Here is a 72,089-nt window from a genome sequence, read left to right on the forward strand (position 1 = left end):
CTATACCCACATCAACTTCAACACAACCCATGTTCCAATTAAGTGCAGAACACATTCAACAAATCATTAGTGCTATGCCCAACACAACTACACATGTTAGTATTCTGCAATCAACCTTGATAGGTCCATCTATAGGATTCTTGAACATTGGGCAAGTACCTATACAACAAATGGCAATCCTGACACAATTGATATATTCCTCCTGCTTACAAATGCCAACAAATACGATGAAAACATATGTGCCAATACCAACAACTGTGTATCAACACATTGGCGAAAGTGGCGCACCGCCACCTCCACCACCTCATAATCCTCCACCACCCTATACTCTATTTGGGAATTCATGCAACTTTGGAGGTGGATTCATCGATTCCCAACCATCACAGATGCAACCAAACCAAGATCTATCCCAACAATTACATGAACTTTGAAGTTTTGTCCACAGCATGAACAATAAAGGGGTGAAAGATTTCTCTTTTGATGAAATTTGCCCTTTTCCATTTGACAAATTTATTAACACGATAACATTTCCACCAAACTATGAGATTCCAAAATTTGACAAATACACAAGAGAAACATGCCCCGTCACACATCTCAAAGAGTTTTTCATCTTATGTCAAGAAGTTGCCTATAGTGAGGATTAGCTTAAGAGGCTCTTCACAAGAATCCTTGGTGGCCCTGTACTTGAATGGCTAATGAACTTGCCTAGAGGTCCCATCACCTCTTTCAATGACTTGACAGGGAAATTCGTAGTACAATATTCATACAACATTGAACATCATGCCTCATTGAGTGATGGAGGCACCTTGCTAATCTCATGCCCTAAAAAATTGAAGATTCCCACCTTGTAGACATATTTATTAAGAATTTGATCTCAGAGATGTCTTTCCAAATGAAGATGGCTAGCCTTATGTACTTTGCCACATTAGTCAAGAAAGGCAAGAACATTGAGAATTGACTCTTAGACAAGGGTTCCATTAAACATTATAACTTGTCATCCTCAAATAATGGAACAAACAATAATAGCAAACTGAAATTTTGGTCCAAAAAAAAAGGTGTTACCCACGATGGTGTCACTGATGTCAAAAGTGTACAAAACCTTCAAGGTGGAAACAACAACAATTATCGCAACCGAAACAATAGCAATTCAAACTGTGACAATCAAAATCAGAATCAAAACAACAATCAGAACAACCAGCAATCTTGCAATCAAACAAAATTCTTTCCTCATAATAACAACAATAATTGCAATCATGATTATGACTGAAATAGAAAGTTCAGTAGCTTTAGTGAACCCTTGGATGCCATATTCCAAAAACTAGTAGATCACCATTTGATGGTTTTTCCCAACACATGAACTTTTGATGAAAATCAACCCAAATCCAAGTTGTATAGGGAAAATGAATATTGCAAGTACCACCACACCAAAGGACATGACACTAATAAGTGTATCAAACTCAAAATCTTCATCAAAAATCTTGTCGATTATGGGTAAATTAAGGTTGAAGGAGGACCACCCTCTAAAATTGCTAAACTAAAGATCTTTCAAAAGTCATTCCTTGATCACAACAATGATAATAACAACAATGGAAACAACAATACAAACAATATCAACCAAGCTTCCACATCTAATGCACTCCAATATGACTATTCTACTAACCACATATCAAGATTTAACTCCTTGTGTGGTAAAATAGAAACAAATGATATATGTGATTTTGACTCCATGTGTGGTCGCATTGAAGAAGTAGACACTCATGTAAATACCCTTGTCCTACAAGCAGTCGATTGTGGTGCAACCACTCAATGGGGAAGAATTACTTTGCAAGCTACTACTCCCAATTCCACTAATCCATAGTTCCACATGTTTCTGCTACACCATCCACTTCACAAGGATCTGCTTCTCGCTATGATGTTGTATCTCAGTCAAGGAAGACTCCTACACAAATATCCATTCTCAAGCTTCTCACTACCTCACCTATCCACAAAGAAATTCTTGAGACTATTCTTTTAGAGTTTCATGTTCCTGAAAACATTAATGCATCCCAATTCACTGCCATGATTGGAAATCTTGCTGCCCAACAACACCTTGTCTTCGCAGACAAATATTTTCAAGGTCCTAATCACCACCACAATTTGTCACTCCACATTGAAGTCCTTATACAGCAACACAAAATAAAACAAGTCCTTATAGATAATGGACGTGGTTTAAACCTCTGTACATTGAAGATGATCCACTTTTTGGGGCTCCTAGAAGATCTCCTCATCAATAAAAGGATAACCATTAAAGCATATGATGAACGAGAAAGAGAATCAAAAGGGGTTATCATGCTACTACTAAAGGCTGAGTTGATTGTAATCAATACTAAATACTATGTCCTAGATTTGGACTTACCATATAACATCTTGCTCGATCGACCTTGGATACATACATTGAAAGTGGTCCCATCTACATATTAGTGCTTGAAATTTCCCCACCAGGGAAGAGAGGTCACAATTCTAGGCGATCCTTTGCCTTTTGCTTTTTGTAAGAGATTGGAAGGTGTCCCAATAAATTTTTGTCCAATTAGTGATTTTACTAAGGTTATACCTAGATCTCTCACCATAATGAAAACACCTTCCATAACAAACCTAGAGTCATCCAATCTTTATTCTAGTTCCCGTAAAGGAAAAGAGAACGTTGAAGTTGTCAAGGTCAATATTGCAATGAATAAGGTTACCTTTGCTGATCAAGGAATGGGAGAGTATAAATTTTAAAATGCCTTGTGTGTTGGACAACTACCACTCCCCCGCAATCCTTTCGTAAACCCTCCCAAATATCGCCATCTACAAATAAATATACTATGCATGTTAATAAAACAACCTTTGAACATTGGGGTTTGCTTAGTGATGAACACATGGAGTATAATATTTTAGATTGGCTATATTTTGATGGAAAAGATGATCTTGTGGAATTCCCTAAGGATAAGTATGTCAAGGCTCCTCCCATCATTGAAAACATGGGATATCACAGTACCGGCCTTGGACCTAAAGAAGATGGAATCAAACAACCCCTTGAGGCTTCTAGCTATCCTAAAGGACAAGGTTTGGGCTCCATTAAACCCAAGGTGTCCTTTGCTGACAACTATTGTATGGTTGAACCTGATTCTGAGACTAAGGAGGAGAAATTTTTTGAAATCCCCTTCCAATACATTGAAGATGACCTAGATAACTGCGCTCGTACCATCACCATATCCGACCTTTCATCCACCTACCTACTCCTCACTAACCATGACATGATAGACTAGGACCTTCAAGACACATTGCCAGCTCTTGATATCTGTAACTCTGATGAAGCAATGATGGCTCTTTTAGGCCTCAAGAATCTCCAAGATTACGAGCATGAGATCCAATACAATGAGGAAGCCTACTCTAGTAGCCAAGTCAACTCTCTTAGTCGCAAAAGTAAAAAAGAAAACAAAAATAAGACAATAGAAGAAACATCCTCTAGTGAAACTCTTCTAGAGCACTTTGGGATGAAGATAAAGATAAAATAAAGGATGCACCTTCTGGTGAAAACCTCCTCGAGGCACCAAAAGAGGGAGAGATTAACTTGCCATTCAAATCTCTACCACTAGAAAAGTCATCTATATTGAATGAAGATTCAATTCCAGTTAACTTGGGCATGGTAGATAATCCACAAATCACCTACATTACTACTACCCTAAGTATAGAAGAACAAGACGTAATGACTGAGTTACTACATAAAGGTAAATTCAATTTTGCGTAGACATACAAGACATGCCTGATTTAGACATAGATTTAGTTGTGCATCACGATCCAAAGATTAAACATGTTAAGCAAAAGTTACACAAGATGCATCCTAAGGTAGCATTTTTGGTCAAAGCAGAATTGCAAAAAATGTTAGAGGCAAAATTCATCAAACCTATTGATTATCCTGAGTAGGTTTCCAACATTGTTCCTATAGGTAAAGCCTCTAGGGGCATCCGTGTCTGTATAGATTTTTGAGATTTAAATCTCGCATATCCTAAGGATGATTTTCCACTTCCTAACATAGACATTATAGTGGATTTGATTGTTGGACATGAAATGTTATCTTTAATGGATGGTTTCTCTAGTTACAATCAAATCAAAATTGTTGAAGAAGATCAACACAAAACAATATTTACTACCCCATGGGGAATATTTTGTTACCAAGTCATGCCTTTTGGCTTGAAGAATTTTGGCACCACCTATCAATGCACAATGACCACCATCTTCCATGATCTTCTCCATGGAATAATGGAGGACTATGTTGATGACATTTTAGGAAAATCTAGGACATGTAATTCCCACATTGTTGTTCTTACCACCATATTTGAAAGGTTGGAGATATACAAAGTGCACCTTAATCCCAAGAAGTGTGTTTTTGGGGTCCAATCAGGAAAGTTGTTAGGTTACATAGTGTCAAGAAGAGGCATTGAGGTACACCTGCCAAAGTGAAAGCCATCACAGATTAAATGTGTTAAATATCTAATCTCATTTGGAATCTTTCAATGAACATTCAAAAGACATACAATAGGGGTTAACACGACGTTCGCTCATAGATTCCAAATGACATTCAACATTTAACACGTTAGTGCGGATGCTCCTACATCATCTTGTGTTATCTCTGATGTGGACAAAGGCATTTCCACTTCTCTATCAATGACGAAGAAGGGACAATAATCATTTAGGGGCTCATAATCATTAACATGGGGAGGTGTCCAAAGTGTACATTGAGGATCTGGGTAGCTTGAAATGGAAATATAAGGAGAACTGCTCTATTTGAAGCTAACAAAATTTTGCCTTAGAGGCTCTTGTGCTTTAGTTGCTTGCATTTGAGCAAGCCAGAGCCTTGTCTCCTCCTCATATTGCCTTTGTCTTATTTCTTCCTCTTATTACACCTTCATTAAAAATATTTAATGTCTTAGATACCATGCTACAAACATATGGGTCATGTTACCACATCTCCTTGTCATCATGCAATTCCTTAAGACAAAAATTCATAAGGATAATAGTAAAATAAAATTTCCCACAATTTGTATCCTCGTAAGGATTATGGATATACTCAAAAAACTTTTCTATGTTGTAAAATCCAAGGCCCAAATTGTCTGTACGGTTAGAGAGATCTCCTAGCTTTGACATGGGATCACTGTAGGTATCTATAGGAGATTGAGAAGGAAAACATGTGACAGTACAAAGTTATAGCCTTAATTAAGATGGAGAAGATGACGGGGAAGGTGGAGGAATCTCACAATATGGGGAAAATGAGAGGCATCTCTATAAAGGGGTCCATGTTAAAACATTTAAGCAAACAACTTCATAGAATTCCTAAAGAAACTAAAAAAAACAAATATCATCATATTCATACCAGCACTTGGCCAGTTTGAAACTAGTAGATGCATAGAGTTGTCATGGTGTCAGATGGAATGCCTCCAAAGGCTGATGACACTAAGAAAAAAATACCCAATTTCTTAATGAATATATCTCAATCTAGCTAACTAGTGGACTTAAGAAGCTAAAATCTTGTCCCACTAGACATGCCAAAAATAGTTGACACAAAAGTTTCTATCCATGCCCAATATGTTATCCTTGGGCTACCTTGTGTGACATGGAAACAACCTCCAAGTGTGGGACTTGCACTTTGAGGTTGAATATCTAAAGAAGGCCTCCTTCCTTACAATGATGATGCACCTAAACTATTGCTTTGAGGGAAATGAGAAAATGATTGTGTAAAAAGTAAATGTTGAAATGAAAGGGGGCGATGCACCAAAGTGAAACTTGGTTACCACATCTTCCTGTAGCTACACTAAACATCAATGAAACACCCAAAATACACTATGGATAACTCCAATCTTCCTTCCAAGAACTTGTATGAAGGTTAGAACCAATTAGATGTTGAAAGGAAATGGGTTTTCTCTATGCAACAACTACTAACAACTTCAACACAAGACACAAACTTAAAAGATAGAAAAGAAACATTCAAGGTAATGTAATAAATATGCACATACTAATGAGTGGAAAGAAGAGGTAAGAACAAAGAGATTTCATTAATGAAAGGCAAAGGAATACATTTGTAGTGCATAAGACTATTGCTAGATGCAAACAAAGAAGAACCCATAAAAGTATTTACAAAATTGCCTTTATAGATCAAACATAACTCAAATGTAACTTTGAAGTTCAAACTCCAACCACGATAAAGTTAGATTGTAGAGGATCAATACATAAACAATCAAAGAGAAATTTGATCTTGTAATGGAACTTGTCTATTTGAAGTGACATGAAAAGTCAAAAAAAAATGATCGAACTCATAGAAAGATAAATCTGATAGATTTGATCCTTACAAGCAATAAACATGTATGGAGCTAAATTGGCATTGTGGAACAAAGCCTCAAAATTTTCCCATCGTAAAAGAACTAGCCTTGGAAGTGTATTGAAGAAGCAAACAATTTGATTGTGACACTGTCAAAAAAGTTAGAAGGGATAACACAAAGTGCTAACCCACCTATGTACACCCATAGAGTTGACATGTGTAGAAAATATCTGATTTGCCCAAAAAGATGAATCGTTAATGAAGATCTTTCATTTTGAAATAAATAGCCTAGATGGTGAAAAAATCTCCCAATGAATGATTAAAACACAACCATTAATGAAGAAACTTTAAAATCTTACAGTTGGCACATTTCCTGATGAATAGTGGAAGAAACAACAGAATGTTTTGCTATTTCGTAGGTTGCCAAAAATAACTCCTGTGAAATAATGAAATGGGTTAATACAAAGGTTAACCTTTTGCCACTACTGAGCCCACTTGATAAACCATAACAAGGACACTTCACCAAGAACCCCCAAAGCAGAAAATCGAGCCACTTGGTGAAAGAACGCTAAGACAAAAAATCGTGCCACTTGGTAAACTACGGGGCGAAGAGGGTCTCAGACAACACAAAATGTTAATTACAAAAATTGACGTATTAACCCACTATAAAAAATCTAACCCATTAAATATTTCTCATATCGGTTATATATGATGGGCTAAATGGGGACATAAATAGCCAACACTTACCCATCAAACATTCCTTACACATATCATTACCATGGTTCAACAATTTAGGTAGATCTTTAACTGCGTTAGCGACACTTAAGTTAACAATATTATTAGAGTTCACATTACACAACCTCTTATTCCATAGCCAACTATCATCAATTTGAGAAATTAAGCATCGTCTTTCAACACTATTCAAATGACAAACATTAAATTTGGTCTTTGTACCTAATGCCATCTCATTTCCTAAGCTCTCCATGATTTTGTAATTGTCATCCTTGAATTGTAGTTCATATCCTTTATGAACTAGTTGTCCAACACTGAAAATATTTTGCATCAATCCTTCAACATAGAAAACATCATTAGTATTGTTTTTGCCATCAAGGGTAATTGATAATCTACCATGAATTAGAAAAATGAGTGTCATCTCCAAATTTGATTACACCACCAGGATACCTTTGTAAGCACATAAAAGGTTTTTTTGTCTCTATTCATATGATGTGAACAACTACTAACAATAATGCATTAATCTTTTTCTTCCACACGTGCAACCAAAGCTCTTTCCACATTCACACTAGGAAGTGGATCTTCTTCTTTGATATAAATGAATCTAAATTCATCATCACTCTTACCATTTTGCTCAAATTCTTCATTGGTAACATACTAACATTCCTTTTTTCACATATTTTGGGCTTATCTCTAAAAACTAGTCCAAGACATCTTAATGCAAAACGATCAATCTTGTTAGAAGAGAAATATTTCAAAGGTATTTTTCCTTGATACTTACCAAGACATTAAGGTATTCCTCCAAAAATTAAGGCTTCTAGTTCTGAAATCTTCCTCTCTTTTTGGACTCCATCTCTTTTATCTCCTTGGCGTAGTGTGAAACATACTTTGATAAGCTTTCTCAATCATTTATGTGTGTTCATAGAAACAATATATTTGAATGTGATCTCAACTTTAGGAAGGTAATCACCAAATTCATTCATCTCAAAGGCCGATAACTTACCAAACAATGAGTCTCTTGTTACAATAGTCACAATCTTGGTCTCCTCAATAATATCAGCCTTAATTTTGAGTAGTAGGCAAGTATCTAAGCACTTTGGAAATAATCTATTTTATTTCAATGTTCCACCAATACATTTGATTTAATAAACAACCTCATTCACCTCGTACTATAAGAAGCAACATTTTCATCTTCACTCATCTTTGATGCCTTATAAATTACTTTCATACTCTACAACTTGGCTTGCTTCACACAAGAGTATCCTTCATGCAAGGTATTTAATTTTGTCCATGTCTTATGTGTAGATTCTAATCCATGACATTTGTGTACATTCTATATCAGATAGGGCACTCAATAGAGATTCCTTAGCTTAGATGTTGTATTCAGATTTCTTCTCTTCATCAAAAGTAACAATAGTAAGATCTACAAGAGGATTGTATTACTTCCTAGTAATTTTCCAATCAATCTTTTCTAATGCATCTCAAATGAGTTTTCATCCATCCTTTCTATATTGAATAGTTGATACCTTCAAATCTCATACTTCCCTCCTTAAAAGCTATCGTCCTGGATTACCTCAAGTTGTTAGGCTTCTCAAATAGGAACTATAACTAGCACCAATTATTTCAATAGCAACATTTCAAAACTAAAAAATGTGTACCTTAATCACATAAAATCAAACAAATTTCTCAACTAGACCACATATTTGAATGCTAAACATGTAGGCATAGAACCACTATATCACATGAACACAATAATACCAAGATTTTTGATGTAAAAACTTTGTTAGGGAAAAAACCGCTGTGAGGATGATAGCTACAAGATGTACTCTATTAGAAGCAATACCCTATTAGGAGCATTACAATGGGAATGCACATGCATTCAAGTGTAATGGCCAATGATGTAGAGCACGATAGAGAAAGGTAGATATTAGGCCAACTCTACAATCCCATAGAGGTAACAAAGAGGAAGGGTGTGCAACTCCCCAAGAGTCCCTTGACCAATGTCTTAATCCCTTCTTTTAGTTAAAAATGCAATGAGCATTTTGTGTGACAAGATCCATCAAATTCCCTCTTGTACCAAACATATCCTTATTCCTCTACTAAATAAAAGAAGGTGTCAAATGGCTTTTTCAACGATGGAAGTAGACCAAAATATCTTAAAAAATGTTAAATTACTCAAATCCAACTATCAATACAATCCCCAAGGGTCGATTGCTTGATTTTCATAATTCTTCATAGTTAGTAGACATAACTGAATTAGGTTGACCTAATAGGTAATTAGGGCTTAACTTTTAGTACTTAAGAACAACCCTCCAAACATATAGTATATTCACACACCCATTATAGAGTTCTATAAAACTATTGTTAGGATTAGCGAGACATAAATAATAATTACATTCAAATATAACCAATAAAAAAAAGCACACAAAAGAGAACACAAGACACAAAGATTTAACGCGGTTCACCCAATTCCTGGGCTATGTCTAACAAACAACAAGTCCAATATTATTATCTAGTGATTTCAACCTTATTACAATATGCATTCCCTTGTGACTCAATATTGTCAAGAAAATACTATCTCATTATACCTCATAAAATCCCTAACCCTAAGCCATTTTATACAAGTTTTTTTCCCGCTTACAAAATTAGAACTAGAATATGTCATCCAATATAAAAATAGCTCATGGTGCCTTTTACAATAGTAAAGTCATTTGAGCTTTGTTGCCCCCAAAAAACCCCATGGGGGCATTAGCCCTCGACCCTGCCTTGTATCACAACAAGGAGAATGCCTATGGCTCTGCCCCAAAACCCCTCAAGGGGCACTGCCACTTGTCTCCATCTTGGAGGCAGTGCCCTTAAACACTTGTAGAAAAAATGGGGGGAGACTGCACCAAATGAAGTAGGGGAAAATTAACCTCTGAGTCTAATTAGGCTCCATGTAACAACAACTATGAGGTTTCAACTCCCAACTTGACAATTTGGTAATGGAAACCCCAAATTGGTCCTAATATGGCAATTAGGCCTATTTAAGAGGTTTTATACTGCAGCTATCCTTCAATGAATTGATAATAACTTTTTTCAATTGTATTAGTGTCTTTACATCCCAATGAATCCAAAACAATAAATCAAAGGGTTTGATCCACTCCTAAATATGGATTCAAGGCAATCTCCCAATCATTTGCAAGCAATCCCCATAAAGATGCATGTCTAGGGCTTGACATGAAAAATAACAAAACAAATTTTCCCACTCCAAGCTTTTGGAATCTTAAAATATATCATCCTAAATTGAATTCCACCAAGGTTTGTTGAAATCCTACTATAAGAATTCAAATTAGATACATTTTGTAACAAAACCTTGATAAGATAAGGGTTCTAGACATGTCAACATAAAAACACCAATAACGCACATAAAACCCAACAAAATTGAACTTGATCAACTCCAAAGTATTCCTAATCAACAACTCCTTTAAATCCAATGGATTATTAGTGCATATCAATCTTTGAATACAAATGGTAGGGTCTCAAAATCAATTTAGTAGGAAAATTTGATTGATTTTGAATGCCTAAAAGTACATACGCCAACCAATATGAGTTACTCTCCATTGGAAATTATATTTATAAGCAAGAAAAAACTTCCCCAATAGCGATTGTTAGGAGCAAGTTGTTGTCAAATTTTCACTTTTGACAATAAATGTTAAAGTGCAGTCTTAAAATGGATGCACTCATTATTTTAGACCTTTTAGCTCCTTCCCCTTAGTGACCTTCTGGACCATTGGTGAATTTGTGTTCAATCATCTCTTTCTCATATTTAACCCCTTATTTTCTATATTTTCCAATTTCTCATTGATAGATTTGTGTTCTTCCACCTCTTTCTCATATTCAACTCCTTATTTTCTATATTCTCCAATTTCACCCATGCAACCTTTGAGACCTCTGGGTTGGCCCCTTATGGGCCAACCCTAGAATAACGATAAATCAACCTCTTCTAGAATAGGTTGATCAATTCTATCTGTTTCCTAAAGATCTTGGATCCCAGGCCCAGTCCTATCTTGACATTTTATATTTAATTATCAAATGATCTTGTTGGCTTGCTTTGCTTTCACACCCAAAAATAGGTATGAAACAAGGCCTAGATACCTCATTCTCACAATTCACATCCACAAGACATCCACTCTCGAGAAATTTCAAGCATTCAAGAAGGGAGATTTTCATCAAGCATTCGAGGTGTTAAAAAATTCAAGGATCTTTTGTGAGAAGTTCCTCTTCAAGTTCTAACATTTTGTTGGCCATTAAGGGAGGAAATCTACATTAAGGCATTCATCATATTCTTCCTTGATGTACATTTACATCCATGGCTCCATGATGAGGGTTTAATAGATCCATTGCATTTGTGGAGATTTCCTATATCCTAGATCCATTTACATTTCAATTTCAAGTTTGTTTCCTCAATTTAGGGCTAGACCAGGGCAAGCCCTCATCCACCCAAAATAAAAAACGAGATTTTATGTATGCAGGAGTAGGTTAACAGAATTGCGGTTACATATATGAAAAACATTCACCGAGCCATTTTCAAATAATTTGGGTCAAAGTTTCTAAAGTACCCCAGGAACCCAATGACGTTTTCACAATCTTTTCAGAGCACAATGATATTTTTGATGTCTTCCTAAAACCCTAAAAAAATTAACATTTTTTTGGGTTTTTGACTATGATGGCGAATTTACAAATGAAAGTTCCCTCATAGTTTCAGATCCACGATTTTTAGAGCGAAAAAGCACATTCCTCCATATTTTAGGGTGAGTACTTGTAGTGCCTCTCTCATTTGACTTTTGTAAGTCGTCCTGATGGATGCACCCTTGATGATCTTTTGTTGTGATGGGATCATGATTGTGACCCTGAGTGGTCTACACCGTGGAGGTGTTTGGATTTATGTTTATGTATCAGTTGCTTTGATTATGCTTTTGACTGATCTTTGAGATTATGATGTGATTTTTTGGTTCACTGAGGTTTGTGCCAGTGGTTACCAGGATCGATGTGGTATCATGAGGTTGTTCCATGATTACCCTGAGATGTGTGCAGAGATTGCACTATGTTCTTTTACCATGCTACACTGGACTAGGTTCTTGTAGTAGTGCTTAGTCATGTTTATGACTATGTTTGCTTATGTGTTTTAAATGCCTTTTTAATGTAGAGTAATCAACAATTATTAAATGCATTAATGATTAGAAATGGATTATTCTTGTTGGATTCTTTGGTTATGTGCTGCGGACATTTACTTGTTATATTTCTGATTAGAGAGATATTTGTTACTCATGTTATGCTTACATTTGAGATGACCTGAGGGTCAAATGTTACTCTTTGATTCCAGTATCATAGATATTAGACTACTATGTTGTTCAGTTAATCATATTGCATGATGATGCCATTTTGAGATGATAGTGTGTTTTATGTTGATATATGGTTATCTGGTATTTGGACATACCTCTGATTTTGTTATGTGATGGATTTAATGCTATGGTTATTTACTTCATTCCTACTTTGTTATGCTTTATGCGAACATGAGTGATGTAAATAGATTATTTTAATATAATTAAATAAATGGTTAAATTAGGTGATTTAATGCATTTACTGCTTCGGCTATGTTATTATATGCAATTGCACTTGATCGTGTTGTTTAGTGTGCAGGATTATATCCCTAGCAGTGGCACATGGAGTTAGTGATTCAGTCATTCATATTATACCAATGTCGTCCTTATATGGTCGACGTATCTTTTATTAAAATATTTAATTTAAACCTTTCGATGATTATTAAATCCGAACTCATTTGCATTATGTGATTAGACCAGTAAGCGTGTCTGTGCATTTAGAGTTTCGCTTTGTTGTGAAAGTTGTTTAGGAGATTTATGTGTTTTTGGGTTTTCGGGCTTTTTAATTGATTTATTTTAATTTCTGGCAGCTTTGCCATAGATGAATTCCTATTTATAGGATTAGCCTGTTTTTGTATTGGTCGATTCGGGATTTAACTAGGTTGGCTGGTTATTTGCCCTAATCGATTATTCACCCGAAAAGTGAATAAGTATCCAAAGAGGAATTTAATTCCTCACTTCTCACTTTTGAATTGGAAAGTTGGAGAGTAAAACCCAAAATCCTCTTCATGAGGATTTATTGTTTTGTTCGTTGTGGGAGCTATGGGCGTGGGATTGTCCCGAGGTTGGGCTCGTTGGATCCAGCTCGGGGAAACCTTGGATTGCCACGATTTTCAGCTACTTCTGCGAGATATTTATTTTATGGTTCAGATTCCCATTTTGCCCTTTTGGCTGTGAGGTAGGGCTTTCTTGTTTTGTTGTTTATGCTCCGTTTCTGCTTCTATTTTTGGTAGCCATTTGTTTGGAGGCTGAGAACTAGTGTTCCCCTCCGTTTCTGTATGCTAATTCTACCCGATTGGGCGGGTATGAACATTTTCCTATTTTTTGGGGTGAGGGTTTGGAATTTTACGCTGTTATGCTAGCCGTTTTTGCATACGGTGTCCAATTTCATTTATTTTTGGATTTTTGGGCTTTTTGAACCCAAAGGCCAAATGGGTTTTAATTTTGAAGTTTTTCAAATTTTTGGGAGTTTTTACCTTGTTTTGCGTGCCACCCTGTTTTCTCAGGTTTTCTTGGTACAATGCGGGTCGTGGACCTTGATGATTAGTTTGGATATCAGTTAGACCACTTTTGCACTTTTATGTTGCATTGGGATGCGTGTTGCATTTGTACTCCCGACGTTGTGTTCGGTTGAGTGATTTTACACTTGTTATGGTTTTTGTTGGACCTTTGCTTTTGTTTTGTGAACGCTTGGATTCGTGTAGAATCCATACTCTCGGATTGAGGCCAGTTGAGTGAGTTCATGATGTTTGGTCTTGTTACATCATTGGGGATTCGTGTAGAATCCATACTCTCGGATTGAGGCCGGTTGAGTTATTTCATGATGTATGATTTTATTGGCTTTGGGATTCGTGTAGAATCTATCCTTCCCGTGTTGCTTTCAATTGGGTGTTTTCTTTGCATTGTGTTCTCATTCCTGTCCTTGTGTTATGATCTTCATGATGGTGGTGCACCACACACGAGTACGTCCGCGTACATTTGTTGGGTGACTTGTGAGGCCCGATCTTCCATGGATTTGCCGGAAGTTATGATCATTGGGGTTGGGATGGGAGTATGCATGCCCACGGGCACTTGTCATAGGATGAGCATGGGTAGGGTAGGGTAGCATATGGAGGGGGCTTCTATCCTGTAACCTGGTGACTACTTCCCGGTTGGCAGAGGAAGTTTTATATAAGTGATAATTAAATTAAAACTTTGGGTGGTAATAAATACAAGATAATTAAAATGTGTGGGTTGTGCGCCTTCCGTCGTGAAGAGTTGCTGCCCTAGGTTGTGCGCCTTCTGTTGAGAAGAGTAGCTGCCTATACTAGCTTGGGCTTGTTGATGCCAAGCGACTCTCCATGATGTTAGTCCCTACATAGTAGCCTATTGAGTGTCTGACCAGGACCTATACTCTTTGCATTGTCTTAGGTTCTTGGTTCAGCCATCATACTGTTTGGCGTGAGTGTTAGCCTTGGATGTTGTGTTTTTTGTGTGTTTGTGGTTGGATCATTATCTCCATCAGCACGGCGGGTGTGGACCTATGGGTGCCACGTGGTTGGGAGGCGTAGCTACCTTCACCACTGCTAGGGATTGGTGTACAAAGACGATCTTTTGTCCTAGTGCAACCGTTGTTGGATGTTTTCACTTGGTACTTCGGGTTCTGGAGTACGCTTTCTTGTGATTTATGCTTTCATTAGGATGCTTGTATATCATGTTTAGATGATGTTATTTTATTTGACGCATTCCCTTATTATGATGTTTAGCATATGATTAGATGATGTTATTTGATTTAGTAGTATATCTGTTGCTTACTATTGTTTAGCATGTGATAGGTGATGTTATCTACTATAGGATTATCTTATGCGTTATCACTAGCATGTTAGATTTTCTTATGCTGTTATTGTGCATGTTTTAGCAGTGACGTCCCTATTACGACAGTACTGATGATTTGGTCGGTGGCTTGGAATGTTACGCGTGGGGGATGGCTAGGACCCACGATGGTCTTATGATGCTATTGACGGTTGGGAGGAACCGCGTACTTAGTTTGGTTGTTTTGTTCCTGAGATGTATTTCTATACATTGCGATGTTGCTTTTGTTCTCTACAATGCTTATTTTCAGTGTGTTCTTTGCTACTGTAGTTTAGATGGTTTGGTGTTCTTCATTCTGTGTTGTTCTTGCACTTGAGTGTTCATTCCTCGAGCCTTTGTGGATCTGGTACTCCCCGGTGTGGAGGTTCTTTTGTTGGTTTTTCCCCATTTTTGAGTTCTGGAAGTGTTTTTACTTTCTATGTGTGACATTTGTTCAGCATTGTGCGACACTGATAAAGTATCGCACGCCCATAGAGAGAATGTTGTACGATACTATAAAGTGTCGCACGCATTACTGGAGAAGTGTCGTACGACACTGGAAGAGTGTCGCACGGCTTTATGAGAAATGTCACGCGATACTTTTCCAGTATCGCACGCCTTCTTAGGAAGTGTCGCTCGCAGTAAGGGAGAAGTGTCGCCCTCCCTTAGTGAAAAGTGTCGCCCTCCCTTAGTGAAAAGTGTCGCACGCCCTTTGGTTAAAACCTGCGCGTGCCATAAGCAGGCACTTTTCTTCGTGATCCAATCTTTTTGAGAGTGGTTTTGGATACCCTTTTGGGCGTTCTTCGAGCGTATGTTGTTGCATTTTGAATTCAGGAGGTTTCTTTTGAAATGCAGCTTTTGGGTTTCTGTTGTAGTCCTTCGGGGTTTAAAATATATTGTTTAATTCCTTATACTTAAGATATATTTTCAGGGCTTTAGGATTTCAGGCTTAGCCAAATTTTGGGATTCTACATTTTACCCCAGCTTGGTGTTTTGTTGAGGAGTGGTCATTTCTTGTGCCCTCATCTTGTTGTGGTGGTTGTTGGCTTTTGTTTGGGTGTGTCAGTTGGGTAGTAGTGTTCGGAGATTCGTTGGTTGCCGGGATTGTGTTGAAGTCTTTCGTTGTGATCTTTGTGATCCATGTATGATGTTGTCATGTGCATTCATACTTGTAAAAAAAAAATATTATGGCTTGTATTTCATCCTTGTTTCCAAGGATCTCCAGGCGGGGCGTTACAGTACTTTATGATTTTTTCTTTCTTTTGGACTAGACCTATTTTCCTATCTTAGTTGGGTTGATTGCTCACATTTAGCACTAGACCTATCTCAGAGTTCTCATTTAGTCATTTAAATTAATTGCACTTTTACATCTACAGATCTTTAATCAACTTTTCATTGCATGAAAGAGGACTTTCTTACGTACTTCTTTAATGTGATTTGAGTTTAGCCGTAGCACCCCTTTATCTCCTTGGATTTTACTAATCTAACTTGGATTATAGTGAGAGTTATGTTTGGAAGCCCCTTTTTTCTCTTGTATTGAATGGATTAATGTGAACGTGAATAGTTAATGAATTCACCTCATCCAATTAACATTCTTAAATTCATTGATTCCATTTCCCCCCTAAACAAGTAGTAGAAGTCAAAGATGTATGTGTGGGTAGCTATATACCATTTTTGTGCTCACTCTCTTGGATAGGTTTATATGAATTCTTAATATGTTAAGATTTGAAACTAAGCTCATGATATTCACCTCCTTAATTCTATAGAATGAAGTCTTAGGATGGGGCACTATGCATTATTTTTTGCATAGTCCCCCAATAAATTTTCCCCCAAGATTAAAGAGCGTTGATCTACCATATCTATTGGCAAGGCATTAAACTTTGTGTTATATACATTAATTGTGTTTTGCAGGTTAGGTTTCTTTTAAAGTATTTTTGTCAAGGTATATGTATGCTACTCTTATTATGGGATTGTCTTATTCTTCTCCCTTTGTTTATTTTCTAAGCACTTTTTTATATGTTGGAATATACTATTAGTAGTAGTTGTGCATTTATGTACACTCAACGATTAGTTGATAGGAGTCATTTTTTCATATGAATGTGAAAGAAGAAGATTTCTACTAAGACCTTTTAGATTTTATACATAAATAATTAATATTTTTAAATATTTTAAATTATTTTTTATAAGAAAAATAGGTTTTATAGGGACCCTAAAACCCAAAAGTAGCTACATAAACATGGTTGAAAATAAGCAATAGAAGCCCAACCGGAATAAAACAAGTCTAACGACTGATAATAAGCACAAGGCCCAGCCAACAACAGAGGCCAACGAAAAGGCCAAAAAATAAAATTGTCTTTAACAGAACTTAGCAAAAGCCAGAACCAAAAGCCAAAAAAGATACAACAAAAAACAAAAAGATAAAACAAGAGGGCTACTCTTCATTCTTCCTCTCAAGATCCTGCATGGCCTAGGCTACCTCATAAATCTTCTGGTTCTCTTCAACCATTTGCTCTTAGGCTTTCTGCGTATCCTGGTCCAAACTAGTAAAGGTGATATCAATGGCCATATCTTCATCAGGCCTAGCTCTACCTCTATCCTTTCTGTCCTCACGTGCTAGTAGGCCTCTGTCTTTAAGAACACTGGTTAAGGAGAGAATGTTGTCATTGATCGAATTGAGGAGAGAAATCATCTGATTAGCCAAGTTATGATTGTAGTTTTCTAGATTCTTAATTCTCCTCTTAGTCAGACTGACTCTTTCCTCCTGTTCCTCCTGGTTCTCATTATCTATATTCTTCGTGTTGCCCTCCAACTGACCAACCTTCTCTCTGACCTCTTCCAGCTCATGGTATAACCACTTGATTGATCTAAAATTATCAATCATGCTGTTACGAGCATTATTCAAAAGATTCATTCTCATCTCCCTAGCATTATCAGTGATAGCCAAAATAACTGGGTCAATGAGCTCTTCAAGCCGGGGTTGTTCCTGGTTATCCACCAGAATCTAAGGATTCATAGCTTCTCTAAAAATTCCCATCTTCATTGTCCTAATATTGAAATTCCTCCAAGCTTTTATCATATTTTTGACAAGTACTTCCCCCTCTTTACCACCAATATCATTCTTTTCCTTCTCCTTGGGATGGGATTAAGGATGTACAGGGGAGAGAAGGAGAATCATAACATTCGGCCCCTGATTCGAAACCCTCTCATCATCTGTACCATCCCTCTTCCATTTCTTCCCTGCATGTTCTTCCATATTCTCCTCTTCCTTCTCCTTGCCCTCATCATTAGAAGCCATGTCCTCCTCTTCCTCATTATCCATTTCATCTTTATTAGAGATTTGGCCATGGTCTGTTGGACTCTTTCTTCTTGGGGTTATAACAGAGGGTGACTTCTTAACTTGACCCTTAATTTTCTTACCATAAGAAATATTCCCCTCCCCCTCTGAGCTTATGCTCTGAATGTCATCAGAATCAGAAGAGTAGTTGGAGCTGCCATTGTCAGCTTCCGCATCTAGCAAGGGATTGTTACTAACCATTTGAGTTTTGAAGTGCTCATGGATTGGTAGCAACAATCCCTCATGTAGAGCAGGGTTGACAGTAGGTTTCTTCTTAAAACTAGAAATTGCCTTACTCGTGGAGCTAAATGAATAGTAAGGGAAAGAAATTTTACTATCACGGTGAAAATGATTTAGAAGAACAAAATGATGGGTTCTTACTCGATCAAACCTAGGATCTAGAGTAATATATTCAATGATAGCACGTAAAACATACCTCCAGAGCTTCTTGATGGATTTTGTAACATAAAATGTCTCGCTTTTAACCAGTTCATTCATTTCTTCAATGCTCTTAACAAAATCCTTCACTGCATTGGTAAAGAGTTTTTTATCCCTGAAAAACTTGAAACCCTCCATCAGAATCTCAGTAACCATAGTGAAAACCTCCTCTGTGATCATAAATGAGACATCATTCACCTTTACCTTGTTGTGTTTTCATGAAATCACCATGTTGTTGGTGACCTCAGGATCAAATCCATGAAGTTTTGCAATGTAACTTGCAACCCCTCCCTTTTCCAACTTTTTCCAAACCTTAGCCCTATTTCTCCATTTCTCCACTTTCCCCACTGGCTCCTTTCTGCAGCGTTCTCCCACCATCTCTTCACTTTTAGCTCGTACAATTCTCATACAGTCTGAGCTCTGCAACTCCTTCACAAATGAAATTTTGGCACTGTTCCTTTGAAGAGCACCAAAATAATTTTACCATGCAAAAACATAGGTAGTAAATGAAAAATTTGACCCACAAAATGTGTCGAAAAGACAATGATAACCTCAGCTACTTGCGATATCCAAAAAAGCCTTTATGACTCATACTCATTCCCCAAATTCCATTTATAGTCATTATCGCAATTAGATCTCCACCGTACACCCCTGGATTTTTTCCAGTTCGATAAGGGTCTTGGCTTCTACCAAAATATTTTTTCTCGATTGCCATGTAATCAACTTGTCAGATCCCACACCTTTATTGGCAAACCAATCCATAACTAGATTTGCTTCCTGGAACACATATGTGACGTGGACAGTTTCAAATTTAGCAAGTGTGTTGAGTATCTTCAATTAAATTAGCTATCAACCAAGATGGAAGAGTTTTGCCATTTATACAATTAATTATATTAGTAGAGTCCCCTTCTAACCAAAGTTTACTTATTCCTACTTCAAAAGCTGAAATGTCCCTTTTCTGATTTTGTATGATATTTCCAACCTCTAATCAGATTTTCAAGATCAAACAACTAATATCACAAAGATCCACCAAATTTCTCCAGAAACCCCAAATCGGGTATGCTGAAAATAGTGCCAAAAGCTTCACAACTTCGCAAATTATTAATAAATCTGAAAATGGACATTTTTACAGAAATTTCAGCAGCATAACATCCTGCAAAATGACATTTCTAGATCCATATAGCCTGTACAAAATAGTTCACAAATGTAGGACAAAACTATGCTCATCGGGCTCCCGAAATTAACACAAAAATGCCCGGAAACACCACAAAAACACTAATAATCTATCTCAAAAGTTTAATCACGTCCCAATACATATATTCAGCTCTATTTTAATGCCTTAAAGTCTGAAATACAACAGCAACCCAAACTGATATGAAATACTCAATTAGAAACACCAAACTCATACCAAAAACACACCCGAAAACTCACAAATCTGCACTGTTCAGCACAAAGGCAAACTCTGTATGAGCATGCACATGGAATGGCTTCAAACTCCCGTCCTTAGCCTTCCTGGAAACCTGAAAACTCCCGTTCTTGGGTCTCCCTGGAAACCTGCAAACTCCCGTTCTTGGGTCTCCTTCTCCACAGGTTTGGCAGCCTCTGAAGAATAACAAAGAATGAGCAAAAATCAAGTTCTGTAATGTGCCCAAAATGCCTCCAAACCCCCTTAAAAGAGGGCATAAATGTAACTCACGTCCAAGAGAGGTTAATGAAACATATTTTAATAATAATTTTCATTTATTAGTCCAACGGTTTCCAAAGATTAACTCCCTTTTTCGAAACTTCACTTTCTTGGGCCTGGCCTGCCTTAGCAGAGATTATTATTTTTTAATTATTTGAAAAGGGGACATGACAAGTCCTCCCCTCCCAAACATTGCTTGTCCTCAAGCAATGGTTGAACAATAAACCAATCAATCCACCTGGATCCCAAATGTAGTCATGAACTATACTACTACCAATTAACACAGGCTCATGCAATATCCTCTGCAATATGACCAAGAGGAATCCATAATCAAACTGACAATTATAGCTCAACCAAACTCCGAAATCACCACTACCACAATCAAAAACCCATGAGGCACAAACCCTTAGAACATCAGAACCCAAGCAAAGTGAACAAATCAAACTACCAACATAGTAAATACCATCAACGCATCCCACTGGCCTATACAGAATGCACAATCCAACTCTGCAACAATGGTGAATGCTCTCAAATGAAACTGTACCAAGTATGGAGAATCCACACACTGTATAACTCCTGCAGTCAACACAACTTTGCAAATCACTGGCCACTATCTCATAACCATAACTACCATGCACCCCTGATGGTGAAAAGCCATCACAAGATAAATAGCAAGAATTGGAACCCAAACCAAATCTTCTTTCCATCAACTCCTCAACACAAGAATCAAATGCTAACTGATGTACATACCTTGCAATATAATGTTGATAAAAAAAACCAACCTTAGTCAACAACTCACCATGAACAAGTGATACAACCCACTGTGACTGATCACCAGCTAAGTCAGGATATGTCATAGCCAAAGGAGTAGAATCAATAACAACACCCGCTGAAGCATCACTCTGAAACTCCTGCTCTAAGTCATGTATTATCAAGCTGTCAACTGTAGAACCTATCGCCATGTCATGCCCATCACAACTCTCATCTTGAGGCATCAAATTGTCCCATAACTGATGATAAGCACTAGGAACCCAAGTACATCTCTGTATCATTATCTCATCAACATGGTCATCAAAGGTAAATTGATGAGCATACCTCACAGTGTAATGCCGATAGAATGCACCAATCTCAGTCAGTGGCTCAGACTGTAATCCAGATGAAACTAACTGCAATTGATCATTAACCATGTTGGAACTAACTACTACCTCCGAAGATATCACCAAGGGAGTAGTGTTACTAGTAGGAACCATGCCAATTTCCGACTCACCAACATCACACATGATCTTTGATAAATCTCTAGTCTCTGTGCCATCAATACTAGAGGCCACCACCATGTCAGGCATACAACAATCTGTTACAACACCCAACTCAGCTGAACCTAACTCTAGTGGGAATGAACCTGATATTCCAATGTTAGTATTAAGAATGGATGCATCCCCATCTCCACTGTCTCTGACAATCTCGGCCATGGACATCCTCGGATCACCAAACACCATAGCTTGTGACTGTATAGAATCAGGTAAAGACTGTAGTTGCTCTAACTCCATGGTCACCTTAGCCAAATGAAGCTGTGACTCCTTGAAATCCAACTGTGTACTCTCAAGAATCTCAGAAGTCACCTCAAGCTGCTCAGTAAGCTCACTCACCTCATCTTCCTTGGCCAACAATGCATCATATGCTGTACTACCCCACTCCATAAGATAATCTCTGTCGGCTAGCAACTGCATATAATTCTGTCTCAAAATCCGAATAGCCTCCCATAAAGAGTGGATCTCTGTCAAGGAAAGATAACTGCCTTCCTGCTCATCACTAGTAGGAGAACCCCATCCATAAACTGCTAACAACTGACGAACAACATCGAAATGCTGGCAAGTGATAGCAATGTCTCGGTCACTAACTCTCAACTGATTAGACACATGATGGCGTTGGCTTGACTGTCTCCTACAAACCTCCTTTGATGCATTGTCTAAAAGAGTATCCTCAAAGTTACTAGTCTCTAGAGTATTACCATCCATATCATGTGAATCAAATCTAAAGCTCATATCAACATACAGAGTATCAAAAACATTAGCATTGCTGTCCAACTCCTCTATACCCAAGGAAACTAAGTCTTCAAAACTGCCCACTACATCCTCCTGGATGTCATCAATGCCAATATGATCCTGGGACTCATCTATACACACTGCCAAATATGAAATATCATCAACACATTCTAGCAAGTATGGTCGACTAGATATATGAACAAAGCCCAACATCGATGTATAAAAACTAATACCAACATCAGACAAGATATTGGCACAAGAAAAGACAACACCGTGTAATTTGCTAATAAACTCCATGATAGCACCCAAACAAACACTGGTACCAAAAAGTGTTAAAGATCTCCAGTCAACTGAATCCCAAACACCAATATAACAATCTCGAGTCCATATCCGTAAACTAGAATCAACTGGTAACTCAAGCAAACTCCTCACCTGAGTAATATGACCAATACCAACTAACTCCACGTACTTGTCATGATGAGATAATGAAGTCACAATACTATCTTTGTTCACCTTCAGCTGGCTGGACAAATCATGTGAAGTACTACCAGCCTCAACCTCATGTGATGAAGCATCTAACTGTGCCTGGTATTCTTTCTCAGCAAAGTCATGAATGCTCAATGTCTGCTCATCTCTACCAGGTATCTCACCATCCTGCACAACAACATCCTCATAATCATCATTTGAACCCACTACACTGTAGTCACTGCCTGTTGTAACTATACCATCCTGAATACTTGTGGCATCACCCTTTGACGACCTGTAAACAATTGTCTCAATCTGAGTATCAAGTTGACCGTTACTATCAATTTGTGTAATATCCTTTCCCACCACCTCCTGTGGCAGAGTAGAATCTGAGACCTCTACCTGGCTATCAGCTAGTTTCTCAAACTCCTCATGCAACTTCTTAGGAATTGTGTCATCTGTCCTGTGAGAAAATATGCCAAATAGAAATCCAGTCAACTTATCCACCTTAGCTGGGTCAGATAACATGTCATTCATTATACGGTGGTGCTCAACCAATTGTTCAGACATGTCATGGCTTATTTTCATAAGTTTATCTCAAATGTCTAAATAACCATCCTTTCTACTGTTTTGACTCTGGTTATCAATTGTCCAAGATCGTGTCCTCTGAGACTCTGTACTATACCTGTCCATTCTGGATAAAGTAGAGTGTAACCCCAATAGGATATAACTTCTTCAAACACCAAGAACTAACATGCAAATGATTAGAAGTAGCATGCAACCATAGATTTGGACATGCAACTGATTAGAAGCAACATGCAACCACCAAATTATGACATGCAAGATCTGGGTAGTTGTCAAAACTGACATGCAAGATCTGGGTAGTTGTCAAAACTGACATGCAAACTTCTACAATCACCAAATTCACCAAGAACTAACATGCAAGTGATTAGAAGTAGCATGCAACCATAGATTTTGACATGCAACTGATTAGAAGCAACATGCAACCACCAAATTATGACACGCAAGATCTGGGTAGTTGACAAAACTGACATGCAAGATCTGGGTAGTTGTCAAAACTGAAATGTAAACTTCTACAACCACCAAATTCACCAAGAACTAACATGAAAATGATTAGAAGTAGAATGTAACCATAAATTTTAACATGCAGCTGATTATAAGAAACATGCAACCATAAATTATGACATGCAAAATCTGGGTAGTTGTCAAAACTGACATGCAAGATCTGGGTAGTTGTCAAAATTGACCTGCAACTTCTACAAACCCTCAGGCTGGCAAGATCATGGCTCTGATACCACTGAAATGTCCCTTTTCTGATTTTGTATGATATTTCCAACCTCTAATCATATTTTCAAGATCAAACAACTAATATCACAAAGATCCACCAAATTTCTCCAGAAACCCCAAATCGGGTATGCTGAAAATAGTGCCAAAAGCTTCACAACTTCACAAATTATTAATAAATCTGAAAATGGACATTTTTACAGAAATTTCAGCAGCATAATATCTTACAAAATGACATTTCCAGATCCGTATAGCCTGTACAAAATAGTTCACAAATGTAGGACAAAACTATGCTCATCGGGCTCCCGAAATTAACACAAAAATGCCCGGAAACACCACAAAAACACTAATAATCTATCTCAAAAGTTTAATCACGTCCCAATACATATATTCAGCTCTATTTTAATGCCTTAAAGTCTGAAATACAGCAGCAACCCAAACTGATATGAAATACTCAATTGGAAACACCAAACTCATACCAAAAACACACCCGAAAACCCACAAATCTGAATTGTTCAGCACAAAGGCAAACTCTGTATGAGCATGCACATGGAATGGCTTCAAACTCCCGTCCTTAGCCTTCCTGGAAACCTGAAAACTCCCGTTCTTGGGTCTCCCTGGAAACCTGCAAACTCCCGTTCTTGGGTCTCCTTCTCCACAGGTTTGGCAGCCTATGAAGAATAACAAAGAATGAGCAAAAATCAAGTTCTGTAATGTGCCCAAAATGCCTCCAAACCCCCTTAAAAGAGGGCATAAATGTAACTCGCGTCTAAGAGAGGTTAATGAAACATATTTTAATAATAATTTTCATTTATTAGTCCAACGGTTTCCAAAGATTAACTCCCTTTTTCGAAACTTCACTTTCTTGGGCCTGCCCTGCCTTAGCAAAGATTAGTATTTTTTAATTATTTGAAAAGGGGACATGACAAAAGCCAATTTAACCACATGGAACGCTACTCTGGCTTCAACAAAATGATTGGTTTGGATTCCCAACAGAAGAGAAAAAGTCGTGACTCCCTCACCAAAGTTATTTCTTATTATTCCACCACTTCTCGAAGCACAGGGATTTCCTTTAGAGGCACCATCAAAGTTGGCTTTATACCATCCCTCCAAGGGGAGAATCCATTTGGCTTCCTGTCTTTTTAGCTTCCTATCTTTTTCCTTCTCCATCTTTCTGCCACCAACTTCAATTTCTCCCCCCTTCTTAACTTGATGGTTTTCCTTTATGTTTTTATAAATCTTCCTCTAGAGAACAAAAGTTGACTCCTCTCTCTCTTTGAAAATTCTGTTGTTCCTTTCCTTCCAGATACTCTAACAAAAGTGAGGTAGAATCTAGGTGCTTAATTCCTGCAAAATAGAAGAATTAAACAGACTGTTCCATTGACTGAAAAAGTCTAGAAGATTGTTTGGCATACACTGGCTAATCTCTAAATCCTAGGTTAGGAACTCCCAAACCTCCCTAGAGTAAACACAATGAATGAAATATGGTTTCCCGACTCCAACTGTTTTTTACATAAAATACATCTATTTGGCATAACATGTCCTCTTTTAATAAGATTATCTTGAGTGAGAATTTTAGTCTGAAGGGCCAGACAATAAACTATATTGATCTTAGGAATAAGTCCAAGGATCCAAGCATTCACCTGAGGGGGCTTCTCCCTTAAACACCAAAGAGAGTTATAACCTAAAGCAACAAAATAACTACCATTGGGATTACCCCCCCAAATCATCTCATCTCTCTTGTTACTTAGAACCATAGAGTTTAACATTGTCATAATCGGTTTCAAATCCTCATATATGAGGGAAAGATCTCTCCATCCCTGGCCAATCCTATAATTGCTAACTTTAAACCCAAATTGTCACGTACATTCATTCACCCAAACTTCATAAACAAGATTGTTAATAAGGGGACCTTGAAATAACCAACTATTAGACCATAACTGAATATCCTCCCCATTGCCCAACTTCCATGAAACTTTGGCCCTTACCAAATCCCTGGCCTTCATAATACCATTCGAAATGATCAACCATTTAGGAATGTCCTCATTGTTAAAAATAAAATGAAGAGAAGGCCTTCTGATGTATTTATTTACCAAGATATCTCTCCATTATCCAGTGCTGTTGAAAATACACCATAATTGCTTAGCCAAAAGAGCCTTATTGAGATGGGTTAACTTCCTTATGCCAAGACCTCCATACCTCTCTGGGAGACAAACATTCTCCCAAGCAACAAGAGGATACCTTTTTCTCCCTTCAAGGCCTATCCATAAAAAGTCTCTATGAATTTTTTCCATTTTCTTAGCAAATCTCACTGGTATCCCAAACAGGCTCAAAGCATACATAGGCAAGTTCTGTAGAGTATATTTGACCAGCTAACATTTACCTGCCTAGCTGAGTGAGGCACCTTTCCAACTAACCAACTTTTTACTGAATCTATCCAATATCCCATTCTAGAAGGAGTCAGGGGGAGAAGAGCCCAAAGGGAGCCCGAGGTAGGTAGAGGGAAGCTTTCCCACTCCGTAGCCAAGGATCCTAGCTATTTTTCTCTGTCTAGCTTTTGGGGAATTAATAAATAATATCAAGCTCTTATCCCAATTAATCAGCTGCCCTGACCCTCTAGTGTAAATATCAAGGATCTCCTTCATAGCCTTAGCCTCCTTAATAGAAGCCTCCCCCCCATTATTATATCATCCACAAATTGCTGGTGGGAGAAAGGATCACATTTAGAGGAAGGCTTGATCCCCCTGAGACTGCCATCTTTCTTTTTATGCTCAATAAGCCTACCAATACATTCAACCAAGATAATGAAAAGAATAGGCAAGAGGGGGTCTTTCTGTCTAAGACCTCTAGAAGGTTTAAAGAAGTCTGAAGGAGCTCCATTAACCAAAACAATAAGAGAAGAGGTTGAAACAAGCTGAGAGATAATCTTACAGACTTTTTGATCAAATCCAAAGGCTTGAAGGACCAAACCAAGAAAAGACTAGTCAACCCGATCATAGGCTTTAGAGAGATCCAATTTGAGCAACATACCTTCACATTTACCATCTTCCATAGAATGAATAACTTCATGAACCATCATTATCGAATCTAAAATTTGTCTTCCAGGGACAAACTAGTTTGTTGTTGAGATATAATCAGAGGGTGAATTTTTAGCATCCTAGAAGTAAGCACCTTCGAGATAATCTTATAAAAATAGTTGCATAAATTGATAGGTTTGAACTTATCCAAAGAATCAGCCCCAGGAGATTTAGGAATGAGGACCAAGAAAGTGGAATTTATCTCCTTGAGAATACTTCTAGCTCCAAAGAACTCCTGAACAACCTTCACCGCATCTTCCATAACCACCTGCCAATACATTTGAAAAAAGAAGGTAGGAAACCCATCCGGGCCTAGAGATTTATCAACAAGCAAGGAAAAAAGAGCTTCTCTAACTTCCAGAGCATTATGAATAGCCCGAAGCATTTTGTTGTGGTGGGGTTGGATAATATGAGGAATACAAGAAACAATATCATCCTGTTCCACCCTTGATAACAAGGGGTCCCAAGATAGAAGAGAAGAGAAGAAAGACACCACCTCAGCAGAGATATCTTTGTCTTTAGATAGCAAAACTTGCCCCTTCTTGATTCCAAAGATTCTGTTATTAGCTCTATGCTTAAGAGTGGAAAGGTGAAAAAACTTCGTATTCTGATCTCCATCCTTGAGCCAATTTATCCTTGATCTTTATCTCTAGAACTTTTCCTCCTTACTGATAATATTATGCAAGTCCGAAAAAATAGTCAACTCAACCTCCCTATTTATCTCATTATAGCCTTCCTGCTGAATATTGTCTTGAATTGAAGTTAATTTATTAGACAAATCCTCCTTAATATGAAAGATATGACCAAAGTCTATTTTGTTCCATACTTTAATCGTCCTCTTCACATTGCTCAACTTTCTGGTAACTTTGAACATTGTAGTACCTTCCACATCAATGCCACACTAAAATTTCACTTTTTCTAATAGATTTGGGTGAGAAGTCCACATTTTTTCAAACCTAAAAGGAAAATTCATTCTTGGTTCAATAGGAAAAAACGAAAGGGAAATAAGAGAGTGATTAGAGCCAACTCTAGGAAGCAGAGATAACTTACAAGAGAAAGACTGCAACCAATCAGGAGAAATTAATGCTCTATCTAATCTAACCTTAATACACTCTTGTCCAATTATTTTGTTAGACCAAGTAAAGACACCTCCCGTAAGATCCAAATCCAACAAAGCCAAACCATTAATAAAACTGGAAAGGTCCTGTTTACTATCCCAATTTGGTGCCAGGCCACCCATCTTCTCCTCATCTACAAACGGAGTATTGAAATCTCCCATTATAATACCTTTGCTTAAGTTACTAGTTTGCACTAGCTCTCCTACTTTAGACCAATAATTCTTTCTTTCTCTTTTGTTGTTAGGAGCATATAAATTTAGCAAAAACTAGCTTTCATTAGAATGCATATGATAGACTCTACAAAAGAGAATGTTACCATCATTATATTCTGGTTCAAATCTAAAATGCTTATTATTATATAATGTCACTAGTCCCCCAGACACACCCTTTGAGTCTGAAGCTTCACCACTCATGATGTTACTAAATTTAATGTTCCTCAAACTCTCCTTCTTCATCTTTGTTTCTTGGATCATCAATATATCTAGTCTCTAATCTCTGATCATGTTCCTTATAATTTCCTGTTTGTGGGCACCATTTAGGCCCCTTATATTCGATGAAATAATCTTCATTTGACAATTGTAGAACACTCCAAAAGAGTTCTTTGACACCCATCCGCTAGACATCTTCTGGTCTCCTCCTCTCTGGCTTGCTTTTTAGACCTTCTACCTCTTCTTGCTACTATTCCCACATCTGGTTTACTACTACTTATCTTAACCAGCGAAGCCAAAGAAGTCTCTCTTATGTTTCTCTTCTTAGGCTTTGGAGAAGAAGAGGCTTCTTTCTCTAATTCAGTGTTTAGCGACCTAGAAATAGTTACTTTCCCTGGGGTGCTAGGAATATCCTCCCACTCAACATGGTTACCCTTCTTAATTTGAAGAGCTATTGAGTCAAAATCCACCCCATCCTTCGAAGAAAATTCTGACCTTGAATTCTATAGACTCCCTTTCTCTGGCGCCTCCAAAACCCTTTCACTACCTGCTAGTGAAGAAACAAGATTGTCCTCTGGGCCTTGAGAAATATTAAGATCTTTCTCTCCTCTAACCAAAACTTCTTCATTGGATACAGAGGAAACCTCCCTCCCAGAATCTGCATGGATAACCACTATTTCTTCCACCTGCTTAATCACCTGAATGGCATCAATCCCTTCTGCTTCCATTGAACTCTACTGTAAGACATCAAACCCTACAAGAACCTGAGTATCCACATTCTCTTGACAATCAATGGGTTTAATAGGATCTTTTAAACCCGCTCTTTCTGGAATATCCTTAGTCTTCGCAGATACTTCCTCAACAATAGATTTTGGATCTTGATCTAAGATCTTAGGTCCAGGTAAAACAACAATATCTTTTTGAGAAGTTGTCGATGGTTTTTGCTTGGGATCTCCTTTCTTCTCATCAATCTTTAAAGCAGCTACGTTCTAACTATTCTTTTGAGACCCCTCCTTCTGACCTACACGAGTGATCTTCTTTTTCCATATCTTTTTGTCCCTTTGAGAGAAGAAGGAAACTTCTTATCCATTTTAACTTTTGGACATTGAAAAGCCTTGTGCCCAGTCTTCAAACAATGAAAGCATGCAAAAGGGACACTTTCATAATCCAGCTTCTGAGTGTGAGTTCCCAGTTTAGAGTGGAAACACACCACTTCTGGCATGTCATCCCCCTCCCTTACTCCTATGCAGATTCTCGCATAGGTAAGTCTACTCTTAGAAGCAGTAAACAGATCTATGGATAAGAGTTCCCCAAAAGATTTAGCCACTCCCATAAAAACATCCTCATTCCAGAATTCCAGTGGTAGTTCCAGGAGTCTTACCCATACCGAAGCTTGCTGAAAGAAGGATTCATTAAGATCCAATTTAGAAGACCATTTCTAAAGCACCATAGTAGCTCGGCCTATGCTCTAGGGTCCTTCACATAGAATATTAGCCAAATCCTCATTGCATGTGAAATCAAAAGAAAAAAATCCTTTTGCCATTGCTCTAACATTAACCTGACCTTTAAGCTACCATTTCTTCATTGTGAAGGATCTCACCATATCAATATTAGGTCTTTGCCCAATAAACTTCCCAACCATAGTATAAGCCATCGAAGCAATACTGTGATCGACTAATTCATCTGGGATTGCAATCGCACACTACCCCTTTTCCAGACTAGATAAAATCTTAATCAGAGGGAAAGATGACTTACCAGAGGGCTTGACACCAAAAAACAAAGACCATTTCACTAGAAGATTCCCTAGCCTGTCCACCTTGGGATGCGAAGCTGGCTTGCATTGGTCTTTGCCAACATCACGTGGGTCCCCATCCCCATTATTCGCCTCACCACCCTCTACTTGACTCTCCTCCTTCGAACCTGGTTTCCTATTACCTCCTCCCTGAAGATTCCCGCCCAACTCTGGATTCAAATTTTGAATGGGGTCCCCCTATTAATGTAAATTACTTATCAACCCTAATAAATAAAAATCAAATTGCCACATACTCATAGCTTAAATATATACACATAGTTAAACCATGGGAAAATTATATAATAGTTTACAAATTCTATTTATAAGAAATATATGATCAAATCCTACATTGGAAACATAATGTAAATTACTTATCAACCCTAATAAATAAAAATCAAATTGCCACATACTCGTAGCTTAAATATATACACATAGTTTAACTATTGATAATGACATGAAGCTCTTGTAAAAGAAGAAGGCAAAGAAAATAATGTCAATTTTTAAAATTAGAATATATATTTTTGTGAATACATATAATTTTTTTAAATTGTAGATAATAAAATAAAATTTGATATCTATTTATTTTTAAAGTGTCTGATATGATAGAAATATTTTTTCGTGGGTATGGTTGACATAATTGATCTTTTTCTATAAAGTTGAAATTATAATTATTAATGTTCATATATAAAATTTAGCATTTGACCTAGAAAAATAAGAGAATTTTAATTGTCACAAATAATAGCACTATAAATACTAAGATTTATACATAATTATTTGGAATAGATAATAAAAATACTATCCAATTAAAAAAAATTAAAAATTAAAAATCATCTGTTACACAATTTTAAAGCTATTTTAGTTTAAAAATATGTGAATAATTTTATATTTATATTAATTTTCTATCAAATATAAAAGCAATAAAAATTATTTTTTAAATTAAATTAATTGAAATTCAAAAGAATATTTATATTAGTGCACTATTGTCTATTGTAAGGAAAAATATATTTTGTTGATATTTTATGGTGCCTATTCTACATTACATGAATATCAAATTGAAGCAATTAAAGTAATTTACAATGTTGTTTATATGTTCAAAATATAAATGAAATTGAATGAACAAACACATGTAATACAAAGTAGATGTGAATCTATGAACGACGAGATCTACAAGAAATCAAAATAGAAACTTGCCAAAACATTAAAACCAAGATTGAGAAGAATAAAATTTCATTTTTTAAAATTATATATATATATATATATATATATATATATATATATAAGAAGTTTTACAACATTTCTGACAAAATAGCAATTTTTAGGAGCAAAAGCTCCCACAATAAGCGTATCGGCTTAATAAAAATGTTTGTAGATTAGTTACTATTACATTCTCCTTATAGGATTGACACACATATACTTGCATGGCTTGATTCGAGTTTCATTGGTCGAACAACTCAATTAAATAATTGATTCACTTATAAAGATTGGTTTACAATACTTTATTCCCACTTTTACCCTTAAATTCTTTGAAGAAGAATCAAATAAAAAACCAGAGACAAATTTTGGTGTAGATATCTATTATCATGCCTCACCTCTTTCTATCCTTTCATTTAGCTGTATTTAGTTAAGTGTCATTACTTAATGCTTGTAACATGTAGATGTTCACCCATATAGTATAAGATTGTGACACATATAAGTTAACCACAACCTATTGCCCATAGCTTTACTTTGTTCCATTTAGTCATAAACAAAATAAATTAAGAAGTAAGGAATTTGAGTGTAATGTGTGCCTTATGCGATTTTTATATTGATTTGAACTTCGAGAGTTATAAATTAGAAGTGAATTTGAATGCATATAAACGAGGTTAATTGCTTTTTGGGTTTCCAAGAATAAAGGTAAACCAAAGTGAATACTTTCAAACCAAGTATCAAGTAAGGGATAAATTGGAGCAGAGCAATAATTTAAAGCTAATTTATTAAATAGCTAGGTTTGAGTTTATGGTTAACCAAATATTACTCGATGGTAGTTTTCAACCTTTTGGAAATTGGTAAATATTAATATTAAATTAATTGCGTGTACCTTTTGTATTAGTGTATTGACTCAAGAAATCATTGTAAATCATGGTTATGTAGGAAGTAAGTTGGGTTAGAAAATATGAAAACACATCTATGATAAATATCAAATAATGGAAGTGCACATAGGGTGAGTAAGTAAGGATAAAAATGATAACAAATAAAATGGTCCAAAGTCCAAATTAATGTAAATTAATAAAACACAAATAAAAAAACACATACTTAATCAAATATGAATGATTGGAAATACAACAATTTTTTTTTTTTTGATAAGAAACCCAAAGATATAAACAAGGTCAAAACTTTATAGTAGAACCCTACAATAGTTTGAATGTCAAGCTCAAAAAATGTAGAGGGGAAAAAAAACTTTATTAAAATTAGGTTCATGAATACAAGCAATACTATTTGATTAACCTAACCTAGAGTTGTCATAGATTTACTAATATAATTCAAGAATCTACAAGTTATTAAGAGCAAAAGCACTAATGTAATTTTGACGATTGATAGATAACCCTCAATTGTTCTGACAATTTATTTCAAGCCAAAATATCTCAAGCTTAGAGGTATCCAAATCACATTGATATTTTTTTGTTTTTGTTTTTTTGGGTGAAATCTAAATTGGATTAATGTCATTGATTGACCAATGAGTCACAAACACAACCTTTCACAATATATTTAACCTTAATACTTGTAAACATGACATTTTACTATGGACTAAACTTTGATATTTGTAGTGCTTTAACACATACATAACTAAGACTAACAACTAGTAACCCCATAGGTTTCGCAAACAAACATGACCTTTGATTATATATTCAACTTCAATATTTCTAGTGCTACTATACCTACCAAACAAAGATTGACAACTATTAACCCAATAGTGTTGGCAAACAAACACAAACTTTTACTATAGATTCAACCTTTATATTTGTAGTACCTTTGTACCTACAAAACCAAGACCAACAACTAGTAACTCAATGAATACTATTTTGAACAAAAAAAATCATTTAGACAAGCGACATGGCTTTGTTAGTGAACTTAGAAAGAGTTGGAAGATAATAAGTGATAGTTGCAAATAATAACGATTTGGAGATAGTAATGCTAGGTGACTTAGTAATGCTAGGATTGAGACTTGATGCAATGGAATGTGATGCCGATCATATTGGAAAAACATAGTTCAAGAGCTTAAGTTTTAGCATATATGGAGGCATATTGATCTCTTGTGGTAGACATACAAGATGGAATTGTCCCAATAAATGACAAATCTTATTAGCTTTTGGATTAAATTGTGTTAAGTTTTTGACAATCAAAATTTTAAATCACACCACGTGATCCATGATCACCATGAAAGAGAGCAAGAGATGCAAACAAGTGTGACTTAAAATATTGATGGTAAAATCTTAAGACAATCTAATCCAAAAGCTAATCACTATAATTATAATGGATTGTGGAAATTGTTAACTTCTTAGGTTACTAATCCTCCTTAATGCAAATAAATGAAGGTGGTAATCTTTGGAACAGGCTAATCTCCAAACAAAATGCATTAAAAACAAAACAAAGTCAAATTTTCTTTTTTTCTAGATTCACAAAAACGTAGAAATTATTTTTCAAATATTTTGTTGTTTTCGACTACAAACTATGTAGATCATAAAGATCAAATGCTGAAATACAATTTGTAAGGAAGATAGCCACGTCATAACTTTGAAAGATGAAATATTTAAAACATCATAAAAAAGAAAAAGAAAAAAAAGATAAAAAAATAAACTAGAGTTTTAGACCCTAAAGACTTTTAATTGGAGTAAATAACCTCAGTCAAAGAACTGATATTTTCCCAATCCATGATGTGAAGTTGAAGGCCCACATGAATGATTTATCCACTCGTTATATATATAGAAAAATCCCAACTTCACCCATGTAGTTATCTGTCTAGGGCTACCTAATCTGTGGACCACAAAACCGTGGTCAGGCTTGATTTACTAACCATGGTAAAAGGAGATGTTACTTCTCCCCGTACTAAACCCTAAAAATAAGCATTAAAGAGCAAGTACCGTCTGAATGTCTAACTGTTGAGAAAAAGATTCCCATAAATTCCAAATTTCGATAAGCATCGAGCTCAGTTACGCTCACACGCGTGAGCCTTAAACTCCAGCTGTTAAAAAGGCAACAAAAGTCCGGAGAAATCCCAGGCGTCGGAATTTGATCCGTGAATCCCGACCGTTGAAAGTTCCTCGATCGCGGCCGTCGGATTAGAACGGTAGGGCAGATCGTGGCCGTCGGATGGAGACGCTAGGGCCTCTATAAGGGTTTGATAGATCTCTCAACCTTTCATAGAGAGGGTTTTTAAGCCAAGGGCTCTCTGGTCGTTTCGTTTCGTTTGTTTTCGATTTGGGGGTTTTCTAAGGGTTTCTAGCGTTTCTAGGGTCTGTAGCAATGGCGGATAAACAGTCTGGAACGGTGAAGTGGTTCAATACGCAAAAGGGCTATGGATTCATCACCCCTGATGGCGGCGGTGAAGATCTGTTCGTTCACCAGTCGTCCCTTCATGCTGACGGCTTTAGGAGCTTGGCTGAGGGTGAAGCGGTTGAGTTTGCCGTGGAGCAAGGCAACGATGGCCGCACCAAGGCCGTAGATGTCACTGGCCCGAACGGAGCTTATGTCCAGGGTAGCAGTGATGGTGGCGGCGGCGGTAGCTATGGCGGAAGTGGAAGCTATGGCGGTGGCGGAAGCTATGGTGGCGGTGGACGCAGTGGAGGAGGTGGCTATGGCGGTGGTAATGGAGGGAGTTATGGTGGAGGCGGTGGCTATGGAGGAGGCGGTGGTGGTTATGGTGGTGGTGGCTATGGTGGAGGCGGGGGTTATGGCGGTGGAAGCCGTGGCGGCCGTGGTGGAGGCGGCGGCGGCGGCGCCTGTTATAACTGTGGCGATAGCGGTCACATGGCCAGAGAATGTCCCCAGCAGCGAAGCGGTGGCGGCGGTGGTGGAGGCGGCGGTGCCTGTTACAAATGCGGTGAGCACGGTCACATGGCTCGTGACTGCACCAGCGGCTAGATGATACGTGTATGAACGAATGGAGGATATGTTTTGGTGTTTGCGGGCTCTAGTTGTTTTCCTCCTCCAATTTCCCCGCAAGCACGGCTTTTTGCAAGGTTTTTGTACGCTTCCTTTGCTGCTATGAACTGATAAATTATGATCTGGAAGGAAGCTTTACAATGTTTGTTGTTTCGTAGTTTATTTTGGTAATGTATGGGGTGACTGGACTGTACGCGTGGCCAGAATTTTGAGCACCCGAGGGATGTGTCCTTTGAGAAAGGGGACGCGTCGGCTCCAAGTCAAGGTCGTGGGTATGTGGTAGTATGATGTAATGGGTCTTTTGGGAAGTATGTTTTAATGATGTTTCTGGATTATCGTTAATAAATTATGATACTGAAATGGTTGCTAGCATAATATTGTTAACAAGGTTTTTGCTACAGAACAAGTCTACGATAATGATTATTTTCCGTAATTGTTTTAAAGTTGTCTATGTCGCTTAATTATTTGTTTATGCCATTTAATAAATTAATGGCTTCATATGGAAAGTTGTGGCGCGCCTTCGTTAGATCTTAAGTCGAACACTGAGATCTTTGATTTTCTCTGTTATCTGAGATTTAAATGTGTTTTCTGACCAGGCAATGTACAATATATAATTGTAAGATGTAAAGGCTATACTATCCGTAATGCTTATTTTGCTTAATTGTTTTTTGAGTTGTCTATGTCGTTTAATTATTTGTTTATGTTTAAATAATTTAATTGCTTCTTATGGGAAGTTGTTGTGTGCCTTCCTTAGATCTAAAGTCGAACACTGAGATCTTTGATTTTCTTTGTTATCTGAGATTTAAATATTTGTTATCAGATTTGGCAATATACAATATATGATTGTAAGATGTAAAGGCATCAATATTCTAGTTTAAATGTAACGGTTTTACGAGAAAGTATATTTTGGAAGTGATATGTTTTTCGAGTGGCGCTGATAAGTTTTGGGATGTATGTATTATCGATGTTTCTGGATTATTGTTAATAAATTATGAAACTGAAATGTTTTCTGTCAAATCATTGATACGTGTTTTGTAAATCATTGTGCAGATAGTTCATTAATTCCAATAATTAATAATTGAGTTGGATTTTTCACATTTAAGTTGATATGAGGGCGTTTTCTTAGAATAGAAGTTTAACATGGTATCTTGTACATTTTTTTTTAGCTATGATAAGTTATGTTTTCATTATATTGATACAGAGTCAACATCTATTTTCATAGTAAGTAATGACCTGAATTGCTCATATCATAGTGTGAATAAGTTGCAGTAAAATGCTGTTGTAAGGTATCAAAAGTTGACTGGAAGTCCTGGCAAGAGGATTCTTTTGAATGAAGCATTTATAGATTATAAGTTGAATATTTTGATATCCCGTTCATCAAATTTTGTATGATTGTGTAGAGATGATTTTTCTTCCAGGTTCCATACAATGTTATTGGTTATGTATGTAGAGTTTGTTAAGAATTGCGTACTCCATATGATGAGTGTTATGATATCGTTTTCTTTTTTATCTATAAAAAAAATGTCGAAAAGAAGTTTTCAAGCAGTACAATGGTATTGGTTATGTATGTGTGGAATGATTGATAGATTTAATGTTTGAAATTTAAAGCAGTAAAGATGTTCGCTGCATTGGTAAATTTTTGTTCAGACTTGTATTAAAACATTTTAATGTTTGAAATTTAAAGCAGTAAAGAAGTTCGCTGCATTGGTAAATTTTTGTTCAGACTTGTATTGAAACATTTTATGGAGTATTATCTACGAATTGTTCTGTTTATAAATATATCTGTTGTTTTAAATATATTTATTGTTTTTTGTGTCGCGGTCCTTATCAATATTTTTATTTTTACTTTTGCGCTGTTATCAATCATTTCTGCGACAATGGTGTTTTCCCCTGAATAAAAAATGCTGCCACAATCAAAATTTGTTGTGATAATTATTTTTACTTTTGCGCTGTTATCAATCATTTCTGCGACAATGGTGTTTTTCACTGAATAAAAAATGCTGCTACAATCAAAATGTGTTGTGATAATTATTTTTACTTTTGTGCTGTTGTTATCAATCATTTCTGGACAATGGTGTTTTTCCCTGAATAAAAAATGCTGCCACAATCAAAATGTGTTGTGATAAAGCTGCTTGTATGGTTTTAGTAATTTTCAATAATTTTCAAGCTGTAAACACTAGTGGTTGAAGTGAAAAATGAGGTTTTTGATTGCTTACTTGTCTATAGAAAGTGCTTAGACACTAGTGGTTGAAGTGAAAAATGAGGTTTTTGATTATAGGTTGAAGCCGTTACGAGGAAAATGAGGCACGAGAGGAGAATGAGATTTTGGATTTGCAAGGATGTCTAAAGAAAGTACTTACAAGGGTTTTAAGGGTTTTAAGTGAAAAATGAGATAGCTTTCAAAATAACACATCTCAAGTGATAAGAGCAATTAAGCGAGCTTAAGTGATTGAGCTATGGAGATCACTTGTACTCACAACGAGTACAGAGCTTTACTACTAATCAATTAACAGAAGTTTGACAGTTATAACAGAGCTATACTGCTTATCAATTAACAAGGTGTTAACTGTTTTTACTGCTCATATCAATTGACAGTTGGGGGACTCTGGAATTTCTGGACTCTGGAATTTCTGGTTGGATCATGGCTATTGAAATTCTGGCTGTGTCAAAGATAAATTAGTTGATATATTAATTTCAAGGCATACATTAATCTACTACTATTTATATATATATCCAAGATAGACCTTGGAGAGGTCATTGAATTTTCTGGTTAGATCAATTTATGGATACAGCTTTTGAGAGGTTGTTGGATTTTGTGTTAGATCATGGGTGTTGAAATTCTATTTATGTCAATTTATAAATAGAGCATTTATATCAGTTTATAGATAGAGCTTTGGTCAATTTATGGATAGAGCTTTATGGATACAGCTTTTGAGAGGTTGTTGGATTTTGTGTTAGATCATGGGTGTTGAAATTCTATTTATGTCAATTTATAAATAGAGCAGTTATATCAGTTTATAGATAGAGCTTTGGTCAATTTATGGATAGAGCTTTTGAGAGGTTGTTGGATTTTGTGTTAGATCATGGGTGTTGAAATTCTATTTATGTCAATTTATAAATAGAGCATTTATATCAGTTTATAGATAGAGCTTTGGTGAGGTCATTGAATTTTCTGGTTGATCAATTTATAGATATAGCTTTTGAGATTATAGATATAGCTTTTGAGAGGTGGTTGGATTTTGTGGTTTATAGATATAGCTTTTGAGATTATAGATATAGCTTTTGAGAGGTGGTTGGATTTCGTGGTTAGATCATGGGTGTTGAAATTATGGTCACAATGCCAATTGATAGAGCAATGGAGAGAGCTTAAGTGGTTGTTTATTGTTAATTATTGTTGACCATTGAGAGTTTTGAGCGGTTGTTTATTTACACTAAATACTTCTTTATTTTATTTATTAAGGACATCTATCCTTAATTTTTTTTTTTACATTAAGGACATCTATTTGATAGATATTGTGTCTATAGCTCATTTCAATTGGTAGAGCTTTTGGGGGGATCGTGTGGGATTTTGTGGTTGTTCATTGTTAGCAAATGGTCTATCATTAGAGAGAGAGTTAAAGTGGTTGTTTATTGTTAGCAATGGTATATAACTACATCTATCTACTGCTCATATCAATACACCTATCTACTACATCTATCTACTTCTCATATCAATACACATCTACTCTACTACATCTATCTATTGTTCATTATCAGTACCAGTACAACTATCTACAGCTCATATCTATCAATACATCTATCTACCGCTCATTAATTGATAGAGCTTTTACATCTATCTAGTGCTCATATTAATTAATAGAGCTTTTGAAGGGGAGATTGTGTGGGATTTTGTGGTTTAGTAACAATGGTCTTGCAATCTCATATCAATACATCTACTCTACTACATCTATCTATTGCTCATATCACTACACTTATCTACAGCTCATATCTACACACCGCTCATATCATTTGATAGAGCTTTTGAGGGGGGTTCATATCTATCAATACATCTATCTACCGCTCATATCAATTGATAGAGCTTTTGAGGGGGGATTGTGTGGGATTTTGTGGTTTATTGTTAAAAAAGGTCTTGCAATTGAGAGGTTAAGTGGTTGTTTATTGTTAACAATGGTTACAATGAATACATCTATCTACTGCTCATATTGGTCGTTTATTACAATGAATACATCGATCTACTGCTCATTAATAGAGCTTTATACATCTATCTACTGCTCATCGATTGATAGAGCTTTTGCTTTTAGGGTGCTCATATTTGTGTGGGATTTTGGGGTTGGATCATGAACTAGCGAAGTTCTGGCTGGTAGGTTAATTCTGTCGGCATACATCAATCTACTATTTATATCAATTTGATATTTATATCAATCAATAGAGAGGTTGATCTACTGTTTGTATCAATTTACAGATAGAACTTTTGAGAGGCTGTTGGATTTTCTGGTTAGATCATGGATGTTGAAATTCTGGTTACACTGCCTACTCAACAATTGATAGAGCTTAAGTGGTTGTTTATTGCCAACAATGGTCTTGCAATGAGAGAGCTGAAGTGGTCGTTTATTGTTAACAATAGTATCATATCAATTGATAGAGCTTTTGCGGGGATTGTGTTGGATTTTGTGGTTTGATCATGGCTATTGGAATTCTGGCTGTTAAATCTTTCTGTGGGTTGGATTTTGTGGTTGGATTATTGCTATTGGGATTCTGGCTGTTTAGTAATTCTGTGGGTTGTTATAGCATCACTGTAATTACTGCTATGTGTCATGCAAGAGGTCAGTTCTGTGGTTAAGGCTGAAGGTAGTTTAATTCTGTGGGTTGTTATTCGCAGCACTGTAATGACTGCTATGTGCTATTTTATTTCTTGTATGGCATAGAAGTTCGATGAGTGCCATCTCTTGATGAAGGTGTTAATGACTGCTATGCGCAATGTCTGCTATGCGCAATGTCATTCTTGCATCGCATTTGTAACATCACTATAATGAGTTAGTCATGGTATAAAAGTTTGATTAATGTCATCTCTTTAATGAGTGTTACGAAATAAATAGAGGGTTGTTTGGGAAGGTCCAGTAGGTTTGTGTTTTTGAGCTAGTTTAGTCATCGAAAGCTGTTGTGTTTAGGAATTTCCAGGGTGATGGGTGGTATATCTTCCATGAAAGGCTGCTGTGGTCTATGAAGGTTTTGCTATCTCTCATGAAAGGTTGTTGTGCTCTATAGAAGGATTGTGTCATGGTATAATAGTTTGATTAGTGCCATCTCTTTAATGAGTGTTACGAAATAGATAAGAGGGTTGTTTGGGTAGGCTCAATAGCTTTGCATTTGTGAGAGCTAGTTCTGTCATCGAAGGCTGTTGTGTCATCGAAGGCTGTTGTGTTCTATGAAGTTGTAAATCTCTGTAATGGGTGGTATTTCTTCCATGGAAGGCTGTTAGCTGTTGTGTTCTTTGGAGTTGCAAATCAGTGTAATGGGTGGTATTTTCTTCCATGGAAGGCTGTTGTGGTCTATGAAGGTTTTTCAATCTTCCATGAAAGGCTGTTGTGTTCTATGAAAGTTTTGCAAATGGAAGGGTTATTGTGTTCTCTCTATGAAGAATCGTTGCCTATGAAGAAGCCCAATGGCTGAATTTTCAGAACTGAATCTCTGCTTGAACTGAATATTTGCTTGTACTCGGTCTCATAGTCTCAAACTGGAAGTGATTTCCAGTTTGATTTCTTGGGCTATAATCGCTTATGCAGATTCGGATCAAATCTCTGCCTGGGGGCCATTTCCAGTTTGATTTCTCAAATTTCTGCCTGGAGGCTATTTCCAGTTTGATTTCTTGGGCTAATAGCTTCTGCAGATTAGTGCCATGGTATAGTTTGATTAGTGCCACTTCTTTAATGAGTGTTACGAAATAGATAGAGGATTGTTTGGATAGGCTCAAAAGCTTTGCATTTGTGAGAGCTAGTTCTGCCATCGAAGGCTGTTGTGTTCTATGAATTTGCAAATCTCTGTAATGGGTGGTATTTCTTCCATGGAAGGCTGTTAGCTGTTGTGTTCTATGGAGTTGCAAATCAGTGTAATGGGTGGTATTTTCTTCCATGGAAGGTTGTTGTGGTCTATGAAGGTTTTGCAATCTTCCATGAAAGGCTGTTGTGTTCTATGAAAGTTTTGCAAATGGAAGGGTTATTGTGTTCTCTCTATGAAGAATCGTTGCCTATAAGAAAGCCCAATGGCTGAATTTTTGCAAGCTATATTCGGAACTGAATCTCTGCCTTAACTCGGTCTCTCAACTATATACGGAACTGAATCTCTGCTTGTACTCGGTCTCATTGTCTCAAACTGGAAGTGATTTCCAGTTTGTCTCTGCCTGGGGGCTATTTCCAGTTTGATTTCTCAAATTTCTGCCTGGGGGCTATTTCCAGTTTGATTTCTTGGGCTAATAGCTTCTGCAGATTTGGATCAAATCTCTGCCTGGGTACTAAACATGCGGACTTGGATCCGTCACTCAAAGATGTTGGTTTTTGAGAAAATGCAAGATCTGCTGTTTCTATCTGTTATATATTAGATGCTTTGTTGTTTAGCTGCCTCTTATCTCTGTTCTATTAGCCTGCTTATGTTGGTGTGCTATGGATGCTTGTAGGCATCTCTCGACAACAAATTGAAACTCTTGATTCTTCGTTGTTTATCTGCCTCTTAAGAATCTTTGCTCTATTAGCTTCTTATGTCCATGGGTTGTTATGGATGCTTGTAGATATCTCTCGACTGGTTAAACAAATTGAAACTCGTAGATGCTTCGTAGTTTAGCTGCCTTCTATCTCTGCTTTGTTAGCTCTATTAGTTGCTCGTGTCCATGGTTTGCTATGGATGCTTGTAGGCATCTCTCGACTGGTTGCAATTAAACAAATTGAAATTTCGAGGTTACTCGTTGGTGTATTTATGTCTTTCTAGTATGTCTCTCGAGTTGCGAAACAAATTGAAACTCTTTGTCACTGTAGTAACTTTTTGTAGTGCACATTAAACAAATTGAAACTCATTTCTGTAGCACATATTAAGTATCACTCTATGAGGGCTATGGCATAAAAAGATTAGTTACATCTGTCAACGAAGATGTAAGCATCGCTGTAACGAGTGTTAAGACAAAATAAGAGTAAAAAATAGAAAATTGTTTTTGCTTTGTGAAGGTCTTTTTTAACAAGGCAACAGGGTGTGGGGCTTCATTACTGTGTTGGGTGCGGGGGCGTTGTTTATCTTTCTGTCGAGTGCTGTACATCTTCCATGAAATTGTTGTATTGAGTGCTATCTTTCTCTGAGTGGGCTTTCTATTGAATGCTGTGTATCTTTCTATGAAATATTGTTGGGCTTCATTGCTGTATCGAGTGCTATACATCTTTCTAGGAAGATGTGTGGGCTTGTTTGCTGTATTGAGTTCTTTATAGCTTTGTACGAAGATGTGTGGGCTTCATTACTGTATTGAGTGCAATATAGCTTTTTAGTAAAGATTTGAGGTCGCAAGGCACAACAGGTTGTGTGAGCTTCATCTTTTCTATTGAGTGCTGTATATCTTTATATGAAATATGGGCTTTCATTGCCGTATATATCTTTCTACGTGTAGGCTTCATTACTGTATTGAGTGCACCATATAGCTTTCTAGGAAGGATTTTAGTGTTTTATGAAGATTTTGCAAATAATATAACAAAACTATATGGGCTTTCATTGCTGTATTGAGTTCTATAAATAATATAACAAAACTATATGAGCTTTCATTGCTGTATTGAGTGCTATATATCTTTCTGTGTAGGCTTCATTACTGTATTAAGTGGGCAAGTGGGCTGCATCTTTCTTTCTATTGAGTGCTGTATATCTTTCTATGAAATATGGGCTTTTATTGCTGTATTGAGTGCTATATATTTCTATGTGCGAAGGCTTCGTTACTGTATTTAGTGCTATATATCATTACTGTATTTAGTGCTATATATTTCTATGTGCGAATGCTTCATTACTGTATTTAGTGCTATATAACTTTCTAGGAAAGATTTTAATGTTTCATGAAGATTTTGTAAATAATATAGCAAAACTTTAATTGCTGTATTGAGTGCTATATATATATATATTTCTCTGTGTAGGCTTCATTACTGTATTGAGTGCTATATAGCTTTCTAGGAAATGTTTTAGTATTTTATTAGAGTTTGCAAATAATATAGCAAAACTATAACAATGTAGCAATGAGCTCAACTTTGATATGTGTTTTTCTATGGAAGATTGTTGCTGTCTATGAAAACTGGTAGTATCTAATTTGAATTTCCTTGTTCTGAATTTTTTTGAAGGGATTTCCGTTTTCTTCGAAGTCCTCGACCTGTTCCGATTTTTTCGATTTACTAACTCTGTTATCTTTTCGTGATATCCCTACATGGGCTTTTGCACTGTGTTTCAACTCTCTATTAGATTCTGGTCAAAGTTCTCTTTTGTGAATTGAACCGTGTCAAGCACGCATATTTGAGAAAGACGTTGATGAGATTGTACAGACAGGTAGGGTCTATGCGATCTTTGTAAATTCCTACTCTATCTTATGTACTGTTTGTTATTTGTTTGAATTCCCTACTCAGTCAGAGTTTCGTTTAACCCGAAGATTATCGTGATTGCTATATCTGAGTTTTCACTGGGGCCCAATTATTTATTAAAATTTTGGTCAAATGCTTTGTTTTCATTTTTTTCATAAACAATGTATAATAGATTGGCAACTCTATCCTGATTGTTAGCGGAGTTGTCGCTGGTCCCAATTATATTATTAAGATTCTGGTCAACATTTTGCCTTTTATATAAAAAAATGTACTTCATTTTACGAGAGGTGGGTTCCAGTGAGCACTGGTCAACGAATTTAACTTAAAATTAAATGAAACAATGGCGATACCACGAGTCCTAAGAATTCTAGAGGAGTTCGCAAGTAATATGCGTGTTAAAATCTAGGTGTACTTAACAGCTAATCTATCTGATAATCCTAGAAACTCTAGTTGGCAATCGAAAAGAGTGTAGGAAAACTTCACCAGTAATATTTCTGAACAAATAAGTGAATTAAATGGTCAAGATTCAAGTATACTTTGGTAAGTTTTAAGTAAACTTAATGGTGATTAACTGAACTTTGGGAGTGTTGCATTGTCTATTGGATGTAATATTGTTAATATTGATTGCATGTTATATGCTTGATGTTTAATAAGTGAACTTTGTTAGGATACATAATATTAATATTTACAATGTACATGATCAGCTTCATTATATAATTATAGGAAAAAGATGATAGGACTTTTGTGAGTTAAGGTATCAATAATTACAATATATGTTACAATTTTCATATAGAAAAAGTTTCAAGTGATGAGTTTAAAGGGCTTTTTAATAAATTGTTCATAAGGCACAATACGGTTTTGCAAATGGGGTTGTAAGTAGAGCGGATTTAACCATGAAGGAAACTTCGTAGTTCATCGTTAAAATATATATTACAAATTTCATACAGAAAAAAATTAAATTGATGGGGGCTTAAGGGGCTTTCTACTGAATGGTTTGTAAGAAAACACTTCAAGAAGATTTTTCAAAGAAAGTTGCAAGTAGAGTGGGTTTGACTATGGAGGAACTCTGCACTTTAAGCACACTTAAATGATTAACAAGGTACAATATGTGAAAGTTTTGTGAAGGGGGTTACAAGTAGAGTGGGTCTAACCATGGAGGAAACTTCGTAGTTAAGTGCACTCAAGCTGGAGTAGTATTGGTATGGGTGACCTTTCGAAAAGTCCCATGCATCACTTGTAAGTATCTCCTAGATCCAATAAGTTCTAAGTGTTACATTTATTATCATGATAGATGGATTCATGTTGAAACAGCACACATGAAACATGGGCCAATGAGTTTGACTAAAAAATTACTAAAAAACTACTTAATTAAATCTTGATAGTAATGTCACATTAGAGACAATCATAAGGAAAAAATAATCTATCATCACCAATATAAGTGAGGTGGATCGTTTTTTATTAAAGAAGTATTAATTGATTATAATCTATATAGAAGACTTCCATATATAGAAAAAAATGGTAAGAGGTGATGATGAGAAAATAATCTGATCGTTTTTTATTAAAGAAGTATTAATTGATTATAATCTATATAGAAGACTTCCATATATAGAAAAAAATGGTAAGAGGTGATGATGAGAAAATAATCTATCACCTGCACAGGGGAAATCACGTGTCCAATAAAGGTGCATTATTATCTATTAATGAAGTATGTATTATATTGTAGATGGTAATGTCATAAATACATTAAACGTGTGCATTTTGATAACAAAATTTATTAAAAAGAGTAGAATTCTTGAGCATACGCCAATTTGTGAGTATTAAGTGTACCAACGCCCTTTGGAGAAATTGCTTAAGCACACAATGCAAAATAAGTCTCAATTACTTGATCATTTAAGTATACATGTATAATATGTAGTATACTATGAAATTCGATATCTCATAAAGCGAATAAGTTTAACATACTTCAAAAATTCTCCACCTCGAAAAAAAGAATAAATAAATAAGTTGAAAAACATAAGATATGCATGGATGGATGCACTCAAGGCTCCTATATATATATGCAAAATAAATGATCCCTCTAGACATGATATGCGCTCATAATTAAGAATCTTTTGTAAAAATGGTAGTGTTTAAAGAAAAATATAGTTAAATGTCTAAAACAACAGTCTTCTCCCTTTGGAAGAAGATGAACTTTGTACAAATGCTGAAATGCTTCACATTTTGGATAGTAAGAAGTGAAATCCAAATGAGGTATAATGATCAAACAAATTCATATTCAAATGAAAAGAGGGTGGTCTACAAATATACATATTTGAATATTGAATAGGTATCTCCAAGCTCAAGGAATCCATCACATCATATATCATCAAATTGAATCATAAAATGTGAGAAACCAAGTGAAGGAGGAGAATCAAGATTGCCATCCTCCAAAGAAGCTGAACGAGTATCATCTTCAACCAATGATTAAATTGTCATTAAAGAGAAGAGAAACCCCTCTAATATTTCTTTGAACTCTGAAATGCGAGACAATAAATAATGAGCTAATAGCTGACAAATAAGAATCTCAATTCAAAATGTAATGACTCTTTGGAACCACTAATAAAAGATGAATATGTGATTCCATTGGAGCTACATTAGAAGCAAGTAGGTCATCCTTGCTCTCAATACATGCATTATATTTAACCACAACTAATCCTATCATTCTTGTAGGGAGTATTATCTACATGATTAGGTCGAATGAGGAAATTTGTAACAAGATCATTTAGGAATGGAGGAACAGGTGGATCTCGAAAGTGCTCCCAAATTATTGTTAAAATTGTGCATGGGAAAAAATAAATAATAGAGATTTTAGAGTAAATTAGATGTTGTAAATATGAAAAAAGACTTATCAATCACTCCTTTAGTATGATATTTTCATCACTCAAATTATTTTCTTCCACTTTGTGTCTTTGGTTAAGAATGAGTCAATAAAGATGAGACAAGATATTAAACCACTATAATGTGTGATGATTCCTTTTGCATATGTCTCATAATTATCTCGAGTCAAACCTATTAGAATATATTGTACGATATCTCATAATTACATTTATAATACATTTTTTCCAAGGTTGCATGGGGATTGGGGTACTTAGGTACGAGTATGGGTACAACTCCTTTTCATAATAGGGGATGGGGGTACTTGGGTATGTCAAACTTTATTTTTAATTATAGTTCAATATTTTTAGAAAACTTGAAATAATGAGTCATGACAATGGTTTTTCAAAACAAGAACTACGATAAAGTTTGCAAATGTATTGTTTTCAGTTTCAGATTTGTTATATGTTTGTAATAATAATATATGATCAATGTTTGTAACAGAGAAGGCAAACTTTAAAGATGAACAAGAAGATCATAAATCATATGACAATGGCATTGCAAATAAAACTCTGACTTGAACAGTGATAGTTTATTGTTAATCATATTGTATGAAAGTTTCAAACTGATTACGTATTGAATTAAGGTTGATAAACAATAAGCTGATATGCAAACAAAAAATTGAAAAAAAATTCAAAAATCTTAATCAAGGTCCTTAGCTATGATGCTCTCCATCAAGTACCTATACTTAGGATATGTGTATCTAGTACTTGGGTATGTGGGTACGAGTACCCATGCAAACTTGATTTTTTCATATTACAAATTGAGATCACAGATGAATGTACCACACAATCAAGCTTTAGAAGACTTAGATCACTATGCAAAAGACCAAACTAAGGCATATGCATTACAATTGTAAAACAAAGACTACTTTTCAAAGTACAATTTATGATCATAGTCAGTAAAATTAGATATACGAAATTATGCACTTCATTTTTTTTGCATCTAAAATAGAGTTCCTATGAGCCAGATAAGGCATTGAAAGAAAATAAAAATGGAAGTTGCGATTTTTAGAAAAACTCAACTACAAAGACTAGATATCATCCATAGCACTATAATAGATCACAAAAATTCACCCAAAAAGAAAAAAGAAAGAGTTTGAATGAGTGAGACTGCCTCTAATATAATTTTTTTAAATCAATGTCCATTGCACTTATAAAATTCAAATGCCTCTAGATTTGACTCAAATGTTTGATTTGGTGAAAACAAAATTTCATTTAGGAGTTTTTGAACCTTTTCTATACGAGGTTAGTATCTGATTTGCATCAAAAGCTCCATTTTTGATATGGAGTAAAAAATCACAAAATGCAAAACCCCACATCAAAATCCCACATTTCCTTAAAATAGATTATGAAATAATGATGCAGAAATTGGCAAACTCTACATCCACAATTAAATCAAACCAAGATCGATATTCTGTAGAAGAGATTTTTACACCTTGAGAGCTCTAATATCATGCTTGAGTTTTAGGTGACTACAAAATCCTCAAAGATCAAATGAAAGACTAAAATAAATTCTCTAATATCATTCTTGAGTTTTAGGTGACTACAAAATCCCCAAAGATCAAATGAAAGACTAAAACAACTTTCACAAGAGATTGACAAAATAATTGTATTAAGATGAACACATTATATTACTGATAATGGATAGCGATGGATTATTGGACATTATCTTGATTGATTAAAATATACGTAATATGCCTCTTTATATAAGAAAGGCTATAAGAGACAATGATAAGGCTAATGTGATATATGCATTAAAAGTTGATTGCGATAACAACTATTACCACAGAGTGGAATTTTTCAATAGCACGTGCATAATTGAGGTGCAAACTCCTAGGTGACTCATTGACAAACTATTATGCAATACATTTATTAAGTAAGTTTAAGTAAAGTATAATTAGCAAATATTTAATTATACCAACAATAAGTAACATCTGCCAACTTTTAAGTGAATGTAACGATTGATTTTATGTAAACTTAATGTCAATTTTTAAGTGAATGTAATGATTGGTTATGTGTGAACTTAATGAATAATATTTTTGAGGGAAATAAATAGTGAATTATGATTCCTTTGGGGGATATTAGGGAAAAGTTTGATATCTCTAGTAAGTGATCAACTCAAAAATTGTTGCACACATACTTTCTAGCGTAGACCCTTGTTCTTTGAAGAAATTTTTTTGTTTGGTTGAGTTGAAAGTATATTGTATTTTAAAGCATATTTTTTAGGGACCCGTGTTAGTTGTTTTTTTCTTTGTTTATTTGAGTTTCCTTTAGGCCCTAGTTATCAAGGGAAGAGTCTGGTATTCCCTTTTTCTTGAGAAAATATTGGAAACATGTATGTTTGAGAAAGATGGGGATGAGCTTGCACAAACTAAAACAAGTGACATCTATATATTAGTTGATATGTTTTTCAAGTGTGAAAGAAGCAGTTAGAATTAGAGTTTGATGAAAAGAGTTGAAGTGGTAACAAAATGATCAAACTGCCAAAATTCTTCTCTGATGAATTTGGCAGAGATTAAATGATTTAAAAAAAAAATCCATCCCACAAGTGATATGCTAAATTTCATAATTAATTTCTTCAAATTGCGAGCTTTGCTATTTCTTCACATTGTGAGCTTTGCTTGTGTTTTATTTGAGGTAATCATGTAGGTTTAATCTCATGAGGGCCTTAATATTTCACCCAAATGAATAACCCCATGAAAAATAGATTTTGCATTATACCAATAGCTAATCATTATGTATGAGATGTCCACCTTGTACATGTTGGCTATCTTATGGACACACTAAACTGTATTATCAAGTAATCCAATTAAACTTGTGGGAGTTGCATGTATGCGTTTTATTAGTGCTTGTAGGTCACAGATGAATATAGGCTTACCGCAGTTTCATTTCAATTTGAAACTTATGTTGTCTCTAATATCTATATAGAAATGGTTTGGTGAGGTAAAGTTCAAAAGTTATCTCAAATAACTATATCGGGCAAATGTTTACACAGAATTTATACTAAGTTGGAGAAACTATAGCTTGGGAGATAAAGTCAACGATTTATTTTCCACATTGATGTTGAAGAGGAGGAAAATGAGCTATTCACCATGATTTTACTTTCTTTATATTATCCTTTCTTGTAGCTATAATCCATTTTGAATATATCAATAAAGGAATTGTAGTTGTAAGCCATTTTGAACATATCAATAAATGAAGCAAATTTATTTCTATAATTGAAATTGTCTCATTTGTCTTTAGATATGTTGGAGCTTGTCCATTAAAATTGACATCCCTTATTTGATAAAATTATAGGTGTAATAATAAAACTACAAAGATAGTTGTCGATGATATTTACCTTCTCCTAGTTCATTTGAATTTTAGCCATTACAATTTATCCAACTTATCAAAAGTTGGATAATGCATTTCGGTAGTTAATGTGCCCAATAGAACAATTACTATGATTGTTAAGAACCTTCCAATGTGTATGATGTGAAAAGAAGATTCATTGTGACAAGATTATACAACTAACAATAAAATTGATATTTGAAGAGTTCTAGCTTAAATTATCATTGAATTGGGAGTTGAGCATCAACAAAACTCCCAAATATTTGAAATTGAGTTACACCATCGAAGCAATAAAATTAATTATTTACTTGGGTATGCTTATGTTAGGTGATTTGAAATTTAGCTAGCGATTGTTATATTACTATCAAGACTCAATTACATAGGTTTTTGAGTATAATTCTTTCGCTCATGATTTATAAGTAGGGTTCATAGGAGCCCATCTTTCATGAGAATGCAAGGGAAACTTAGCACTCATTGCATTTAGTTGATGCTCACAAAGGTGAAGCATCCATACTTCTTGGAAGGTTGCCCATCCTTTTATGAATCTAGCTCAAGCATGCTTAACCACATAATTTCCTCTACAGTTAAAATTATTTTTCTTACAACCCTTTTTTCTAAACCTTTAACATGTGTTGTCTTATGCACTATCCAATATTTATGATACATATTTATTTATTTGGTAATTAGCCGATTGACCAACCCCTCTATTGACACACCTCCTCAAAAGCCAATTGCCTTCTCAAATACCCACACAAAGTCATATTAGCATTGATTACTCTCCAAAGTTGACACATTATGCAAGCAATATAGGGATCTTTGGCAAGGAGTGAGAGTTGGATTTTTTTTGGGAGATCTGAATGTAATGAACGAAATAATTTTTGCCAAGGTATGTCATAGACAAAATTGATATTTGATTTGCGAGGTTAAGTTAATTTATTTACTCTTTTAGTAAATTTGGGCAAGATCATGGGCGCCTTTTAAAGGTTGGGATCTTATGAAGGCACTCAAAGAATTGTCTTTATGGAACATGGATAAAATGAGTTAAAATATGTTATGATTAGGTAAAAATAGGTTTTGAAAGGATCCAAAACCTTGTACATCAAATCTAAAGATATGACAATATAAGGCCCAAATACAACAATGCGAATCACCAAAAAAAGATAGGGAACAACCAACAAATTCCCACCACAAATGAGTTAAAATATGTTATAGGATTAACTAATTTTTTTTTCAAATGATAAATAAGCATTTCTATTTTTTAAATTATAAATTTGATCTAAAGTTTTTGGAGGTGGGATTAAGGAATTCTATAACTTTTCATTCATCTTGAATTTTTAGATTCTTGTCAATTAATTAAGATTTTTCCAAAAGAAAATTATCTTATATATGTTATTCTTTTTAATTTACAAAGCAACAATAAAGAGTGCACATATCAAACAACATCAACTTAAATTATAATATTTATATTTTAATGATAAATTTTAATTTTAAAAATACGTTTTCCTCACTATTATTTTATAGACTTTATTGAAAATAGATTTGTTTTAGTTTGAAGTAAAAACAAACTTAACTAAATGAATGTCATGAAAAATGTACAAGAATTAACATTCAATGAAATTAAAAACATATAACATATAAAGTCTTAAGCACAATTAAAATGTATTCTATAGACTTTTTGGAATATAGATTTGTTTTTATTTGAAGTAATTTTTTTTTTAACGAAATCAATATCATGTAAAATGTACAAGATTAAAAGGGGGTTGACCTCGTAGTGCAACGATAAAAGTTGGTCATTGCAAGCCATGTTGATACAACATCCCAGGTTTGAATCCCCCCGCTTGCAAAAAGGAGACCGTGCTATGGAGAGTTATATAGTGGTGCCAGCTAGTCGGTGTTCATGTCGACTTGGTTGGTGGTTTCGGGGATGAGGTCCCCCAAATTGTGGCCTCAGTGGTTTGTAGCTCTAGTCAAATTTAATTGATAGATAAAATTATGTGTTAATTTTAAAAAATAAATATAAATTTTTATTAATTTTTAAATTTAAATTAAAAAACTATAATGCTAAATATTAAATGGTTTTAAAGCTAAAACAAGTAGATAGTGGTAATATTAGAATAATTAGGTGAAATAGATTATAATAAGAATTCAATTATTATTATATTATATTAACAAAAAGTAGAAATAAAAAAAATTGTTGACTTTATTATGCAATTTGATAAAGAGAATAATAAATATGTAATTTTGTTATTGCAAATATTTATATACAATTTTCTCTTGCACTCTCCTCATCAACTATTTTTTCAATATTAAATGTTGATAAAAAAAACTACAAGTATATGATATCCAAAAATTAAAAGACTAAAGATGACTTGATTCAATTATTACCATCTAGAGTAGAATAGTAACGTAACATGCGTGCCAACTAGTAGCTTGTATCTAATATCCAAAAATCAAAAGGCCGAAGATGAATTGATTCAAAAATCAAGTTCAAGAAACTTCAAGAAAAAAGTTTTGATAGGTGCCTTGCCTCATTGAATAAAGAATTTGGCCAAAGAAGAGACATTCCAACAAGTTTGATTCCACACATTTGACCAAAAGTACCAAATCTATCTATTGAAGGATTATCAAAAGAAGAGATGAGAGACAATTTCTTCACCGTTCCAACACAACACATACATCAAGGGGCCTTGAAAGGTAGACTTACATAAATTATCCCAAGTAAGATATTGATTGTAGACCACCAAGTACATAGAAAATTGTACTTGGGCTATGGGAATTTTTTCAAACTTGTTTCCACCAAGGAACCTAAATGTTCTCAAATTTCTGCTGCACTATTTTAACATGACTTTCAATTTTTTTTCTAGATTACAAGCTTCCTCCTTGTTATCTTCTTTTGATCCTCTTGGAGGCTATTCTGTAGACATTTCCAACGAAAATGAAGTACCAACCACAATTATGGACAATCTTATAATGATCAACAATGGACCCCAACTAGAAACAACAAATGTATCACAAAGGGCATGGAGGTGGGGGTGAGTAGAAAGGACATAATGATGACTACCTCAAGAATCCAACCAAAAATGATCTTGAGATCCTATATGAAAGATCCAAAAGAGACCATTCTTTACCAATTGATCTCCACATTTCAAAGTGTTCTAGATCATAAAACCTCTTCCCACCAAAGGAGAGTGGGGAATATCGTTCACATTAACATATATGAAAGATACATGGGTGAGAGTACAAGCCAAAAGTTGGTTCTGTTTAGTACACTAGCACCAATATAACTTAGCAACAAGAACTTACCCATTAAAACTAGCAGAAGATAAGCCAAGGTGATGAATGATACTCCCCTCAATACCACAAACACATAAAAAAAATAGAGAAACAATTACAATTTGCAAGAGTAGAAAATGGGCTTCTTATTATCTCCAAAGTATGGAATTACAGATTTCATAAATACAATATGCAAAGCCACATGGGTGTCTTTCTTACAATATTCTACAAGACAGAGCTTCAAACCACCACCCAAAATTTCCATGGACAACCCTATAGGCCTTCCTTATATAGACAAATTTCTAGACATTTAGCCCTAACCCTTGAGGCTGACCAACTCTAAAATTATATTATTTTTCACGTTTTATTACATAGCATCAACTCAAGACAATTACAAATTATATTTTTAGGTATCCCAACTTGCATAGGCCATAATTTTTTTAACTATATCTCTTATTGACTATTATTACCACTTTTTAGAAATGAAAACTTCTGATTTTCAGTGTTAGACCTATGAAAGTTCTAGTTAGACCTATGAAAGTTCTAGTTAGTGAAGGTTCGACTCCTTTTCGAAGCCTCTAGAGCCTTCAAAATTGAGCTCAAAATTTTTATACCAAAAATTATGAATAACTTCACCACAATACATATGATATGGCAATGAAACTTAGTTGATAGGACAATATATCTAACATGAATCTCCACCTGTGATATTAGAACATTTTGAGCTTGTACAAACAACTTACTAAAAATAACAAGCTTCCATAAATAGAAACTCTGCATAGAAATAACTCTTTTGAAAAGACATAAACAAAAACATTTTTGGGTGATTCAAGATTGCCCTTACACCTAGGATTCTCTAGCATTAGAAGGTTGCCCTCATTCTTAGGTCTATACATAGTTTCCCACTTAAAAGACTTCATTTAGTAGATAATGTATTTTGAATCCAAAGGAATTTACGAGAGAGGGCATCACATTCTTTAAGAAAATACATGGGAGCAACTTAAAAAAAACACTTGTATATAATGAAGAGCTTGAATAGTTGACTTTTAAAGAGTCAATCAAGAAACAATACAAAATTAACAATGAGTTTAATGACTATCTTTATGACAAAACTTGCCCAGGAAAATATACCAATAAAACTTGTAATGTGTACCACAAGTAAGAGGAATGCACAAATAAATAAAGGGAAGAGAACTAATTTGAAACCACAAAATATCAACAATTACCTTTGAATGGTCTAAATATTAGAAGAAAAGATGGAAGATTTATGCTCATTGAATTTTTGAGTTGAAGCTACAACAAAAACTATCCAAGCCTTAGCTAAAAGCTTTAACTTCCCAAAGACGATTCAATCCCATAAGAGATGTGACATCCAAAGATTGGAGTTGTGAGAGTTGTGACAAGTTATTGCCCCATTGACACTTAAGCAAACTGAAACTTTAGAAAATGGTCCAAACCCTCAACCATAATAATAAAGAGGTAAGGGAAAGAGGAATCCCTTGGCGCCTCTCAAAGTATGAAAATGATTTTAAAGTTCTTCATTCACAACAACTAAAAAAGATGCAAAACTAATACAACTCACTTGTTTTGAATAAAAATTAAAAAAAGCTAAGAGTTTTTTCTTAAAAAATTCCATTTAAATCTACCGTAGGCCTCCGTTATGTTCAATTTAATGAAATTAGATCTTTCTTTTGAAATTTCTATAGAGTGAACAATCTTTGAACCCATTACCGCACCATCCATAATTTGTTTACCAACCACAAAACCCCATTTCTCCTTAGAGACCACCATAGGAAGATAAGTTTTATGCCATTCTGCAATCAATTTGATGATAATATTTGTGATGTGTAAAATGTGACACACACACAAATATAGTACGAATACCAAGATTCCTTTGCGAGGCATATTTGATTAGTACAAAGGGAATTACCAATGTATGATCTTCTTGATGTGAAGGTCCCTTGGGTTTTGCTCCTCCTTTCCCTCAGAGAAGGAATTGTAATGTAATTAAAGTGAGTTCCATGAAATGAAAAAGAAAGGAATATACTAACCTTGAGGGCTAGTAAAGGATGTCAATTCAAGTATGAATAATGATTGTCAAATTGTGAAGAAAATAATCAATGAGCAAGATGTGAGACATGTGGCTTAGAATTTGCAAACCCTGAAAATATCGAATCTCAAGGTAAGGGACAACTTGGAGGGTAAGGGATGACCTCATAAGGTTTGAGGTTGATATTTACCCAATCTACACCAATTTTTTTGAGATGCATAACTTCGACTGAATCTGTAACCTTAGATCTACAAATATGATCCCGAATACATGTAGACTTGTTCTTACACACAAGAAAGGATAAATTTTGTTGGTAGAGAGGGACTAGCATCACTCAAGATCCAATTGATGAATCAACCTTAAATTGAAGTAAATATAAATAAATTAATACTAACAATGGAGAATATCATGCTAAGAATGATGCAATTATGTTTAATATGTGATCAAATATGTTAATGCAATAGCCTTGAATCATCACAAAAACCAAAAGGAAATCATGTAAGATAGAACTTCATGTTTCTATATTCTTTTAATTTTCCTTGATGATGGATTTCAAGTACTTGAATGCATGAAAGTGGATCTCCTCCTTAACAGTGAACTCCACTATCTATAATGAAGAAAGAAGCTAGATCTAGGAGAAAAAATGTGAATGATGAAGATGCTTGAATGATGAATGCTTTGATTTATTGCTCACTTGAAGACTCCTTGAATGCACTTACTCGAATGCTGGATAGTGGATGTTAAAATGAAATTAGAAGACCCCATTTTATACCAATTTTGGGCATCAAAATTCAAAGGGATGACTGCAATAGGTGATAAAAGGATATTATTTTGCATCACTTGGGAACTAGTGAAAATTAACCTCCTAAGTAAGGGTCAACTTTTCCCTTATCTAAAGGTGCAAACTCCCATATAGAAGCCCCGAGTCTAAAAAATATTAAGGGGACAAGAGAAATATAATGAGATATGCAAGAAAATCAATTGAATGTATATTGAAATCTTGATTTTCATGATTTGAGAAATAAATGGAAAGTCATGTATAGAAATTAATGCCAAATTAAAGTTCTGAGCTAGATTGGAAGAAGAAATATGACATTGGTTTGAGTAATTACATATACTAGGAGGTCCTAATTGATAAAACCCTGCTAAGGAGGCATAAAAGGTCTTATAGAGTAACTATACCCTTTTTAAGATGATATAATCTTATACACCATACTACATAAAGTAATAGGTTGAAAAAATTCAAGCTTATCAACACCTTCTTTTTTGGGAATGAGAACCAAGAAGTAGGACTCAAGGCTCAAAGCATCTACTGAATACAAAGAGATTCTCTAACAACCTCATACGAACCCATATTAATAATACTTCGAAACTCCTAAAAACTGTTTATAGGGAAACCATTTTGACCCGCAACTTTAAATTTGTTCATCCCAAATACTACCTCTTCTAAATTGGGCAACAAAATCAAAAAAATGAGAGAACCATTCATTGCATTGTTGATAAGAGAGGTAATGCAGGAAAGGATCACATCCTCTTCCACAAAACTAGAAGGAATCTCTAGCAAAAAGAGTACAATATACTAGACGAGCCTCACAAGACATAGCTGATAAATAGAAAATATAAAGACCTTAAAAGGAAACAAGATATGAAATGTGCCCCTTACTACAATGATCTCAAACACAATGATGAAATAAAACAATAGTCCTATCCGCTTCATGTAGCCCATCAATTTGGGAATTTTATTACTAATAAATCTCCTTCTAAGCTCCATTCTGCCATATTTCACACAACTTGGGATTTAGCTTTAGCAATAACATCTAAGAAACCATTATTCTTAATTTGACACAATCGTATGTTCAAGAAAATTCCTCTTCCTAGACTGAAGTTTATCATAATAGAACTTATTCCATATTTTAAGGTGATATTCGATAGATTGAAGATACTTATCAAATAAATACATAATTGTGTCATAAGTAGGGCCTCCCCCTCTTCACCACTTAACCATTAAGTCATGCAAAAAAGAATTCCAAAGCCACATAAGCTAAAATTTGGAGGAAGGACTCTTTGTAACAATAAAAGAGGAAGAAAATAATTCAATTGGCTAGTAATCATATCCTTTCTAGTTATTTTTTGTAGAACTAATACCAAGTCACTGTGATGTAAAGCTATATAGGAAGTTAATGGAATCAAACCCACCTATCACTAGGATTAAAAAACTTCATCAATTTCATGAAAATAATTGGCATTAGGTCATTACTAGGATACACTATCCATGAGACTTACCCTCATTACCTGCAGGTCAACAACTAAAGAGTTACCCTATAGGTTTAGGAGAGTCTACTAAGAATAACAAAGCAACAACAATATCTTGAATACACATCACATAAACAATAAGAAATACAACCATAATTACATCTCTTAAGGGTTTCATTATGTTTAATCACATACATTTAAGTTTTATTAAGTCAAGTTCAATAAATATACAAAGTTCATGCCCATAGATAAACCATATATACAAGACCTCATAAAAGAATATATGAAGTACATAAGATGCTACAAGACATATCCAAAATTGCATAATCATCCACTACACATGTCGCAGGGTATGAAATGCTACAAGAATACACAATATGATATAATATAACATCCCGTAGGATATCAAAATACACTATGTACAAATACAAGAATATATCCACTAAATATAACAAAATTTTTGCAAATGATAAGAAAAAATATTACAACTACAACAAGGAACATCCATCATCAATGCTCAACTGTTGGATCTCGATGAAAAAAGGATCACTACTACCCAACCTTGTGGAGCCTAAGTGGTCCACTTTCACTAGGCTAAGGAGATCATGTCAAGTCCTAAATGGATAACATCCATAAATCACAACAAGGATCTAAGTAAGGGAATCTTGATAGCTCTCTATCTCAAATATACTACATCTTCAACAGAGTAAACATCTAATCCCAAAGGCATTTGACAACACATAAAAACCTAATATGTATATGGGAAAGTGTCATCATATGAGACAACTCTAAGGTTACCTTGGTGGTCTCTCTAGATCTTGATCCCCTAGTGACTCTATGTGGCACTAGAAATCCTCTCATACAGACAAGGAAAATAACTATGTAAGGTCACAACCAAGAATCTTCTCCCACTCCCATCCTAGCCTATACTAACACTCAAGGCATGGGCAAGGAACACTAACTCTTTTGAATTCTTTTTATCCCCATTAATGTTAATGTTATCACTTTTCAAGAATTTGAATTTAATGTAAAAATGATCAATGTGTTAAGAATTTGAATTTGAGAAGACCTCAACTTTGCTAGACTTTGTTCCAACACACTCTCAATGATCTTCTCCAAACCAAATTGGAAATATTATTATGAAGCTCCTGTTATCACTTGTTAAGATAACTTACGAAGCAATATATTCAAACTAGCATGATTTTTCCCCGAGCACACAAGGCAATAAGTGAAGTGAGTATGGATAGCCACAATAGTGATCTAGATCTTCTACTCTCCTAAACAACCATGTCGATCGAGTAAAGAAGAATCCTCCCCATCATCCCGCTATATATGAGAAATAAGCATGCAAGAAATACTAAATTAAGAAATCAAAAGCATTTACAAACTTATTAAACAAACATAAAGTGAGACAAAGAGGAAACAACTCAAATAAGAATATGAGCCATTAAGGGGCTCTCTCAATGAGATTGTTCTCTTGTTTTAGTGATGTGTCTATTTGCTTAGATTTGGTATGTATGCTCAAATACTCAAAATAGCTTCAATAGAGGATTTGGATTTTGGATGTGGATATATGGTGGTTGATGTGAAACTTGCTCTCAAAACAACATTATGGCTTTAGGATGATGGAGTGTGTTGAAATGTCTTGGGAGGGGATCCAATTTATAGGCTAAGGGCTTGAGGGTTTGAGGGTTAAGATGCAAGGATGGAGAAAAGCTTATGGAGGGCTCAGATTGCATGAGAGGAGAGCACATGGATTGTGCTTCCTTACAACCAATCAGGGAGTGACACATGTCACAGGGTCATTGGTTAGAGCAAGAGGGGTTGAAGGGTCAATAAAGGAGGCTCAAAGCTCATAAAGACCCTCATAATGGCTTGTAAGAGCAATAAATGGGCTTGTAAGAGTCATTTATTGCTTTGTGGGAGCATTTATGGCTTGGTGGTTGGGATATTTTGAGGGAAGACTTTGGCTTGGCTTAGGAAAGTCTTAAGCTTGTTTAGGATTGTGCAAATGATTAAGGGTAGGATTAGAGATGGTTTAGGATTAGATTAGGGATGTTAGAGACAAGCAAGTGGATGGCATTTATGAGGGTGGGTGAGTTAGTAGCTAAGCTTGGTTAGTATGGGTGGATGGGGTGGATTAGGTTTAATGGGGGATTAGAGATAGACTTAGGATGAGGATGAAGACTTTCTAGAAGAGTCTAGAACTTCCTAGGATGAGGATAAATAAAGTTTATTTATTTCAAAGGTTTGGGTTGAGGAGATATTTATTAAAACATTTTTAATAAACATGAGGATTAATATTTAATCTTAATTAAATATTTTAAGTTGGGATTAGGGTAAGGAAATGATGGGATTAGCCTTTAATCAAAATTAAAGAAGGATTAGAAGATTTTGGAAGAGGTTAGTGGTCTTAAGGAAATTGGCCAAGTTTTGTGCAAAAAATAAATAAATAATTTATTTTGGGATTTTTGGTCAATTTATTAATTAAATAATTAATAAATAAGGAAATAATGTTTAAATAAGATTTAAACATTTTTATGAGGGATTCCTTAATTAAATATTTTTAATTAAGATAAAGGGATTTACTAGCATAAAAATAAATAAATAAATAAAATAAATAATTAATTAATAAATGATGATGTCATTAGGGACTTTTTCAGAAAATAAAAATACTTTATTTTCTAAAAGATTTTTAGGTGTCTACACCCACCTTTTGTTACTTTTTAGAAGAAGAAACCCCACTTGACACACAAATGACCAAACCTCACGAAGCTTTGGCCATGGTGAAATCTTCTCACTTTTGGGTTACCTTACTCTTATTATGTTGCTTGTTCTTCGCTACCATGCTGCTACATTGTTCCTTACTTTATTCCTACAACAACACTAGATCAAGAAGTGGATCCCTATTAACAAATATGTAGTTTTATCTAATTATTTTCCAATGATAGGAGAGGATGGGTATTGAATCATGCCTTAGTTGATGGATAGGTGGGTCTCACAAGAGGGGTCAAATCATGCAATTTTGTTCACGTGAGGGAGATAAAACTTGGCAGAAGTAGGGAAAATCATTGAGGTTTTTTTTTTTGGTTGCCATAATTGTGCCAAGAATGCAATATAATTTCTTGTATTAAAATTGTATCTAAAAATTGTAGCACTGCAAATTAGTTGGCTTGTGATTATGCAAGTCATGATGTGTTTAATTATTTGCTGCTCAAGATCTTATATTTTTTTGTTGGGAAACTATATTCTTTCTCTCCTATGTAACTGTGATTCCTTTTGTTTCAACAACAAAAAAGATTAACATTGGGTTGGGGTCTATTGATCCTATTCTATCTAAAACCATTGTTGCACCTATCTTGTTCATGTTGTTCTTTAATTTTTGTTATTCTAGAAAACCATGTCTTTCTTATAGGAAGATAGGGGTTTGATTTGTTTTGGAAGATTTATGTTGACTATGGTGTTAGATCTATTGTGGATTATGCCATCTAAACGCTTATGTCTTGTGTTTGAGTGTTACCTTGTCATGTTTCAAATATATATCCACCGCATGAGAATGCTTAAATGGTGTTATGCTAATGACAATGCTATGACATCTATAATACTGGTTCCTTTTTGGTTGTTAAAAGAACTTGTTATGGCCTAAACCTCTACCACTAAAATCATTTTGATTTCTACATATGAGGAACATAAATGATCTTCTATTTGATTGATTTAAGTTTAGGGAAAATATTCTTAATTATTTTAGCTAGATTAATGAACCTTCTAACTAAAGTGACAATGTATTAGGTATTGAAAGTAAAGGTCATATAAATAAAAAGTCGGTATGGTTGAATGGAGTTTCTATCAATGATGTACAGTGTATAAATCATTCTTACTTGACTTTATGAACTATTGATGGACTAAGGTGGTGCCATCTTGTTTAGTTATTGGTACAGGAGCACGTCAGCGATAGGAAGTCTGGTGGTGATAGGAAGATAGCGTACAATATTATTAAAATACAAAATTTTATATAATGTTGAAAATATTTATATATTTAAGAGAGAAATCTGCATGATGGATGTGCCAAATGTAATGAAAAATCTTTTGTAACTGAAACGGAATCCAAAGAGTCATGCAACCGATAGGAATATGAATAGTCATTTGTAATTTTCCAAAGTAATTATAAAGAGCATGATTGATAGAGAGAAATCTGATAGTTTAGAGGGAAGATAAAAAAATGTAAAATTTATCCCACCCTCTGGCTACCGACAATCATGGTAATAGTTGTAGTTATTTTAAGTATCTTCAATAAATTTTAGGGTTCTATAAATTTTATTTCATTCTCTATTTTTTGTTTACTCTTTGTGCTTCATGTTATTGGTCTATTGTGTTTTCTAGGAAAAGTTCACATTTAGTATTTGGTTGAGGATTTTCTAGTTTATCAATTTTTTGCATGTCAGATTTATACTATGATATTGGCGGCGAAGGAAACTTGGTTACCCGAATTTAAACCATTTTTTATTTTATTCCGTTCTCCTTTTGAAGAAATTGATACATCTAAATACCGATTATTATCATTGAGTATTGATTTTGAATGGATGGTGTTCTTGAGTATTTTCATTATGATCGATTTACAATTTGCATTTATTTTGGTATTCGAAATTCAATAGTTTCGATTCACTAAATTTGATAAGTGGGTTTATGTTTATTGGTGGAATCAGATATTTTAGATAGAAGAAGAAATGCATGAATAAGTTTCGATAATACAATACTCAGATTTGGGGTTTATGGGTTATATGGCATTGTGTCGATTAATGCATGTTCAACTCAAAAACCAATAAACTTATTCTTTGGGTGTTTGACAACTGATAAAAGCTAGTATCAAATTATAGTTCATGGTCTCTAACTTTTAATCAAACTTATGAGCATTGGTTCATATGGTATCGATTTGTGGTTTTGGGACAATTGTATCAGATATTGATGTAATTGGTTTGAGAGAATATGTTGGCAAAAGTTTTGGGTTATACAAACTTCATTTTTCAATATGTAATGTTCTTGGTTATTCAAATTGAAATGCCTGGCTTGCTATAGGAAGATGAGTTTCAATAACACTACTAGTATTGGTTGAATGTCTACCTCTTCTTGTCAAAATTATGACAGTTTATATATGCAGATTTGAGTTTACTCTAAAGTTTATAATTGTGATGTTGAGATGAATCTACTATTGAATCCCCTAAGTGTTTAATTCCTTAAGGAGCATTCTAATGTTGATCCCTCTGCATCAATTATCACTCCTTGTTGTCATGTGTTTAAAATGGAATCAAATGGAAAGATGTAGGCATGGGTATGAACATAACAATGTCCTCTTCTTTAGTTATCACACCTTGCTTTCATGTATTTAAAATGTAATCAAATAGAAAGATGTAGGCATGGGTATGATGAACACAACAATGTTAGATTTAAAAATATAATATGGATGTGTTAAGTAGCACAATTTCATTACTTTTCTTAAGTTTTTCTTGTTTAGACTTTCTAATTTTGTGGAGGTATCTTTCACGTTAGGAAAGAATTTGAGGAAGCTTAACAGCTTTGTAGTAGGGTGGTAAAGCACTCTGACAATATTCTCACCCTTTTTTGTTCTTGAGCAGGTTTTGGAGCTCTTGTCATCTTGGTCATCATCTCTAAAACATCTTGGTATTCTGGTAACTAACTTATGGTCTTTTTGGTATAATAGGTTCTTAATTCTTGACAAACTATTATTTTAATTTAGAACTTGTAACTTTATCTTCATTCTTCATATATTATAATTTCTCTTAAATCTAAAAGAATATATATAAATATATACATATACATATACATACATACATATATGTGTGAGTGTGTGTGTGTGTGTGTGTGTATGCATATGTATATATATATATATATATATATATATATATATATATATATATATATATATATATTCTTTTAGATTTAAGAGAAATTATAATTATTGACTAGTCAATGACCTTGACTCTTGTAGCCACATTTTTATGAAGATTGTTGATGTGACACTTATTTTGTTGGTGTAATCCTTATAGGAGATCCCAAATGCCAACACCATCCTTGTTTTGATAGATAGGAGTAGTAGGCCATGCAAAATACTCTCAAGGCCTCAACAATCAATTTAGCTCTAAAGGAAACCTTTCACCATCAACATGCCAACTAATGTGTTGATCAGGATTTGAACCTTGTTCAATGAACTCACCTGATGGAGGTAGTGTTGTTCTTAAACCTCCAATTCCACTTCCCTTTGGAATCAAGTACATTATACTCAAATTTGTATGATAGACAGTGGCCTAGCTATTTCTCAACATCTGGGTAGGGTTCGTAGTGAACACCATGTTGTTCTCTTAAAACATGAATAATATATCAAAATTATTACTAGTTGTGTCAATTGCAAGAAGGAATTGTTGTTCCTCAAATGAGAAATCCCCAAATTTGGGGATTTTTCCAAGTGCTAGGTAATCAAGACAATCTTGCATATGAATGGTTATGCTAGATTGTGTCCGTGTAGCATCTAGGCTCATTGTTTGGCATGACAAGGCATGGTAGAAATCCCCCTTCCATATTTTGTTTAGCTCACCATATACTTGCACTCCTTTCATAGTTAGCCATGACTCTAGAAACCTGACTTTTGTGACACACTGTGTGTTCAATTCTTCAACTTCTTTTGACGTGGGAGATTTCCAATCAACTGCCAAAATTCTGTCATTATGTAATAGTATTTTTTTGACAAGGCCAATTCAAATGTCAATTTAACTAGGCTGTGGGCTTCATCCCCTTCATGCTCAGACAACATATATCATTGGTGGTAGTAATATTATTTTTGATCCCATTAGTCTTGCCCTCTACCAAATCATTGTAAACTCCTTCCACGTTAATAGAAGCCCTGATCTTTAGGTCTTTACCAAGATTCTCATCGACAATACATGAGAACAACATAAACATTCCCTTGGCCGCAACTATTGATTTTTTTGCATGGTTGGAATTTTCTAGCAAACTCGATGGTGATCTTTGCCAATTATCCTTAATTTATCACATAGTTAATTTGTCTCCAAGCATAGTTCATTGAATGCATATGATGTTTTGACTATTGTGGGTCTGTTCTTGACCTGTAAATAAATCTGTGATAGAAGAGTGATTCGTGCCCTCTCTACTATGCGATGAGATGTACTCCCCATCCTCCTTTATGGAAGAGGCATTGTTCCTTTCTTCATCAAGTGAAAAACTAGGAATCTCAAACATCTTAGCCATATGAAAAATAGAGGCTTCCCTCCTTACATTTGAATTGTCTTGTTTTCTCTCTATTTTTTTATCTACCCCTTTACCTTCTTGCAAAAAGGAGACTATAGTTAATGCATTCCATTTTGCTTCTACTTTTGCAATCTACAACAATAAATCATCAGCTATCTTATTGCCATACATGTCAAAGGTTACTGGATCATGCACAACCTTGAGCTAGGGGCTCTCTCCAACCTTCTTTAGCTCTATAATTCCCACGCTCCTGAGATCTTCAATTTCCATACACCCAAAATCCTCTTGTGATTTCTTTTCACCAAGAGGAAGCTTCTATGTTAGCAAGTCATACATTTTTGCAAGAAAAAGTCCTTTGTTAATATCTGATCCCGTTATTTTCTGCTTCCTTCTCACTCTTTTTCAAAGTTGTCTTCTTGACATTCATTATGCGACATGGAATGTCCAACTTATGGTCCATACAAAATATTTGGTCCATAAGTAGGAAATTCTCTTCCTTTAACCTCAATATTTTTTCTCCTGTTGGTAATCCTATTTAGTTTTAGTCTCAACTTCCTCAACTTCATCCTTGCTCACTTCATCATCCTCCTCTTTAGCCAACATTTTCTGCTTCCCTCTCACTCTTTTTCAAAGTTGTCTTTGTAACATTCATTATGCAACACAAAATGTCCAACTTATGGTCCCTACAAAATATTTGATCAATAAGTAGGAAATTCTCTTCCTTCAACCTCAATTTTGTTTTCTTGTTGGTAATCTTGTTTAGTCTTAGTCTCAACTTCCTCAACTTCATCCTTGCTCACTTCATCATCCTTTTCTTCATCCAATTCCAACTTTTCAAGAAATTATTCAATGAAAAAATCAACATCATCATCTTCTTTCTCCATCTTTTCTCAAGCTAAACTTGGCTCAGATACCAATTTTAAATATTTAAAAATAAGAAAAAAATAAAAAAAAATAAAACAAAGAGGATGAAACATAATACACAATTATATATTGTGGTTCACCACAACTTTTGGCTATTTCCAAACTTGAACAAGGAACTATTGTATTAAACAATATATGATATAACACATGACTACATAGCCATTTATACAATGTGCTCTTTAAATACAAAGAGACTTGAGGAGAATTAAAAGATCATGTGACTGTTGGGCTTCATATCCCAACATCTTATTGATAAAACATATTATCTATATCCATTAAGGTGTTCAATGTGTAAGTGAAGCCACGTTATTATTGTAGGAATCTACCTCAAGCTCTAATACCATGTAAGAATTTGCCTAAGGAAAATAATGAAAATGCCAAGATCTAGAAGCTCAATTGATAAAACAAGAGAGACAAAACAATATGATCAAATGATAATAAGATTTCAAATGAATACATATATAAGTACCTTGTATATAAAGGCAATCAACATGACTAGGATTCATGCACATAGATAAGCAACAATTAAGCACATGTCCACCAAGAGTGGATTATCCTCCATTGTGCATGAATGTATGTGCAACAATGAGAGAATAAGAATACAAAGGTGTATCTCATAAAGAGATGTGGTAGACAACATGTGCTCAAATAAGATTAAAACTACTGTATTGTCAACATGACAACTCATCTGAATATGCAAACTCCTAGGTGTCTACATGAAAACTAATACAAATATGCATTAACCTAAGTAAACTTAAGTAGAGAATAAATAGAAAATACTTTTTTACACCAACACCCTCCTTAAGTGCAACTTAGGGGAATGCACTTAAGCTCACAAAAGATATATAATAATGCAAAATGGGTATTGACTACTTTTCCATGTTAGGTACCCATGTATAAATTGTAAGTGAAAAATAGACACAATGCAATTTCTCATAAAGAGGAGAAAGAGGGAAAAATAAATAGGAAAAGCCCCCTCTAGAATTAAGTTTTTATAACATTGCCATTTATTTATGTTTGTTCCAAATGCATATTCGAATGTATATAAATATGTGTAGATGAGACATGTCTCTATGATTTATTAGTTGACAACCATTTAGACAATATTAAAATTAATATAATAATAATAATACATACATACATACATATATATTAGAGTTTGGTAAATGTCTTGAAGCATTCAAATTTTTTAAAAGATGGATAAATATGATCTATAGTTTATCTCCACACCTAGAATATCCATTTAATAAATAGAAATCTAGAAGGCTTCTTTGATATCTCCCAAGAGATTCGTCACGGTGACCCAATCTCACCCTTACCTTTTGCCATTATGATAAAAGATTTGGGCATGTTTATTAGCAAAACCCATAAAGAAGGTCTTATTTCTAGGGTTAACATCACCAAGAATATCTCAAATATAACCCATCAACAATAGTATGCTAAAAGAAGCTAGAATGTTTAGAAAACTATCACATCATACTTAAAAGCTTCAAGACAATCTGTCAATCCCAATAAATCAAAGATATTTTTCTTGAATATAGACCCCTTAACTAAACTTAAAATTTGCAATACCCTAGGTTTCTGAATAGGCAACTTTCCTGCAAATACTTAGGAATACCCTTGGACAAGGGGTTTAAAGTTAAACATTTATGGCCATGTGTGGAAAAAATATTGAGCTCTAAGATGGAAAGTTGGAAAGGAAGGTGGTTATCCAATGCTGGTAGGGAAATGATAATCAAGTCACTTCTATATACAATTCCAATTCATCATTTGCCTATCCTCCGCATCTTGGAATCTATCGAAAAGAGACTAGATAAATTTTTTTAAGACATTCTTTTGGCAAGGCACTTTAGAGAACAAGAAATAGCTCTCATCAAATGGGACAACCTTTTTCAACCCATCTTTGCAGGGGGATTGGCTATAGAAAATTTGGATTGGAAAAATAAAGTTTTAAGATCCAAAATACTACAAAATATCTTCTAGCACTTGATCAAAAGGAAATGGGCTGGCATTATTCTAAAAAAGTATATTGCGGAAGCAAAACCAATCAATCTCTTTAGATCCAAGCACCTTCCCAAAGGTTCTTAAATATGGAATTTTTTTATCGAATGTAGAAGTATTATTAGTAACAAACTTACATGGGACAAAGGGAATGGTGAGACAACACTTTTTTGGGAAGATTCATGGGTAGGGTACCCCCCTCTTGGTAAAAGTGGGCTCCCCTTCAATATAAAAAAGGTACTCACTCATTTGTGGGGTAACCATTTAAACAATTATATAATTATTTCCAGGGAGAGCCTAGTTTATGAGTGGCATTGGAAATCAGTAGAGGATACTCCTCTATTGATGGAAGAAAAAAATAACTACTAGAATTGTCTCAAGAACAAAATTATCACCCCTAAAGCTAGACCTAATAGACTCTTATGAGGAGGATCCAATACTGGCATATTTAAAGTCAAGGAAGGCTATAACCATATTATTAATGAGAAAAATCTGCAACTCATTGATCTTCTCCTAAACTTTTGTTGGAGTAAAATGTGCTCTCCGAATGCTAGTATATTTCTATTGGCAGCTATGCAAAAAAAATTAACCGATGAACAATTTAGGAATCTAGGTTTTGTAGCCATCAAGATGCCCACTTTGTGAACATCACGAAGAAATGATTGACTAGATCCATTTTAAATGTCCTAAAGCTAAAGAATATTGGAACTGGCTCTATAACAAACTTCATTGGCAATCAACATTACCCAACAATCTCTTGGATAAAATTAAAGTGTGACCTTTTGTTGCCAAGTTTTAGTCTTCCCCTTTTTAAGCTTGAGGTCATTGGTTAAAGTGAGTAAGAGGTTTCTAAGTATGTTTTAGGTTACTTACTTCTCATCTTCCCCGAAGTACTCTTCTATCTATATTTCTTGGGTCTCCCTTTGCAATACATTTACCTAATCTTTATGTGTGGGTTTCCTATTTTTTCGGTGCACACAGGGATTAGGTGATTTTGGTATGGTTGGGGCGTGATATTGCATCCTCCTGATGAGAAGTAAGTATTCTGAATTTCAGTCTTTGCTATCTTCCCCTAATATTTCATATATCACAAATTTTGAGCTGCCAAGTTGATTTCCCCATCAAGCAAACTACAACAACTGTGAATCCGAAGGTTGGAGCCATGGAAAGTGATTAAAAGGGTTGTGAATGTGTTTTTTCCAATACTCGAGGACTTACAAAGCTGTGGATAGAGGCCAAGGTGATTCTCATTCAGATAAGTGGAAATAAGATCAAATATTGCTTAGGAATATGGGTTTATGGTTTGTTGTTGTATATTCATGGAAATGCAGATATTTTATTTTGTTTCTGAAGCCTCGTGAACTTTTACCAAATCTCAATTCAAATAATCAAATAATCTAAGCATAGTGTTGAAATAACTACTTGAAGGCTCATAATAAGTGAGGCATGCTCAAGACATGATTTCAAGGCCATCAGGTTGAAGTTAAAGGTCAAATGTTGTTGGCTGTGCTTGAGTCTGGATAATGTTGCCGAGAAAGGAGTTTTTTGCCCAAAGGTAACAAAATATGATACTTTTCTAGGGACTTTGAGAGTACGAAGCTAAGTTTCCCTAAAATTTGAATATTCTTCAGAGATGCCCAAAAGATACTTTTGGAGAAGTTAGTGTTGGAGATGCGAACTTGTTATGAAGGAAAAGAAATCTTAAATGTCTTAGGCAGAAAATGAAAGAGCAGAGTGTGCAAGCTAGCAAAAGGATCACTTCATGTGCTATGATTCTGAATAAAAGGAAAACAACATTGTGAAAAAGCTAAGTGTTTCTTTCTCTCCTGCGTATGCTAATATTGTTAAGAACATCTTCATTCTGGATTCTGAAACAAAATAAGGCACTTCCCACAAAGCTAAGTACTTATGTTGATCAATTACTTTTAGTCATATCACTTTACTTCAAGTAAAGTAAGAGTGCTTTTGGGAACCTAATATTTTAAGTGCAAATAAACAAAAAGTTTAAATTGTCGTTACTCATGGAATTAAATGCAAATCCAACCATTATAATCATTGATTGAACTTAATTTCATTTGGGTGGTGCCAATGTTCTAATTCCTTAAGGTTATTTCATCATATTTTCAAGCAATTGGTTTCTACAAGTTTATTAAATGACTATTTATCAAAAACTGCATATTGTGCAATAATAGCGAATGGCAATCAGAGCTGCTAGTTACGAAAGATTAATTGCCTTGGAAAGTGAGTTGAAACATTATTCTGATACATTCTTCAAGTTTTATGACTTGGGTGATCTACATAGGAGGCTAAATTCCCAACCCATTCACCAAGTCACTTTGAAACTCAAAGAGAGTGGATTGGTAGAGGTAGTCAACTTCCCAATGGTGGTTCATGCACCTGAGTTAGTAAAGGAGTGCATAGAGAGATACGATCCAGAAATGATGCAAATTCTATTTCCAAATCAATCCACTCTCTTGTCAATTAACAAGGCGTTGATGCAGTCAAAATTTGGAATCCCGATACACGATCAGTATTGTGAGATTGATTTTGGGTCCTTCGTGTCCATGTTTAATGAGAAAAAGACCCTCAGACGGGAGGACATGCAGAGGACCTGGTTCCAAACTGTTGCTCCACGAAGAGCAAAATGCCAAAGACTCTATTTGACACAAATCTGAAGAAAGAGATTTTGGATATCCTTGCACTCCTTAGATTTAAAGGAAGGGAGAAGATTCTAGAGTTCATAGAGCATCACTTTTTCCTAGTGCAAGCAATCTATGCAGAGGATATGAAGATTGATTGGGCACAAATCATATGTCATGAACTCGCTTCCTGGTCTCCCAAGTATCCCAAACTACGATGAGTGCACCAAGGCCTATGAGTTATTTATGCATCTACAACTACAAAGGAGCTACAAGGAGTATGCAGCTATCAATGATGCTTTTATGATGAGGTTGTGTCGAGAATTGCAAGGTTTCCCTGAGAGGAGATTCTCACCCAAGGCAATTTCGGCTATAGCCTAGTTTGGATGCTCATTCATCCAGTTTTCGAGCTTCTCCTATTTGTGAATAGGAGCCTATGATGGATTTTCAAAGAGATTGTCCAGATATCTGAAGGATAAGGTAGTGCTAGTTGAGTTGTGCCAAGAAATTCTGGAGGTGAACACCCTGTGTTCAAATGTTAAGAAAATTGTTGGGATTTTATTCCCTATTGTCGTAGGCTCGTATTCATGTGCCTCCAAATCAGATGCTAGGAACTTGGTAAAGAGTTTTGAAAGCAAGATCAAGTTGATAGACTATGAGGTGCTTAGGCCTTAATATGATCTAGTGAATTTTGTAAAGGATCATTTGAAGTTGGGATATGCCTATAGGGATATCCCAGATATTAAAAGTTTCTAGTCTGGGTGTCTCAATGAGTACCAAACTCAGGAGAGATTTTGGTCAAGGCTAACTATTGGTGAAATAAAATTGTATAATAATTTTGTTGATGTCTTTGATGTTTTAGATGATGGAGCCTACATGCACCCTACATCTTATGAGAAGATCAAGGACACACCAATTCTGTCTACTCCACTAGTTGAGCTAGTCATTGATACAATGGAGGTTCTCATGCGAGGGAT

The 72,089-nt window shown here is 35.0% G+C and overlaps 1 protein-coding gene across 1 annotated transcript; it reads left to right on the top strand.

The window, feature by feature from the left end:
• Positions 1–34,729: 34,729 nt before the first annotated feature.
• Positions 34,730–36,236, top strand: LOC149541319 (uncharacterized). The gene has a single exon (XM_089796608.1). It carries the CDS (start codon positions 35,223–35,225, stop codon positions 35,838–35,840), a length of 618 nt encoding a protein of 205 aa, XP_089652734.1. The 5' UTR covers positions 34,730–35,222; the 3' UTR covers positions 35,841–36,236.
• Positions 36,237–72,089: the final 35,853 nt, after the last annotated feature.

This window comes from Cupressus sempervirens, chromosome 8 (assembly GCF_028749045.1).
Source record: "Cupressus sempervirens isolate cs-2001-9-10 chromosome 8, ASM2874904v1, whole genome shotgun sequence".
In the NCBI taxonomy this organism is placed as follows: Eukaryota; Viridiplantae; Streptophyta; class Pinopsida; order Cupressales; family Cupressaceae; genus Cupressus; species Cupressus sempervirens.

Coding starts and splice junctions, on each gene's coding strand:
- LOC149541319 (XM_089796608.1), top strand. CDS start 35,223: ATGGCGGATAAACAGTCTGGAACGGTGAAGTGGTTCAATACGCAAAAG.